Source organism: Cervus elaphus, chromosome 28 (genome assembly GCF_910594005.1).
Source record: "Cervus elaphus chromosome 28, mCerEla1.1, whole genome shotgun sequence".
In the NCBI taxonomy this organism is placed as follows: Eukaryota; Metazoa; Chordata; class Mammalia; order Artiodactyla; family Cervidae; genus Cervus; species Cervus elaphus.
In genome coordinates, this window is record NC_057842.1 from 3,982,053 (window position 1) to 4,051,527 (window position 69,475).

The 69,475-nt window shown below is 39.2% G+C and overlaps 1 long non-coding RNA gene across 1 annotated transcript; it reads right to left on the reverse strand.

Moving 5' to 3' along the window:
• Window positions 1–8,119: 8,119 nt before the first annotated feature.
• On the reverse strand, window positions 8,120–34,378 carry LOC122685417. The gene is made up of 2 exons (XR_006338375.1): window positions 34,327–34,378; window positions 8,120–8,235 (listed from the first exon to the last, which is right to left on the reverse strand). It is a non-coding gene; the product is annotated as an uncharacterized LOC122685417 (long non-coding RNA).
• Window positions 34,379–69,475: the final 35,097 nt, after the last annotated feature.

Here is a 69,475-nt window from a genome sequence, read left to right on the forward strand (position 1 = left end):
CTCAAGTGCATATAAAACCTTCTCTAGGATTGATCACATCCTGGGCCATAAATCTAGCTTTGGTAAATTTGACAAAACTGAAATCATCCCAAGTATCTTTTCTGACCCCAATGCAGTAAGATTAGAAGTCAATTACAGGAGAAAAACTATTAAAAATTCCAACATATGGTGGCTGAACAAAACGCTGCTGAATAACCAACAAATCAGAGAAGAAATCAAAATATGCATAGAAACGAATGAAAATGAAAACACAACAACCCAAAACCTATGGGACACTGTAAAAGCAATGCAAAGGGGAAGGTCCATAGCACTACAGGCTCACCTCAAGAAACAAGAAAAAAGTCAAATAAATAACCTAACTCTACACCTAAAGCTACTAGAAAAAGAAGATATGAAGAACCCCAGGGTTAGTAGAAGGAAAGAAATCTTTAAAATTAAGGCAGAAATAAATTCAAAAGAAACAAAAGGGACCATAGAAAAACTCAACAAAGCCAAAATCTGACTCTTTGAGAAGATAACTAAAATTGACAAACCATTAGCCAGACTCATCAAGAAACAAAGGGAGAAAAATTAAATCAATAAAATTAGAAATGAAAATGGAGAGATCACAACAGACAACACAGAAATACAAAGGATCATAAGAGACTACTGTCATCAACTATATGCCAATAAAATGGAAAACTTGGAAGAAATGGGAAATTCTTACAAAAGTACAACTTTCCAAAACTGAACCAGGAAGAAATAGAAAATCTTAAGAGACCCATCACAAGCACGGAAATTGAAACGGCAATCAGAAATCATCCAGCAAACAAACGCTCAGGACCAGACAGCTTCACAGCTGAATTCTACCAAAAATTTAAAGAAGAGCTAACACCTATCCTACTCAAACTCTTCCAGAAAATTTCAGAGGAAGGTAAATTTCCAAACTCATTCTATGAGGCTACAATCACCCTAATATCAAAACCTGACAAAGATGCCACAAAAAAAGAAAACTACAGGCCAATATCACTGATGAACATAGATGCAAAAATCCTTAACAAAGTTCTAGCAAACAGAATCCAACAACATATTAAAAAGATCACACATCATGACCAAGTGGGCTTTATCCCAGGTTTGCAAGGATTCTTCAATATCCACAAATCAACCAATGTAATACACCACATTAACAAATTGAAAAATAAGAACAATATGATTATCTCAATAGATGCAGAGAAGGCCTTTGACAAAATTCAACATCCATTTGTGAAAAAACCCTCCAGAAAGCAGGAATAGAAGGAACATACCTCAACATAATAAAAGCTATATGGGACAAACCCTCAGCAAACAGTATCCTCAATGGTCAAAAATTGAAAGCATTTCCCTTAAAGTCAGGAACAAGACAAGGTTGCCCACTCTCACCGCTACTATTCAGCATAGTTTTTGAAGTTTTGGCCACAGCAATCAGAGCAGAAAAAGAAATAAAAGGAATCCAGATTGGAAAAGAAGAAGTAAAACTCTCACTGTTTGTAGATGACATGATCCTCTACATAGAAAACCCTTAAGACTCCACCAGAAAATTACTAGAGCTAATCAATGAATAGAGTAAAGTTTCAGGATTAAAAATCAACACACAGAAATTCCTTACATTCCTATACACTAACAATGAGAAAACAGAAAGAGAAATTAAGGAAACAATTCCATTCACCATTGCAAAGAAAAGAATAAAATACTTAGGAATATATCTACCTAAAGAAAAAAAAAAAAAAGACCTATACATAGAAAACTATAAAACACTGATGAAAGAAATCAAAGAGAACACAAATATATGGAGAAATATACTGTGTTCATTGACCAGAAGAATCAATAGACTGAAAATGAGTATACTAACCAAAGCAATCTATAGATTCAAGCAATCCCTATCAGGCTACCAATGGTATTTTTCAGAGAACTAGAACAAATAATTATCAAGCTACCAATGGTATTTTTCAGAGAACTAGAACAAATAATTTCACAATTTGTATGGAAATACAAAAAACCTCAAATAGCCAAAGTAATCTTGAGAAAGAAGAATGGAACTGGAGGAATCAACCTGCCTGACTTCAGGCTCTACTACAAAGCCACAGTCATCAAGACAGTATGGTACTGACACAAAGACAGAAATATAGATCAATGGAACAGAATAGAAAGCACAGAGATAAGTCCACACACCTATGGACACCTTATCTTCAACAAAGGAGGCAAGAATATACAATGGAAAAAAAGACAACCTCTTTAACAAATGGTGCTGGGAAAACTGGTCAACCACTTGTAGAAGAATGAATCAAGAACACTTTCTGACACCATACATAAAAATAAACTCAAAATGGATTAAAAATCTAAATGTAAGACCAGAAACTATAAAACTCCTAGAGGAAAACATATGCAAAACACTCTCTGACATAAATCACAGCAGGATTCTCTATGACCCACCTTCCAGAATATTGGAAATAGAAGCAAAAATAAACAAATGGGACCTAATGAAACTTAAAAGCTTTTGCACATATTCTACCCAAAGCAATCTATAGATTCAATGCAATCCCTATCAAGCTACCAACGGTATTTTTCACAGAACTAGACCAAAGAATTTCACAATTTGTATGGAAATACAAAAAACCTCGAATAGCCAAAGTAATCTTGAGAAAGAAGAATGGAACTGGAGGAATCAACCTGCCTGACTTCAGACTCTACTACAAAGCCACAGTCATCAAGACAGTGTGGTACTGGCACAAAGACAGAAATATAGACCAATGGAACAGAATAGAAAGCCCAGAGATAAATCCACGAACCTATGGACACCTTATCTTTGACAAAGGAGGCAAGGATATACAATGGAAAAAAGACAACCTCTTTAACAAGTGGTGCTGGGAAAACTGGTCAACCACTTGCAAAAGAATGAAACTAGAACACTTTCTAACACCATACACAAAAATAAACTCAAAATGGATTAAAGATCTAAATGTAAGACCAGAAACTATAAAACTCCTAGAGGAGAACATAGGCAAAACACTCTCCGACATAAATCACAGCAAGATCCTCTATGACCCACCTCCCAGAATATTGGAAATAAAAGCAAAAATAAACAAATGGGATCTAATGAAACTTAAAAGCTTTTGCACTACAAAAGAAACTATAAGTAAGGTGAAAAGACAGCCGTCAGATTGGGAGAAAATAATAGCAAATGAAGAAACAGACAAAGGATTAATCTCAAAAATATACAAGCAACTCCTGCAGCTCAATTCCAGAAAAATAAATGACCCAATCAAAAAGTGGGCCAAAGAACTAAACAGACATTTCTCCAAAGAAGACATACAGATGGCTAACAAACACATGAAAAGGTGCTCAACATCACTCATTATTAGAGAAATGCAAATCAAAACCACAATGAGGTACCATTACACACCAGTCAGGATGGCTGCTATCCAAAAGTCTACAAGCAATAAATGCTGGAGAGGCTGTGGAGAAAAGGGAACCCTCTTACACTGTTGGTGGGAATGCAAACTAGTACAGCCACTATGGAAAACAGTGTGGAGATTCCTTAAAAAACTGGAAATAGAACTGCCATATGACCCAGCAATCCCACTTCTGGGCATACACACTGAGGAAACCAGATCTGAAAGAGACACATGCACCCCAATGTTCATCGCAGCACTGTTTATAATAGCCAGGACATGGAAGCAACCTAGATGCCCATCAACAGATGAATGGATAAGGAAGCTGTGGTACATATACACCATGGAATTTTACTCAGCCGTCAAAAGGAATTCATTTGAACCAGTCCTAATGAGATGGATGAAACTGGAGCCCCTTATACAGAGTGAAGTAAGCCAGAAAGATAAAGAACATTACAGCATACTAACACATATATATGGAATTTAGAAAGATGGTAACGATAACCCTATATGCAAAACAGAAAAAGAGACACAGAAATACAGAACAGACTTTTGAACTCTGTGGGAGAAGGTGAGGGTGGGATGTTTCAAAAGAACAGCATGTATACTATCTATGGTGAAACAGATCACCAGCCCAGGTGGGATGCATGAGACAAGTGCTCCGGCCTGGTGCACTGGGAAGACCCAGAGGAATCGGGTGGAGAGGGAGGTGGGAGGGGGGATCGGGATGGGGAATAAGTGTAAATCTAGGGCTGATTCATATCAATGTATGACAAAACCCAAAAAAAAAAAAAAAAAAAAAAGCTTTTGCACAACGAAGGAAACTATAAGGAAGGTGAAAAGACAGTCTTCAGAATTGGAGAAAATAATAGCAAACGAAGCAACTGACAAAGAATTAATCTCAAAAATATACAAGCAACTCCTGCAGCTCACTTCCAAAAAGATAAACTACCCAATCAAAAACGGATCAAAGAACTAAACAGACATTTCTCCAAAGAAGACATACAGATGGCTAACAAACACATGAAAAGATGCTCAACATCACTTATTATCAGAGAAATGCAAAACAAAACCACAATGAGGTACCATTACACACCAGTCAGGATGGCTGCTATCCAAAAGTGTACAAGCAATAAATGCTGGATAGGGCGTGGAGAAAAGGGAACCCTCTTACACTGTTGGTGGGAATGCAAACTAGTACAGCCACTATGGAGAAGAGTGTGGAGATTCCTTTAAAAACTGGAAATAGAACTGCCATATGACCCAGCAATCCCACTGTTGGGCATACACACTGAGGAAACCAGATCTAAAGAGACTCATGCACCCCTATGTTCGTCACAGCACTCTTTATAATAGCCAGGACGTGGAAGCAACCTAGATCTCCATCAGCAGATGAATGGATAAGAAATCTCTGGCACATATACACAATGGAATATTACTCAGACATTAAAAAGAATACATTTGAATCAGTTCTAATGAGGTTGATGAAACTGGAGCCTATTATACAGAGTGAAGTAAGCCAGAAAGAAAAACACCAATACAGTATACTAACACATATATATGGAGTTTAGAAAGATGGTAACGATAACCCTGTGTGCGAGAGAGCAAAAGAGACACAGATGTATAGAACAGTCTTTTGGACTCTGTGGGAGAGGGCGAGGGTGGGATGATTTGAAAGAATTGCATTGAAACATGTATATTATCATATGTGAAACAAATCGCCAGTCCAGGTTGGGTTCACGATACAGGGTGCTTGGGGCTGGTGCACTGGGATGACCCAGAGTGATGGGATGGGGAGGGAGGTGGGAGGGGAGTTTAGGATGGGGAACACATGTACACCCGTGGTGGATTTATGTCAATGTATGGCAAAACCACTACAATATTGTAAAGTAATTAGCCTCCAATTAAAATAAATAAACATATTAAACATAAGTAAATAAAAAAAGTGATGTCACTGCTTTTTAATATGCTGTATAGGTTTGTCATAGCTTTTCTTTCAAGGTGCAAGAGTCCTTCAGTTTCATAGCTGCAGTCACCATCCACAGTCATTTTGGAGCCCAAGGGAAAAAAAAAATCTGTCGCTCTTTTCAGTTTTTCCTTTCAATTTGCCATGAAGTGATGCGACTGGATGCCATGATCTTACTTTTTTGAATACTGAGTTTTTAAGCCAACTTTTTACTTTCTTCTTTCACCCTCATCAAGAAGCTCTTTAGTTCCTCTTTGCTTTCTACCATTAGAGTGGTCTCATCTGCGTATCTGAGGTTTTTTATATTTCTCCTGGCAATCCTGATTCCAGCTTGAGCTTCATTCAGGTGAGCATTTCAGATGATGTACTCTGCATATAAGTGAAATAAGCAGGGTGACAATATACAGCCTTGACATACTCCTTTTCCAATTTTGAACATTGTCCAATTGAGAACAATTCTAACTGTTGCTTCTTGACCTGCGTATAGGTTTCTCAACAGACAGGTAAAGTAGTCTGGTATTCCCATCTCTTTAAGAATTTTCTATAGTTTGTTGTGATCCACACAGTCAAAGGCTTTCACATAGTTAATGAAACAGATATAGATGTTTGTCTGGAATTCCTTTGCTTTCTCTATAAGCCAATGAACGTTGGCGATTTGATCTCTTGTTCCTCTGCCTTTTTTAAATCCAACTTGTACATCTCAAAGTTCTTAGTTCACAAACTGCTGAAGCCTAGCTTGAAGGATTTTGAGCATTACCTTTGAGCATTACCTTCCATCATGTGAAATGAGCACAACTGTACAGTAGTTGGAACATTCTTTGTCATTGTCCTTTGGGATTAGAATGAAAACTGACCTTTTCCAGTTCTGTGGCCACCACTGAGTTTTCCAAGTTTCTTGTTATACTGAGTCCAGCACTTCAGCAGCATCATATTTCGGGGGTTTAAATAGCTCAGCCTGAATTCCATCGCCTCCACTAGCTTTGTTCACAGTAATGTTTCTTTTTTAAACCAATTAATTTTTTTAATTGGAGGATAATAAGCAATATTTTGATGGTTTTTCCCATAAATTGACCACAGGTATAAATGTGTCCTCCCCCATCCTGAACTCCCACCCACCTCTCTCTCCACCCTATCCCTGTCCCAGAGCACTGGCTTTGGTCACCCTGCTTCATGCATCAAACTTGCATTAGTCATCTGTTTTACATATGGTAATGTACATGTTTCAATGCTATTCTCTCAACTCATCCACCCTCATCTTCTCCCACTGAGTCCAAAAGTCTGTTCTTTACATCTGTGTCTCCTTTGCTGCCCTGCAGTAGGATCGTTGGTACCATCTTTCTAAATTATATATATATATGTTAATATACAGTATTTGTCTTTCTCTTTCTGACTTACTTCACTTTGTATCTTAGGCTCCAGTTTCACCCACCTTATTAGAAGTGACTCAAATGCATTCCCTTTAGTGGCTGACTATATTCCATTCTGTATATGTCCCACAACTTCCTTATCTATTCATCTGTCAATGGACATCTAGGTTGCTTCCATGTCCTACTTATTGTAAATAGTGCTGCAATGAACATTAGGCTACATGTGTCCCTTTCATTCTGTTTTCCTCTGGGTGTACGCCCATCAGTGCAATTTCTGGGTTGTATGGCAGTCCTATTTCCAGTTTTTTAAGGAATCTCCATACTGTTCTCCACACTGGCTGTACTAGTTTGCCTTCCTACCAACAGCATAAAAGTGTTCCCTTTTCTCCACACCTTCTCCAGCATTTATTATTTGTAGACTTTTCGATGATGGCCATTCTGACTGATATGAAATGATACCTCACTGGTTTTGATTTGCATTTCTCTAGCAATGAGTGATGTTGAGCATCTTTTCATGTGTTTGTTGGCCAACTGCATGTCTTCTTTGGAGGAACATCTCTCTAGGTGTTTTGTGCACGTTTGGATTGGGCTGTTCATTTTTCTCGTATTGAGCTGCATGAGTTGCTTGTATCTTTTGGACGTTAATTCTTTGTCAGCTCTTTCATTTGTTTTTATTTTCTCCCATTCTGAGAGCTGTCTTTTTACCTTGCTTATATTTTCCTTCATCATGCCAAAGCTTTTAAGTTTAATTAGGTTCCATTTGTTTATCTTCATTTTTATTTCCATTACTTTAGGGAGGTGAGCCGTAGAGGATCTTGTAATGATTATGTCAGAGAAGGTTTTGCCTATGTTTTCCTCTTAGAGTTTTATAGTTTTGGGCCTTACAGTTAGGTCTTTAACCCATTTTGAGTTTATTTTTTATATAGTGTTAGAAAGTGTTCTATCTTCATTCTTTTACACGTAGCTGACCAGTTTTCCCAGCACTACTTGTTGAAAAGATGGTCTTTCCTCTACTGTATATTTTTGCCTCTTTTGTCAAAGATAAGGTGCCCATAGGTACATGGATTTATCTCTGGACTTTCTATTTTGTTCCATTGATCTATATTTCTGTCTTTTTGTCAGTACCATACTGTCTTGATGACTGTACCTTTGTAGTATATTCTGAAGTCAGAAAGGTTGATTCTCCATTCTTCTTTCTCAAAATCAGTTCAGTTCAGTCACTCAGTCATGTCCAACTCTTTGTGACCCCACTGACTGCAGCATGCCAGTCTTCCCTGTCCATCACCAAACCCTGGAACTTATTCAAACTCATGTCCATTGCATCAGTGATGCCATTTAACCATCTCATCCTATGTCTTCCCCTTTTCCTCCTGCCTTCAATCTTTCCCAACACGAGGGTCTTTACCAATGTATCGGTTGCTTGCATCAGGTGGCCAAAGTACTGGAGTTTCAGCTTCCGCATCAGTCCTTCCAATGAATATTAGGGACTGATTTCCTTTAGGATTGACAGGTTGGACTCCTCCTTGGGCTCCTCACAGTCCAACGGACTCTCAAGAGTTTTCTCTAACACCACAGCTCAAAAGCATCAATTCTTCAGCACTCAGCTTTCTTTATAGTTCAACTCTCACATCCATACATGACTACTGGAAAAACGATAGCTTTGACTAGATGGACCTTTGTTGATAAAGTAATGTTTCTGCTTTTTAATATACTATCTAGATTGGTCATAGCTTTTCTTCCAAGGGGTAAGCATCTTTTAATTTCATGGTTGCAATCACCATCTGCGGTGATTTTGGAGTCCCCCCCCCCAAAAAAAAAAAAAAAAGTCTGTCACTGTTTCCATTGTCTCCCCATCTATTTACCATGAACTGATGGGACCAGATGCCATGATCTTAGTTTTCTGAATGTTGAGCTTTAAGCCGACTTTTTCACTCTCCTCTTTCACTTTCATCAAGAGGCTCTTTAGTTCTTCTTTGCTTTCTGCCATAAGGGTGGGGTCATCTGCATATCTGAAGTTATTGATATTTCTCCCAGTAATCTTGATTCCAGCTTGTGCTTCATCTAGTCTGGCATTTCATATGATGTACTCTGCATATAAGTTAAATAAGCAGGGTGACAATTTCAGCCTTGATGTACTCCTTTCCAGATTTGGAACCAGTCTGTTGTTCCATGTCCGATTCTAACCTGTTGCTTCTTGACCTGCATACAGATCTCTTAGGATGCAGTTCAGGTGGTCTGGTATTCCCATCTCTTTAAGAATTTTCCAGTTTGTTGTGATCCATACAGTCAAAGGCTTTGGTGTAACCAATAAAGCAGAAGTAGATGTTTTCCTGGAACTCTCTTGCTTTTTCGATGATCCAATGGATGTTGGCAATTTGATCTCTGGTTCCTCTGCCGTTTCTAAATCTAGGTTGAACATCTGGAAGTTCACAGTTCAGGTACTGTTGAATCCTGACTTGGAGAATTTTGAGCACTACTTTGCTAGTGAGTGAGTTGAGTGTAATTGTGTGGTAGTTTGCACATTCTTTGGCATTGCCTGTCTTTGGGATTGGAATGAAAACTGACCTTTTCCAGTCCTGTGGCCACTGCTGAGTTTTACAGGTTTGCTGGCATATTAAATGCAGCATTTTCACAGCATCATATTTTAGGACTTAAAACAGCTCAGCTGGAATTCCATCACCTCCACTAGCTTTGTTTGTAGTGATGCTTCCTAAGGCCCACTTGACCTGGCATTGGATGTCTGGCTCTAGGTGACTGATCACACCATTGTGATAGCTTTAGCTATTTGGGGTCTTTTGTGTTTCCATATTAATAGTGAACATTTTTGTTCTAGTTCTGTGAAAGCAACCATTGGTAGTTTGAAAGTGATTGCACTAAATCTATAGATTGCTTTGGGTAGTATACTCATTTTCACCAAGCCCAAGAACATGGTATAATTCTCTATTTGCATCATCTTTGATTTCTTTCATCAGTGTTTTAGAGTTTTCTGTGTACAGATCATTTGTTTCTTTAGGTAATTTTTTTCCGAATTATTTTATTATTTTCATTGCAAAGGTGAATACAATTGTTTCCTTAATTTGGCTCTCTGATTTTTTCATTGTTAGTGTATAGGAATACAAGAGATTTCTGTGTACTAATTTTATCCTGAAACTACTATATTCATTAATTAGCTCTAGTAATTTTCTGTTGACATCTTTAGCACTTTCTTTGTGGAGGATCATGTCATCTGCAAACAGTGAAATCTTTACTTCTTATTTTCCAAGTTGGATTCCCTTTATTTCTTTTTATTCTCTGATTGCTGTGGCTAGAACCTCAAAAGCTATGTTGAATAGTAGTGTGAGAGTGGGCACCCTTGTCTTGTTCCTGATTTTAGAGGAAATGTTTTCAAATTTTTGCCACTGAGAATAATGTTTGCTCTGGGTTTGTCATATCTGACTTTTATTATGTTGAAGTATGTTTCATCTATGCCTATTTTCTGGAGAGTTTTTTTTTTTTTTAATAGAAATAGGTGTTGAATTTGTTGAAGTATTTCTCTGCATCTATTGAAATGATCATATGGTTTTTATCTTTCAATTTGTTAATATAGTGTACCTCTCTGAATGATATGCAAATATGGAAAAATCCTTGCATCCCTGGAATAAAGCCCACTTGATCATGATATATCTGCTAGAATTTTGCTGAGGATTTTTGCATCTATGTTCATCAGTGATATTGGCCTATAGTTTTCTCTTTTTGTGGCATCTTTGTCTGGTTTTGGTATCAGGGTGATGGTAGCCTAATAGAATTAGTTGGGGAGTTTTCCTTCCTCTACAGTTTTCTGGAAGAGTTTTAGTAGGATAGGTGTTACCTTTTTCTAAATTTTTGGTAAAATTCACCTGTGTCCTGGGCTTTTGCTTGTTGGAAGATTTTTTATTACACTTTCGACTTCTGTGCTTGTGATTTGTCTGTTCAAATTTTCTGTTTCTTCTTGGTTCAGTTTTACAAGGTTATATTTTTCTAAGAAATTGTTCATTTCTTCTTTTTTTTTAGTTGCTTTAGATGTAAAATTAGGTTGTTTACTTGATATTTCTCTTGCTTCTTTGTCAGGAAGCATTTAACAGGAGGCTTACTGTGTGCTGTTTTGGATCTGTCATAAATCCTCTGTTCCTTATTAATTCCTGAATATTCAGAAATTAAGAGGAATCCATGCATTTCCTTCATTAGTTTTTCCATAGAGTGATAAGCACCTCCTCCTTTTTATGACCCATATGGTAAAAGTGATTGTTTACAACTCTCTCTCTTTAATATGGATCACCTTATGTTTTGTAAGTCTGGAATTTTGATTGTTATCACTGATGAGAATAGCTACCTTGTAAGACATTATATATACTCATACCATGTTAAATAAAACACCTTTGCTCCATCACACCTTGGGTCCCCGTGTCTTTCTTTCCTTTTCTCTCTCTCTCTCTCTCTGTCTCTCTCTCTCTCTCTCTCTCTCTCTCTCTCGGGTCCCCGTGTCTTTCTTTCCTTCTCTCTCTCTCTCTCTCTCTCGGGTCCCCGTGTCTTTATTTCCTTCTCTCTCTCTCTCTTTCTCTCTCTCTCTCTCTCTCTCTCTCTCTTGGGTCCCCGTGTCTTTCTTTCCTTCTCTCTCTCTCTCTCTCTCTCTTGGGTCCCTGTGTCTTTCTTTCCTTCTCTCTCTGTCTGTCTCTCTCTGTCTGTCTCTCTCTGTCTGTCTCTCTCTGTCTCTCTCTCTCTCTCTCTCTCTCCCTCTCTCTCTCTCTCTCCCTCTCTCTCTCTCTCTCTTTCCCCCCCTCAGGCTAATTCCTTGGAGTGTAGAAGCCCGCTGAGCTCCTTTTCTTGCCTGGACTTCTAAGACCCTCTCGAGAAGGTGCACTGTGCCTTCACCCACTCGAGAGGACGCCTGGTGCCAACGAGAAGCAGTGTAAGCTCTGTGCAAAGAGCTTTATTTGTTCTCTGTGTAAACCAGGGAATGTCAACCTCTTTCTCTCTCTTTTACTTTCTTATTGTTGACTCTGGACTACCAGGTTCCGGTCCATCAAAGGAGCACAACACTTCTTGAGATAGATTTGTATTGCTATGAACTTCCCACTTAGCACTGCTTTTACTGAACCCCCATAGGTTTGGGGTAGTCGTGTTTTCATTATCATTTTTTCTATGCATACTTTTATTTCCTTTTTTAGTCCTTCAGTGATCTGTTGGTTATTCAGAAGCATGTTGTTTAGCCTCCATATGTTTGTGGGGTTTTTTTATAGTTTTTTTTCCTATAGTGATATCTAATCTTACAGCATTTTGATCAGAAAAGATGCTTAAAATAATTTCAAATTTTTTAAATTCCCCAAGGCTAGATTTGTGACCAAGGATGTGATCTATCATGGAGAATGTTCCATGTGCACTTGAGAAAAAAGTGAAAACCATTGTCTTTCAGTGAAACACCCTGTAGATATCAGTTAGGCCTACCTGGTCCAATGCATCATTATAAGTTTCTGTTTCCTTGCTAATCTGTCTGGATTATCTGTCCATTAGTGTAAATGGCATCTTAAATTCTTCCAGTATCATTGTGTTACTGACAATTTTCCCTTTAATAGCTGTGAGTTTTTACCTTATGTATTGAGGTGCTCCTATGTTGGGTGCGCACTATTTATAATTGCTATATCTTCTTCTTGGATTGATTCCTTGATCATTATGTAGTGTCTTTCTTTGTCTCTTATAATGGTCTTTATTTTAAAGCCTATTTTATCTGATATGAGTATTGCTACTTCTGCTTTCTTTTCATCTTCATTTGCATGAAATATCTTTTTCCAGCCCCTCACTTTCAGTCTGTATGTGTCCCTGGATTTGAAGTGAGTTTCTTATAGTCAGCATATATAGCAGTCTTATTTTTGTATCCATTCAGCCAGTCTTTGTATTTGGGTTGGAGCTTTTAACCTATTTATGTTTAAGGTAATTATTGATAAGCATGATCCCATTACCATTTACTTTATGGTTTTGGGTTCATTTTTATAAACCTTTTCTGTATTTCCTGTCTAGAAAAATCCTAGCATTTGTTGAAAAGCTGGTTTTGTGGTGCTGAATTCTGTCAGCTTTTCTTGTCTGTAAAGTTTTTGATTTCTCCTTTGAATCTTGCTGGTTAGTGTAATCTTGGTTGTAAGTTTTCTGTTTCATCACTTTAAATATATCCTGCCATTCTCTTCTGGCCTACAGAATTTCTGTTGAAAGATCAGCTGTTACCCTTATGTGGATCCCCTTGTATGCTATTTATTGCTTTTCCCTTGCTGATTTTAATATTTTCTCTTTGTGTTTAATTTTTGTTAGTTTGATTATTATGTATCTTGGTGTGCTTCGCATTGGGTTTATCCTATATGGGACTCCCTGGGCTCCTTGGACTTGGGTGGCTATTTCCTTCCCCATTTTAAGGAAATTTTCAACTATTATCTCCTCAAACATTTTTTCATGCCCTTTCTTTTGTCTTCTTCTTCTGGGACACCTATGATTCAAATTCTGAGGCATTTAACATTTTCCCATAATTCTCTGAGGCTGTCCTCATTTCTTTTTGTTCCTTTTTCTTTTTCCCACTCTATTTATTTCCACAATTCTATTTTCCAATTCATTTATCCTTTCTTCTGTCTCAGTTATTCTACTGTTGTTTCCCTCCAGAATGTTTTTAATCTCAGTTACTGCACTGTTAATTACTAACTGACTACTCTTTATTTCTTCTAGCCCTTGTTAAACATTTTTCATCTTCTCAATTCATTTCTCTAGTCTATTTATCTATAACTTCATTTTGTTTTCAAGATTTTTGGATCATCTTTATGATCATTATTCTGATTTTTTTTCACATAGACTCCCTATCTCCTCCTCTTTTGTTTGGTTTGGTGGGTTTTTATCATGTTTCTTCACTTGCTGGATATTTCTCTCCCTTTTCATTTTGTTTAGTTTACTGTGTTGGGATCTCCTTTCTGCAGGCTGGAGGGTCATAGTTCCTCTTAACTATGGAGTCTATTCCCAGTGGGTAGGGTTGGACCAGTGGCTTGTGAAGGTTTCTTGACTGGGGGAACTTGTCTCTGTGTTCTTGTGGATGGAGTTGAATCTCATCTCTCTGGAGGGCAAGGTAGTGTCCAGTAGTGAATTTTGGGGTGTCTATGGGGTTTGTGTGGCTTTGGGCAGTCTGTCTTTTAATGTTCAGGGCTGTGTTTCTGTTTTGCTGGAGAATTATTATGGGTTGTCTTGCACTGGAGCTTGCTGGCTCTTGGGTGGAGCTTGGTCTCAGAGTAGGTGTGAAAGCTTTTGGATGCGCTCTCGTCTATTAATATTCCCTGGGGTCAGGAGGTCTATGAGGGCCCAACGTTCTGCAGTTGAGCCTCCTACCTCTGGGTTTTAGTCCTTCTCTTACCATAGCATCAAGATTTCTCAGCCCACACAGCACAGAGGACAAAACCCCTAGATTAATGATGAAATGACTCTCCACAACTAGGAATTTGCTAAGTCACTTCAGTCATGTCCGACTCTGTGCGACCCCATAGACAGCAGCCCACCAGGCTCCCCCATCCCTGGGATTCTCCAGGCAAGAACACTGGAGTGGGTTGCCATTTCCTTCTCCAATGCATGAAAGTGAAAAACGAAAGTGAAGTCGCTCAATCATGTCCGACTCTTAGTGACCCCATGGACTACAGCCTACCAGGCTCCTCCGTCCATGGGATTTTCCAGGCAAGAGTACTGGAGTGGGGTGCCATTGCCTTCTCCAACAACTAGGAATACCCAAAGAGAATCACAGAGTTACACAGAGAAGAGAAGAGGGAAGAGGGATATAGAGCTGACAAGGAGGAAAAAAGGGAGAGTCAAAAGGGAAGAGAGCAATCAAGCACTGTAATAAAATCCCTAAGTGAAAATTGATACTAAAAATTAGACTCTTAAAAGTACAAAATTAGTAACAAATATCAAAAAGCAAACATTAAAAGCCTAGAATAGAGATTAGATTCTCAAAAGTACAATACGAAAGAAAAAATAAATAAAATTGAACACAAATTTTTTTTTAAGTATTGTAGGTTCAGTTCAGTGTCAGATAATCCCTTTTTCCAGCTTGTACTTGTTCTCAAAGCCTACAATTTCCCCTCATATGCACAGCCTCAGCTTAACTTCGGGATTTTAATCTGTTGCACCTGCCACTTCTGAGGCAGTTCCCCTTTTCTTTGCTTAGGTTGGGCTCTTCTACTTGCAAGTCTCTTCAGTGTCTGTCTCTGCACTGACACAAGGGGGCAAAAGTGAACACTTATTCAGAGTCACTTGCTCAGTTGTGCTGTGGAAACACCACTTGTTTCTTCTGCAAAGAAACACCACTGGCATATGTGGGGAGTGTTCTCAGTGGATGGGCCACAGAGAGGTTGACACAGCCCAAGGTGGCATGCACTTCCTAGGTCTAAGCCACTCAGGTTCCCAGGCTTTCTGTGAGGGCACAGTCCCTGGTGGGCCTGCTCCAAACTGCTCAGGATCCTGGGTTTGCCATGCACGTACAGTCCCAGGGGGGCCATGCATCGCCTCCAGGGTCTGCTATCAATAGGTGACACTCCTGGCAGATATGAACCACCCAGAATACTAGGCTTAGTGACAAGGCAACCTGCTCACAGCTTGGTGGGAGATGCAGTCTCTGTGGCCAAGTTTGCAACAAACCCTTGCCTTCTGCCTCTGGCTTTCATGCACCTGCCTTTCTGCCTCCAGGGAGGCAGGTTTTCTCTCCTTTGGTATTCGCTAGGGCACAATCCTTTGCTCTGTGAGCACACCAGAGGTCACAGTGTGGCATTAGAGCCTTCCCATAGAAAGGTCTTTGTTTTTCTTTTTTTGTCTCTCTGGTGTTCTCACGATTTGGGTTGCTATGCCACATTAGTCCCCTGAGTGTCCTCAGGGCATTCAACCTCTGTGCAGAAACTAACTGGCAACATGGCATCAGTGAGTCTCTCCTGTCCCACTTTCTCATGCCCCCTCACCTTGTGTTCTGTAAACAATGATATTGCTGACCTTGTATGGTAATGTAGCAGCTGTAGCACTGTGCACATGCATCACATTGTACCCGCTGGCCATGAGTCACTTTTGTTCTGTCTTGGTATATCATTCCTGCTTGAGTACTCCCAGCTGCTGTTGCCCACAGAGAATAAACATGTATTCAGCCCCCATGGCTCCTTGAGTGTTCTTCCAACTTCCCCAGTCACACCTTATCTACCTTGGGTTCAGTTCACAATACAAGAAGCAAGACAACTGGTGTAGTCAGCAGAATACCCAGCAGGTAGGGGAGCCTGTGGCTCCAATGGAAGGAGGAAGCCAGTGGCCACCACAGAGCATGAGTACCTGATGGCTGTGGTCCTCTTGGCATGGGCCCTGGTGGAAGTCTGGGTGGCAGAGAATGGGTCACCATACAGTATTGAAAAGACATTACAGGCGGTAAGCTCTCACTTGCTGGACAAAGCAGCATGTACTGTCACTGACACCATGGGATGGATTTTACTGGTGGCCTTGAAGGTGAATATGGAAAGTGCTCTCCATGATGCTCTGCAAGTGTGCAAACTAAAGAGACAAGCAGAGGAAGTAGAGCAACTGGTTCAGATGCTGGAACAAAAGCTGCCTGGCCTTGTGGAATGTGACACCTTGCATTATGAGGTAATAAAAGATGAGGGACCCACAGGTCCTTGCTTATCAGTGAGACCTATTGTACAACAAAAAATAAATAAAACATAAGAAGCCTACGGCCCAGGGGAGACATCCTTAAGAGGCCCCCAGTATGACTGAGTTTATGACATATCAGCCATATACTCAGGAAGAATTGGTAATTTGGGGCTGTGGTTTCAAGAAGGGCTTGGAGGACCCTTGGCAACATGGATGTTGTGACTTTGAGACACAGGGGTGGATGGCATCCTTTGTTCTGGGGAATGAAGTAGAACAGTTGGCAACCCTAACCATGCACTGCTCATTGAGACAAAGATTGCAGAATGCTAAGTGACTTATTCAGGATGCACCTAACCAAACACACAGCCTGCTACAGTAGATCAATGCTGCCATCGACACCATGCGGACTAATGCAGGACAGCTCCCAGATACTGTTAGTAAGTGGCATATCAATGCTGAGTTGACCCATGTGGTGAGAGAATTAGACATGATACAGGAGATGTTTAACCTGAACATCTGGAGCCCTGACGAGGAATATTTCACCAGCAGTATGCAAAACACCATGTTGAATAGCACTCTGTCCACCTATATTGAACCTCTACCTGCTATACTTACACCCTATGTGGGATGGCCTATCTATGAGGTGACCTCGATGATGACTAGCTTGGGAGACACAGAAGGGCAGTGGCAGGCCAAAAGTATTAGGGCTGTGAAGGCCCCCATGGGAAACCAAGCCAGTAAAGGCCCCACCCAGGTGACAAGGATACAAATGTGGACTGCTTTGCTAGCAATGGGACTTGACAAAAATAAAATTGTTGAACAACCTAATGTTGTATTCCTAGAGCTGTGGAAGCAATTGAGACCAGAAAAGCAGTTTATCAAATATGAAAATATGTACAGTTCAGCTAGAGGACTTTATGCCAACTGGAGATATTTCTTCTGATGCCCTGTTTTTGCTTTGAATAGGGTTCAGGCCAAGGTGCCCACCCAGAGAGCCCAAGCAGGGACCAGAGGCTCCGTGAAGAACTTACAATTCACTGGTCATGCACCAATGTACAAAGAATAATGGCCCTGGTAGAAACCAGTGCTGAATGCAGCCTGATATATGACAAACCAAAACAGTTTCCTGGTCCTAATGCATATATTGATGGCTACAGTGGCCAAACTATTGAAGTAAAGCCTGTGTCCTTACTGTTGGAAATCAGATGGCTTCCTATGCAAGTGTACACTGTGTAGGTGGTCCCAATTTCAGAATATATTTTAGAGATAAATGTCTTACAAGACCTCATGTTACAGACCTCTGTGAGGAAATTTTGTCTCCAAGTGTGTATAATAAAGACAGTCGTGAATGGATATACAAAGCATCCCCCAACGGTGTTGCCAACACTCCAGGGGGCAGTAAATGTGAGACAATATCATCTACCAGGTGACCACAAAAAATAAGTGCCACAATTGCCAAGCTGGCAAAAATAGACACTGTATGCCCTGCACAGAGCCCAATCAACTTCCCTGTGTGGCCCACCTGAAAACCTGATGGCCCATGGCAAATGGCTGTGGATTACAAGGAACTAAATAAAATGGTGCCACCCATGTGAGCTGCCATGCCATCAATCCACAATTTGACGAACCAGTTAACCACAGCCTTGGGCACTTATCACTGTGGTGGATTTAGCTAATGCCTTTTTCTCCATGATGGTAAAGAGGTAGTAAAGTATCTGCCTGCAATGCAGGAGACCTGGATTTGATCCCTGGGTTGGGAAGATCCCCTGGAGAAAGGAATGGCAACCTACTCCAGTATTCTTGCCTGGAGAACCCATGGAAAAGAGGAGCCTAGCAGGCAACAGTCCATGGGATCACAAAGAGTCAGACATGACTGAGCAACTAACACTTTAACTTTCACTTTTTCCTGGATAGCTATAGCTGCTGAGAGTCAAGATCCGTTTGCATTCGCTTAGGAAGGGTGTCAGTGGACATTACAGGTCCTTTCCCAAGGATATTTACATAGCCCAACAATATGTCACGGGCTGGTTAAGGGAGATTTGGAAAAATGAAACCGCCCTACATCAGTGAAACTGTTTCGTTATATTAATGATGTGTTACTAACCTCTGATTTCTTACAGGTTTAAAATAGTGTACACCCTAGCTTATAACACATTTGAAATCATGTGGATGGGTGATAAATGCCACAAAAATCCAAGGGCCTAGATTGTCTGTCAAATTCTTGGAAGTTGGCTGGTCAGGTAAGACAGAAGTTATACCAAACTTTAAACAGGAGTTTAAACAAAAATTAAACCAAAACAAAAGTTATGATGGCTAATAAAATATAAATGTACCTACTGCCACATATATATGGAATTTAGAAAGATGGTAACGATAACCCTATATGCAAAACAGAAAAAGAGACACAGAAATACAGAACAGACTTTTGAACTCTGTGGGAGAATGTGAGGGTGGGATATTTCAAAAGAACAGCATGTATGCTATCTATGGTGAAACAGATCACCAGCCCAGGTGGGATGCATGAGACAAGTGCTCGGGCCTGGTGCACTGGGAAGACCCAGAGGAATCGGGTGGAGAGGGAGGTGGGAGGGGGGATCGGGATGGGGAATACGTGTAAATCTATGGCTGATTCATATCAATGTATGACAAAAATAAATAAATAAATAAAAAGAATAAATACAGTCTAAAGAAAAAAAAAATATATATATATATATAAATGTACCTACTGCCTACAATTGTGACTCAGTTACAAACCTATGTTGCCTCTTGGGCCAACATGGAGGACGTTCATACCTCACCTAGCCCAAATGGCATGCCCCTTATACTCGTTAATAGAAAAGTGGGTAACTTGGAACTGGTCAGATACTGTGTAACATGTGTTCTGAGCCATCAAGCGAGCCGTTCAGCAAGCCCAGGCACCCTACAAAACCTTTGAATTAGATGTACATATTGTGGCTCAGAGGGTAAAGCTTCTGCCTGCAATGCGGGAGACCCGGGTTCCATCCCCAGGTCAGGAAGATCCCTTGGAGATGGAAATGGCACCCACTCCAGTACTCTTGCCTGGAAAATTCCATGGATGGCAGAACCTGGTAGGCCACAGTCCATGGGATCACAAAGTGTACACGACTGAGCAACTTCACTATTCATTACCCAGGAAGGGTTTGGGTGGGGCTTGTGGCAATGACAAGAGCAGCTAGGTGCTCCTTTGGGATTTTGGTCTCAATTAAGAAGCCGGTGGAAAAGAGATACGCTTTGGTGGAGAAGAAATTGGCAGCTGTGTATGGCACTTTACTGTCCACAGAGGTGATCATGGAGAAGGCCCTGGTGCTTGTCAAGACAACACATCCTATAGTGGGCTGGCTGTGGTCTTGGGTGTCCTCTCCCAAGACAGGAGTGGCACAAATCCAAACTTAGGCTAAGTGGGGGGCATACTTAGAACAAAGGAGTTCTCTATCTGCCAGACCATTATTTCAAGAGCTAACAGCTAATATATAATATTTTAGGACCTAATATTTTAGGACCGGTAACATTTACAGTGGACACATTGGGAGACACTCCGATGATGGTGAGGCCAGAACCCTCACTGTTTAAGGAAGGTAAAGCCCCAGTAGATGCCCAGGTTTGGTATACTGATGGGTCCAGCTGGGGCCAGGCCTCCTCCTGGACCACCCTTGCCATGCAGTCTACCACAGACACTATATGATTTAACTCTGGAGTTGGTCAAAGCAGCCAGTGGGCTGAGTTATACGCTGCCTGAATGGTGGTCAAAAATGAGGCAACATCCCTTACCATCTGTACAGATAGTTGGCCAGTTCATAAAGGCTTAACCTTATGGTTTACTACCTTAAAGACACAGCAGTGGCTAGTAGGCAACAGATCCTGTGGGAACAAGCCATGTGGCAAGATCTACGGGACTTAGGACATGGAAAGGACATAACAGTGATACACGTAACAGGGCACCTGCCTATGGCAAGCCCAGAGAATTATGAGGCTGACAGGTTAGTGCATGTCCTATGGGTGGAGAGGTAGCAACTTGGCTACACCGGTGCCTGCATCGTGCAGGGATGAAAACCACGTGGGCAAAAGATGGGATCTTCCCATTTCTTGGAGGGAAATAACAGATGCTTGCCATGATTGCTCCACATGTGCCCAGGAGTCTCTTCATTCCCACAGGCTGACAGGCACTGATGGACAAGTGGTGTAAGGGGAAGCATTCCTTTGACTCAGTGGCAAGTGGACTCTGTAGGGCCTCTGTCAATATCAGAGAATGCCAGCTTTGCTCTGACAGCTGTAGATACAGTTACAGGTTTGCTGTTTCCCTGGCCCTCTGATTATAGACAGTGATCAAGGTACCCATTTTACCAGAAAGGAAGTCTTGGACTGGCCAGAGACTGGGAATTCAATAGTATTTCATGTCCCATATCACCCACAGGCAGTGGGTATGATTGAGCAATATAATAGTTTGCTAAAGCAAGGTCTGCAGCTGTCTACTGATCACCCCTCCTTGATGGGGTGGACACAACATCTATGGGGGTTTTATGGGTCCCCCAATGAAAAACCACACAGGGGCAAAGTTGCCCCTGTGAAGGCTCTTCTGCATTGTGCTGCTGTGCAGATACAACTGCAAGTGACAACCTCAGATATGGTCTTAGAGCCTGGTTATGGAACCCAAGGTAACATCATGTTGCCAGCCCCAACCAGGATTGCACAAGGACAGATGGCAGACTGGACCTGGCCATGGAAGATAAAGACACCTCACCTGCAGTGAAGCCCTACTAGCCTCATGGGGGTAGGGACTGCAACATGACTTCCAGGTTGTCCCCTGGGCAACCAGCACCTGGCCCCCTCATGTGCATGTCATGTGGCCAGGACCACAGGGAACTGCCTCCGTGTTGAAAAGTGCATTTGTGCACTTCCTGTGGTCTATCATAAGTTCCCCTCTTACTCTCCACGTGGAGGCACAGGATGTGAGAGATCAAGCAAATAGGTGTGGTACATGAAACAAAGTAGACCTCCGTTACCAAGAACCATTCTCTCCCAAGACAAAGCTTACATGTGTCCTATTAGATGGAAAAATTACCTATGCTAGTACATTTGACCTCTTTGTCTTTCTGCCCGTAGGTGTGTCATGACCAATATGATTGTAGATTGACACACATCTACATGATGGTACAAAACATGTCAACATTTTGGGTCTACAATGAGTTCCCTGTTGGAGTTGCCATGGGACTGCCCTGGCTCACTCATCCCATGACTATGGCCAACTGGACTTGGCTTCTGGTTGAAACTGAAGAAGACTGAATGAGAGGAGACAAGGTGCTTGATTGTATAAAAGAGGTAAAAAATGACAGAACATGCCTCGCCCCAAGGACATGTTCTGTGGGACGGGTTTTCCTAGTTGCCAGCTCTGAATGTTGACTTATAGGACATTGCACCCCTTTGAGTAGATAAAAAGGGTGGTACTAAGCCAACAGGGTGGAACCCCCATCTCCTTGTGCTAAAGTTAACATTGAATCAGACTATCAAATGGTCAATAGCGTGATCCCTGTCCCTCATGGCACTCTGTGGGTATGTGGGTCATAAAGATGGCCATATTTGCTGAGAATTGGATTGGACAGTGCACACGGGGCTGGCCTTACCTGCTCACCTCAGTAGATACAGCTCTCTCACATGGTCCATGCACAGTACCTAGTAAAATGGAACCCCTGGTGGTACTACCCCTTGGCGTTGCTTTCCCCCCAAGGGGCAGCCATAGTTACTGAGGTACAAGTTACTGCCCTTGCTTTACATACTGCCTGTGCTTTAAATTATATAGACCAAGCCTTAACCCTGTTAGATGAAGAAATGTACCACAGGAGAAAAACAACTGTGCAGAACCAAATGGCCCTTGATCTATTGACTGCTGCACAAGGTGGCATGTGTGCATTACTGGACACAAATATTGTGTGTATATACCAAATAATCATGAAAATGTTACAGGAGCACTACAGCACATGATAAGAAATCCACGATGTGCAATGCCTTACCGTAGACCCACTGTAGAAATGGTAGGCCAGCTTGTCCAGTACCTGGCATTGGGTTTTGCTCTGTATTAGAGGTATAGCCTGCACCCTAGCAGTTTGTTGTTGTAAGCTTTACTGTTGTTGTGAGATGTGGATACAAGCAGTGGTGGTACATGCCAGAAGGAAGCCACAGGGAACCAAATCTTTGTTATCAGTGGGACAGAAAACCCTGAGGGGTGGAATGTGAAGAAACTAACTGACAACATGGCATCAGGCAGGCTCTCCTCCCCCACTCCTTCATGCCCCCTCACCTCGTGTTCTGTAAACAATGATATTGCTGGCCTCATATGGTTATGTATCAGCTGTAGCATTGCACAAATGTGTCACATTTTACCCGCTTGGCCACGAATCACTTTTGTTCTGTCTTAGTACATCGTTCCTACTTGAGAACTCCAGGCTACTGCTGCCCAGAGAAAATAAACATGTCTGTAGTCCCCACGGCTCTTTGAGTGTTTTTCCAGCTTCCCCAGTCACGCCTTACCTACCCTGGGTTCAGTGCACAGTACAAAAAAACAAGACAACCCCAGTCCTTACCCTAAGGACCAACAATGCAGTCCATGCCTCCACTCAGCCCCCAAACAATGCAGGTGGATGTGCACGTGTGAGCTGCTTCTCAGCCCGTAACTGCCCTTTGGTGTGAATTTTGTGGTGATTTTTTTTTCCAGTGCTACCCTCTGAGATTCCAAAGCTTCCCACTGACTCCACCTATGAAAGGGTCTCCAATTATGTGGAAACTTCTCCTCCTTCATGACTCCCTCCCCAGGATGGGTCTCAGTCCCTAAATCCTTTGTCTCCCTTTTCATCATTATCTTTTGTCATACCTCATTTCAAAGAGATTGGTAGCCTTTCTGGGTATCTGGGGTCCTCCACCAGCAATCAAAAGTTGTTTTGTGGAAGTTGCTCCACATGCAGATGATTTTTTGATGTATTTGTGGGGGAGAAAGTGGTCTCCGCATCCTATTCCTTTGCCATCTTGGGGCCGCTTGTCCACAGTAATGTTTCTTAAGGCCCACTTGACTTCATATTCCACGATGTCCAGCTCCCGGTTAGTGACCACACCATCGCGGTTATCCAGGTCATTAAGACCTATTTTGTTTAATTCTTCTGTGTATTCTTGCCACCTCTTCTTACTCTCTTCTGTTTCTGCTAGGTCCTGACAATTTCTGTCCTTTATCATGCCCATCCTTGCATGAAATGTTCCCTTGATATCTCCAGTTTTCTTGAAGAGATCTCTGGTCATTCCCATTCTATTTATTTCATCTGTTTCTTTGTATTGTTCATTTAAGAAGGCTTTCTTATCTCTCCTTGCTGTTCTCTGGGACTCTGCTTTCAGTTGGGTATATCTTTCCCTTTCTCCCTTACTTTTCACTTCTCTTCTTGTTTCAGTTATCTGTAAAGCCTCCTCAGATAACCACTTTGCCTTCTGGTATTTCTTTTTCTTTGGGATGGTTTTAGTCATTGCCTCCTGTACAGTGTTACAAACCTCCATCCATAGTTTTTCAGACGCTCTGTCTACCAAATCAAATCCATTGAATATATTCATCACCTCCAGTGTATAATTAAAAGAGACTTACTTGATTTAGATCATACTTGAAAGACTTTGTGGTTTTCCCTACTTTCTTCAATTTAAGACAGTATGCATATATATGTGTGTATATATGCTAATATATGCATGTGTGTGTGTGTGTGTATAATAGCATGCAATAGAATAGCAAGGGAGTCACATAAATAAAGAGAAAAAATAGTGGGACATATTAAGAACATGTTTCTACAGTTCAAATTTCTGATTTTAATTATAGGTCCACATTTGGAGTTATTTGAGAATTGGCATGCCACCAATTACTTAAAAGCCCATCATCCAATTTCTAAAGAGAAAGAGCATTTGAAAAATTTTAAATCATTCAGCTCTACTTCAAAAGAAAATGTATTAGAGGAAAAAACTTTTACCTTGTTCTATTCTATTTACATTTTATAGAGTCTGATAAGTTTGATAAACAAACTCATTTATAATCTGGTAATAAATATTTGGACTTCCCAGATGGCACAGTGGTAAAGGATCCACCTGCCAATGTAAGAGACACAAGAGATGCGGGTTTGATTCCTGGGTCTGGAAGATTCCTGGAATAGAAAATGTCAACTTGCTCCAGTATTCTTACCTGAAAAATTCCATGTACAGAGAAGTCTGGCAGGCTACAATCCCTGGTGTCACAAAGAGTTGTGACTGAACATACACACACACACACAATAAATATTTAATAGAAAAGAAAGAAAGAAAAGAAAGTGAAGTTACTCAGCCGTGTCCAACTCTTTGCTACCCGGGGGACTGTAGCCTGCCAGGCTCCTCTGTCCACGGAATTTTCCAGGCAGAAGTACTGGAGCAGGTTGACATTTCTTTCTCCAGGGATCAAAACCAAGTCTCCTGCATTGCAAGCAGACGCTTTACCTTCTGAGCCACCAGGGAAGTCCTATAAGCCATATGAGGTCACCACCAAACTGCTAAGTAGGGCTCCTCCCTTCCTTCGTGCAGGGCATGTCATTCACTCACACAAGCACACCGTAGAGTTAAAGTATAGTAGAAAACATGTTTGCTAGGAGAACAAAGAACTGAGCTCCAAGCATCCTCACCTTTTCCTGAAGAATCCCGGACAAGCCCCCAAAAGGAAAGGTTGTTGCTGGACCATGAAAGACTCTGGGATTCTTGGCCTCCAGATGAGAAGAATTCAATCTGGGGCCAGAAATGAGGCTTGATTGTTCAGAGCTTTTGTGTAATAAAGTTTTATTAAAGTATAAGGAAGATAGAGAAAGCTTCAGACATAGACATCAGAAGTGGGCAGGAAGACTGCCCCAAGTACTTAACATTCCACTAAATTAGATAATATCAGTAGAATTTTATGAAATAAGACACTAGGAGAACATTGTCTACTGGTTTCAATATGAATAATTCCTATATTTATGAATTTTCAAGTCTTTTTATTTCCATTGATTTTTATTAGTTGGAGGCTAATTACTTTACAATATTGTAGTGGTTTTTGCCATACATTGACATGAATCAGCCATGGATTTACATGTATTCCCCATCCTGATCCCCCCTCCAACCTCCCTGTCTACCCGATTCCTCTGGGTCTTCCCAGTGCGCCAGACCCGAGCACTTGTCTCATGCATCCAGCCTGGGCTGGTGATCTGTTTCACCCTTGATAATATACATGTTTTGATGCTGTTCTCTCTAAACATCCTACCCTCGCCTTCTCCCACAGAGTTCAAAAGTCTGTTCTGTACATCTGTGTCTCTTTTTCTGTTTTGCATATAGGGTTATCATTACCATCTTTCTAAATTACATATATATGCATTAGTATACTGTATTGGTCTTTATCTTTCTGGCTTACTTCACTCTGTATAATGGGCTCCAGTTTCATCCATCTCATTAAAACTGATTCAAATGAATTCTTTTTAATGGCTGAGTAATATTCCATGGTGTATATGTACCACAGCTTCCTTATCCATTCGTCTGCTGATGGGCATCTAGGTTGCTTCCATGTCCTGGATATTATAAACAGTGTGCTGCGAGGAACATTGGGGTTCACCTGTCTCTTTCAGATCTGGTTTCCTTGGTGTGTATGCCCAGCAGTGGGCTTGCTGGGTCATATGGCAGTTATATTTCCAGTTTTTTAAGGAATCTCCACACTGTCCTCCATAGTGGCTGTACTAGTTTGCATTCCCATCAACAGTGTAAGAGGGTTCCCTTTTCTCCACACCCTTTCCAGCATTTATTGCTTCTAGCTTTTTGGATAGCAGCCATCCTGACTGGCGTATAATGGTACCTCATTGTGCTTTTGATTTACATTTCTCTGATAATGAGTGATGTTGAGCGTCTTTTCATGTGTTTGTTAGCCATATGTATGTCTTCTTTGGAGAAATGTCTGTTTAGTTCTTTGGCCCAATTTTTGATTGGGTCATTTATTTTTCTGGAATTGAGCTGCAGGAGTTGCTTGTATATTTTTGAGATTAATCCTTTGTTGCTTCATTTGCTATTATTTTCTCCCAATCTGAGGGCTGTCTTTTCACATTGCTTATCGTTTCCTTTGTTGTGCAAACGCTTTTAAGTTTCATTAGGTCCCATTTGTTTATTTTTGCTTTTATTTCCAATATTCTGGGAGGTGGGTCATAGAGGATCCTGCTGTGATGTATGTCGGAGAGGGTTTTGCCTGTGTTCTCCTCTAGGAGTTGTATAGTTTCTGGTCTTACATTTAGATCTTTAATCCATTTTGAGTTTATTTTTGTGTATGATGTTAGAAAGTGTTCTAGTTTCATTCTTTTACAAGTAGCTGACCAGTTTTCCCAGCACCACTTGTTAAAGAGGTTGTCTTTTTTCCATTGTATATCCTTGCCTCCTTTGTCGAAGATAAGGTGTCCATAGGTTCATGGATTTATCTCTGGGATTTCTATTCTGTTCCATTGATCTATATTTCTGTCTTTGTGCCAGTACCATACTGTCTTGATGACTGTGGCTTTGTAGTAGAGCCTGAAGTCAGGCAGGTTGATTCCTCCAGTTCCATTCTTCTTTCTCAAGATTACTTTGGCTATTTGAGGTTTTTTGTATTTCCATACAAATTGTGAAATTATTTGTTCGAGTTCTGTGAAAAATACCATTGGTAGCTTGATAGGGATTGCATTGAGTCGATAGATTGTTTTAGGTAGTATAGTCATTTTTACAATATTGATTCATCCAATCCATGAACACGGTATATTTCTCCATCTGTTTGTGTCCTCTTTGATTTCTTTCATCAGTGTTTTATAGTTTTCTATGTATAGGTCTTTTGTTTCTTGAGGTAGATATACTCCTAAGTATTTTATTCTTTTTGTTGCAATGGTGAATGGTATTGTTTCCTTAATTTCTCTTTCTATTTCTCATTGTTAGTGTATAGGAATGCAAGGGATTGTTGTGTGTTAATTGTATATCCTGTGACTTTACTATATTCGTTGATTAGCTCTAGTAATTTTCTGGTAGAGTCTTTAGGGTTTTCTATGTAGAGGATCATGTCATCTGCAAACAGTGAGAGTTTTACCTCTTCTTTTCCAATCTGGATTCCTTTTACTTCTTTTTCTGCTCTGATTGCTGTGGCCAAAACTTCCAAAATTATGTTGATTAGTAGTGGTGAGAGTGGGCAACCTTGTCTTGTTCCTGATTTTAGGGGAAATGCTTTCAATTTTTCACCATTGAGGGTAATGCTTCTTGTGGGTTTGGCCCATATAGTTTTTATTATGTTGAGGTATGTTCCTTCTATTCCTGCTTTCTGGAGAGTTTTAATCATAAATAGATGTTGAATTTTGTCAAAGGCTTTTTCTGCATCTATTGAGATAATCATATGGTTTTTATCTTTCAATTTGTTAATGTAGTGTATTACATTGTTTGATTTGCGAATATCAAAGAATCCTTGCATTCCTGGGATAAAGCCCACTTGGTCATGATGTCTGATCTTTTTCATATGTTGTTGGATTCTGTTTCCTAGAATTTTGTTAAGGATTTTTGCATCTATGTTCATCAGTGATATTGGCCTGTAGTTTTCTTTTTTCATGGCATCTTTGTCTGGTTTTGGAATTTGGGTGATGGTGGCCTCATAGAATGAGTTTGGAAGTTTACCTTCTTCTGAAATTTCCTGGAATAGTTTGAGTAAGATAGGTGTTAGCTCTTCTTTAAATATTTGGTAGAATTTAGCTGTGAAGCCATCTGGTCCTGGGCTTTTGTTTGCTGGAAGATTTCTGATTACAGTTTCGATTTCCTTGCTTGTGATGGGTCTGTTAAGATTTTCTATTTCTTCCTGGTTCAGTTTTGGAAAGTTATACACTTTTCTAAGAATTTGTCCATTTCTTCCAAGTTGTCCATTTTATTGGCATAGAGCTGCTGGTAGTAGTCTCTTATGACCCTTTGTATTTCAGTGTTGTCTGTTGTGATCTCTCCATTTTCATTTCTAATTTTGTTAATTTGGTTCTTCTCTCTTTGTTTCTTAATGAGTCTTGCTAATGGTTTGTCAATTTTGTTTATTTTTTCAATAAACCAACTTTTAGCTTTGTAGATTTTTGCTATGGTCTCTTTAGTTTCTTTTGCATGTATTTCTGCCCTAATTTTTAAGATTTATTTCCTTCTACTAGCCCTGGGATGCTTCATTTCTTCCTTCTCTAGTTGCTTTAGGTGTAGAGTTAGGTTATTTATTTGACTTTTTTCTTGTTTCTTGAGGTAAGCCTGTAATGCTATGAATCTTCCCCTTAGCACTGCTTTTACAGTGTCCCATAGGTTTTGGGTTGTTGTGTTTTCATTTTCATTCATTTCTATGCATATTTTGATTTCTTTTTTGATTTCTTCTATGATTTGTTGGTTATTCAGAAGCATGTTATTTAGCCTCCATATGTTTGAATTTTTAATATTTTTTTTCCTGTAATTGAGATTTAATCTTACTGCACTGTGGTCAAAAAAGATGACTGGAATGATTTCATTTTTTTTTAATTTGCCAAGGCTAGATTTATGGCCCAGGATGTGATCTATTTTGGAGAAGGTTCTGTGTGCGCTTGAGGAAAGGGTGAAATTGACTGTTTTGTGGTAAAATGTCCTATAGATATCAACTAGGTCTAGCTGGTCCATTGTGTCATTTAAGGTTTGTGTTTCCTTGTTAATTTTCTGTTTAGTTGATCTATCCATAGGTGTGAGTGGAGTATTAAAGTCTCCCACTATTATTGTGTTACTATTAATTTCCTCTTTCATACTCATTAGCGTTTGCCTTACATATTGTGGTGCTCCTATGTTGGGTGCATAGATATTTATAATTGTTATATCTTCTTCTTGGATTGATCCTTTGATCATTGTGTAGTGTCCTTCTTTGTCTCTTTTCACAGCCTTATTTTAAAGTTTATTTTATCTGATATGAGTATTGCTACTCCTGCTTTCTTTTGGTCTCTGTTTGCGTGAAATATTTTTTTTTCCAGCCCTCCACTTTTAGTCTGTATGTGTCCCTTGTTTTGAGGTGGGTCTCTTGTAGACAGCATATATAGGGGTCTTTTTTTTTTATCCATTCAGCCAGTCTTTGCCTTTTGGTTGGAGTTTTCAAGTCTTGTGTTAGTAAATATTAAAGTATCATTCTTTGCAAGCTTTTGAGAGACAGCGTGGAGTTTTCATGGTCTTTAACTTATATAATAACAAGATTGCTTCACTGTCTACTACTTACAAAGCACTGTACTGGACATCTTGAGAAGTATACAGATTTTTCACTTAATAAACACTCTCTCAGCAGCAGTTATATTGCTAGTTTATGTTTATTGAATACTTACAAGTGCCAGGTTTTGGGTTAAGCATTTAAATGGATTATATCATTCAATCTTCATATCAACTTTAAAAAATGCTGTTTTATCCCCATTTTATAGAGAAGAAATGAGCCTCAAAGAAGCTGAGAAACTTTCCATCATCTCATGGTCAGCAAACAGCAGAGCAGGGACGCTTCTGTTCCCCAGAGCCGACATACGAACTCCACAGCATGCCTGCTCCCCTTTCTCAAAGTACTTCAATCTAATAAGAGGATTAGACTAAGGATCAAAGCAAAAGTTGAATAAACACTGCATAACTCTAAAAACATTCCTATAAAACTTTAAGGTGGCAAAGAACTGCATGAGTGTTTGCTCAGTGGGAAACTCACAAGCTGTGAGTCCTCTTGTATTATTTCTTACTAGTTCAAATAAAAATCCTTTCAACTTGATCCTGGCCTTGCCAATGGCACACTGTATTTTCTGCTTTAGGAATCTGCCATAGTCACATAGTCACTAGTGCAAAGACACATGATTACTAAATGGATGAATGAACGAACAAATAAACAGAAAATGAGTTCTTTGGGAAAAAATTTTTGTGGAATGAATGAATGAAGAATTTACAGGCAGTTAAGACAATTTTGTACTTGGCTGTATGGAATCGCTGTACTCAAGGGAGTGGTGATAGCTTACATGAGATAGCAAAGGGGTGGATAAAATAAAGGAGAATGAAAAGACAGAGCCAGTAAATGGATTATAGAAGGAATTTTGTAATTATGAAACCATAAAAATACTTATGGAGTGCTTACTATTTGAAATGCTTTAGGGCCAGCAAACCACTTGTTACAACAATCCTACGAGGTGGGTACTATTATTATCCCCACTTTAGAGATGAAACACAGAGAAAGAAATAATTTAACATCACCCAGACAGGAAGTTGTAAGTTCTGCCCTTGCCTGTGGAGAGAATCCAAAGATACTCTCAGCATCACATGGATGCTAACAAGACAGGAGAACAATCAAAGGTAATAATAGAAATTCTTGATTGTAATGTTAGAAAGTTACAGCCCTGCCTAACACTGAGAGAATGCTGAAGTGGGAGAGGACAGGATCAAAGGATCAGTTGTGCTATTTTTCTACATTCAGTTTCAGTGGGCTTAAGAACATTCCAAGGAAGTCAGCTTAGAAAAGGTCAGGAACACAGAAGGCTGACCTGGGGACCACTGGGTTAGCGGAAGGGAATTTAATAATAAAAAGAAAAACAACCAACAACTTAACTTTGTATAGCCTTTTATATTTTGTGTTTAGTGAGATAATTAGCATACAATATAAATTCACTGAATATGGTCATTCTTTTCCCATATACAAAGTTGCTGGACAAATTATTTTCTTGTTCTTTACAGTTCTATAAAGTTGTTATGTTTCTAGGTTTGGAGAGAAAAATGCAAAAATTCAAGAGTTTTAAGTGTGTGTCACTGGTCTCTCCTCTGATTAGAGATACAAACAAGTCAGACCCTGACCTGGCTCCTTCTTGCCAGGTCGTGCTCTGTTTACAGGAAACCCAGTCAAGGCAACACAAGCAAAAGGCCCTCACTACTCTCACCCCCATCAGTCTGTATCTCATCCTCTAGCCTTTGGCAACAGAGCACCCACCCTCTGTGGCTTACCTCTACATTTTGTTTATTTTCTATCTGCTCTCACTGGAATAAAAGCTATACAAAAGCAGATCTAGGGTAAGTCTTGTTCTCTGATCTTTACCCACACAATCTGGCAAGTAGTAGGCACCAATAGAGGTTTGCTGCAGAAATGACCAAAACCCAAATCCCCACTCCATAAATAACAGTGAAAAGCTGGTTGAAAAAGCATAAAACAGTGGAGCCATGTATCCTTGCAGTTTCCCCCCACTCCTACTGGTCTGATAATGAGATAACAGCTCACTTACAAGACTTAATGTGGGAGGGGGGTTGGGCAGCAAATGAAAGAAAACAGGAATTAATCAGAGACTTTATAGGAAACTCTTCCCACACAAAAAGTGGTTGTTTTGGACGAGTAACATTGATAAGATTGTTTGGCAGCCGGATGTAGAAAGCAATCTATATAGTAGCAGTATACCAAATAGTCTTTTGGCACTTACATGAATTTACACTGAGTTTACATTAATATGTGTATTAATTTATTGTCAGTCCCTACTGAAAACATGTGCTTTAACAAAAAATTCACATTAAATATGACATCTTTAGAATTTCTTTCCCGAATCTTACATTCTTTTAAGAATTTTCTTTTTAAAGTGAAAGTGACAAGTGCCTTGCTTTGTTCACACATTGTTTCTGGTATCTGTCCTGCGACATCCAAGGTAAATCAGTTCTAGTTTGCTTGATTAGTTAGTGACCTGTCCACACCCTGTGTATGCACAGAATTTTCCTTTAAACATGTGAATCAAAATAATTTTCACATTGATACATGGGCATGTGTACTCTTCTGATGGAAGAGAACCTTGGGAATTTGTGTAAAAACTGAACAAAGTACAAGAAAAACTAGAGCCCTCCCAGGTCCACCACTAAGCAGCCATAATACCATAGACAGGAAAGGAGGTGCTGAAGTCTGTAAAATGGAAAGAAGAAGAAGAATCCCTAACTTACAGTGTTGTGAGAATTAAGTAAACATGTCTGGCAAATTGTAATAGCTCAACATTTAGCAATCTTATGGGAGATGGGATTCAATCCCTGGGTGGAGAAGATCACCTGGAGAAGGGAACGGCTACTGTGGGGAGAGAGCAAATTAGCCAAGATGGCATGTTCATGGCATGATGGCATGGCTCTCACTCCACATTCTGTAAATAATGACTATGTGACAGCTGAGACCATTTACAGCACTTGTATATGTGTGTCACAGAGGTTTATGTAACAGCTGAGATCATTTGTAGCACTGAATATGCACATCATCTTGTGTAGCTCAGTAAAGCGTCCTATTAATTGTATCCTCCCAATAATGGAATAGTGTTTTTATTTTACTCAAAAATCACAAGTTCTATTAAAGTGATCTTTCCCCAGAGGAGTAGCATCCTTGAGATGATAGGGATAAAGAAGAAACAGACAACAAAGTTAATGTATAATTTATAAAATTATAAATATATATTTATAATTGTGTATATGTATATTCAGAGAAGGCAATGGCATCCCACTCCAGTACTCTTGCCTGGAAAATCCCATGGACGGAGGAGCCTGGTAGGCTACAGTCCATGGAGTAGCTAAGAGTCGGACACGACTGAGTGATTTCACTTTCACTTTTCACTTTCATGCATTGGAGAAGGAAATGGCAACCCACTCCAGTGTTCTTGCCTGGAGAATCCCAGGGACGGGGGAGCCTGATGGGCTGCCATCTATGGGGTTGCACAGAGTCAGACACGGCTGAAGTGACTTAGCAACAGTAGCAGCATATGTATATTAAATATTGTTTTAATTAATTTTAATTTATATCCTATTAATATGTAATCTATTTGCATGTTATATTTTATATTAAATATATATTTTAAATTATAAACAAAATGAATACAACAAAAATGCATAATTATTAATTGAGATTTATAGGCAGTTTTCTGTGATCAAAAATTCCCTGGTGGCTCGGTGGAAAAGAATCTGCCTGCCAATTCAGGAGACACCAGTTCAATCGCTGATCCAGGAGGATCGTACATGTCACAGAACAACAAAGCCTGAGTGCCACAACTATCGAGTCTGTGCTCTTAGAGCCTGGGAACTGCCACTACTGAGCCCAAGTGCCACAGCAACTGAAACCTGCATACCTAGAGCCCATGCTCCCAAATGAGAGAAACCACCACAATGAGAGGCCCTCACATCGCAACTAGAGAAAAGTCTGCACAGCAAAAAAGACCTGGTACAGTCAAAGATAGATACAAATAAATTTGCAAAACAATAATCAAGGGGACCACGTCAGGTTATAAGGTCAGGAGAGGACTCTTAGAAGAGGTGGTAATTAAAAGAGAGACCTCTAGAACCAGCTGGGCAAAGAGTGGAAAGATTACCACTCTATGCAGAGCAATATCCTCCCTTTTCTTGCTCTGTGCTTAATATTCAGCACAGAAACATTTATGTAGGGAATGTTGATTTCCCTGGAATTTCTGTCACACTACCCAAAAGATGAGTAACAGTTGATGTTAACCAATCATGGAGATGCTGGTCTCCTTCCCCAGTGATTGTATTTGGAGCGGGTATAAGACTGTATACTGGGAAGAACTTAAGCAGATTTCGAGACCCTGAAGCAATAAACAAATATGCTCTGTATGACTGAATCAGTTCAGTTTAGTCCCTCACTCATGTCTGACTCTGCAACCCCATGGACTGCATCATGACAGGCTTCCCTGTCCATCACCAACTCCCAGAACTTGCTCAGACTCTTGTGCATCGAGTCAGTGATTCCATCCAACCATCTCACCACCCTTCTCCTCCTGCCTTCAATCTTTCCCATCATCAGGGTCTTTTCTAAGGAGTCAGTTCTTTGCATCAGGTGGCCAAATTATTGGAGCTTCAGCTTCACCATCAGTCCTTCCAATGAATATTAGGGACTGACTTCCTTTAGGATTGACTGGTTGTATCTCCTTGCAGTCCAAGGGACTCTCAAGAGTCTTCTCCAGCACCACAATTCAAAAGCATGAATTCTTTAACACTCAGCTTTATTTATGGTCCAACTCTCACATCCATACATGACTACTAGGAAAACCATAGCTTTGACTATCTGGACCTTTGTCAGCAAAGTAATGTCTCTTCTTTTTAATGTGCTGTCTAGGTTTGTCATAACTTTTCTTCCAAGGAGTAAGTATCTTTCAATTTCAGGGCTGCAGTCACCATCTACAGTGATTTTGGAGCCCCCCAAAATAAAGTATGTCACTGTTTCCATTGTTTCCCCATCTATTTACCATGAAGTGATGGGACCAGATGCCATAATCTTCATTTTTTGAATGTTGAGTTTTAAGCCAGCTTTTTTACTCTCCTATTTCACCCTCATCAAGAGTCTCTTTAGTTCCTCTTCCCTTACTGCCATAAAGGTGGCAGCATCTGCATGTCTGAGGTTATTGATATTTCTCCCTACAATCATGATTCCAGCTTGTGCTTCAGCCAGCCAGGTATTACGCAAGATGTATTCTGCATATAAGTTAAATGAGCAGGGTGACAATATACAGCCTTCATATACTCCTTTCCCAATTCTGAACTAGTCTGTTGTTCCATGTCCCATTCTAACTGTTGCTTCTTGACCTGCATATAGGTTCCTCAGGAGGCAGGTAAGGTGGTCTGGTATGCCCATCTGTTTAAGAATTTTCCACAGTTTGTTTTGATCCACACAGTCAAAGGCTTTGGCCTAATCAATAAAGCAGAAGTAGATGTTTTTCTGGAATTCTCTTGCCTTTTTGATGATATAACTGATATTGGCAATTTGATCTCTGGTTCCTCTGCCTTTTCTAAAACCAGCTTGAACATCTGGAAGTTCATGGTTCACATACTGTTGAAGTCTGGCTTGGAGAATTTTGAGCATTACTTTGCTAGCATGTGAGATAAGAGCAATTGTGTGGTAGTTTGAACATTCTTTGGCATTGCCTGTCTTTAGGATTGGAAAGAAAACTGACCTCTTACAGTCCTGTGGCCACTGCTGAGTTTTCCAAATTTACTGACATATTGAGTGCAGCACTTTCACAGCATCATCTTTTATGATTTGAAATAGCTCAGCTGGAATTCCATCACCTCCACTTCATTCGTAGTGATGCTTCCCAAGGCCCACTTTCTTCCCATTCCAGGATGTCTGCCTCTAGATGAGTGATCACACTATTGTGGTTATCTGAGTCATTAAGATCTTTTTTGTATAGTTCTTCTATGTATTCTTGCCACCTCTTCTTAATATCTTCTGCTTCTGTTAGGTCTATACTGTTTCTGTTATTTATTGTGCCCATTTTTGCATGGAATGTTCCCTTAGTATCTATAATTTTCTTGAAGAGATCGCTAGTCTTTTCTATTCTATTGTTTTCCTCTATTTCTTTGCACTGGTCACTTAGGAAGGCTTTCTTACCTCTCCTTGCTATTCTTTGGAACTCAGCATTTAAATAGATATATCTTTCCTTTTCTCCTTTGCCTTTAGCTTCTCTTCTTTTCTCAGCTATTTGTAAGGCCTCCTCAGAGAACCATTTTGCCTTTTTGCATTTCTTTTTCTTCAGGATGGTCTTGATCACCACCTCCTGTACATTGTCATGAAACTCCCTTCATAGTTCTTCAGGCACTCTGTCTATCCAGTCTAATCCCTTGAATCTATTTGTCACTTCCACTGTATAATCATAAGGGATTTGATTTAGGTCAAACCTGAATGGTCTAGAGGTTTTCGCTACTTTCTTCAAGTCTGAACTTTGCAATAAGGAGTTCATGATCTGAGCCACAGGCAGCTCCCAGTCTTGTTTTTGCTGACTGTGTAGAGCTTCTCCATCTTCGGCTGCAAAGAATGTAATCAATCTGATTTCAGTATTGACCATCCAGTGATGTCCATGTGTAGAGTCACCTCTTATGCTGTTGGAAGAGAGTGTTTGTTATGACCAGTGTTTCCTCTTGGCAAAACTGTTAGCCGTTGCCCTGCTTCATTTTGTACTCCAAGGCCAAACTTGCCTGTTAACCAGATATCTTTTGAGTTCCTACTTTTGCATTCCAGTCCCCTATGGTGAAAAGGACATTTTCTTTTTTTTTTTTTTCTTTTTCTTTTTTTTTTTTGGGGGGGGGTGGGGTGTTAGTTCTAGAAAGTCTTGTAGGTCATCATAGAATCATTCAACTTCAGCTTCTTTGGCATTACTGGTTGAGGCATAGATTTGGATTACTGTGATACTGAATAGTTTGCCTTGGAAATGAAGAGAGATCATTCTGTCATTTTTGAGACTGCACCCAAGTACTGCATTTCTGACTCTTTTGTTGATTATGAGGGCTACTCCATTTTTCCTAAGGATTCTTGTCCACAGTGGCAGATATAATGGTCATCTGAATTAAATTGACCTATTCTGGTCCATTTTAGTTCACTGATTCCTAAAATGTCAATGTTCATTCTTGCCATCTTCTGTTTGACCACTTTCAATTTACCTTAATTCCTGGACCTAATATTCCAGGTTCCTATGCAATATTGCTTTTTACAGCATTGGACTTTGCTTCTATCACCAGTTACATCCACAATTGTGTGTTGTTTTTGCTTTATCTCCATCTCTTCATTCTTTCTGGATTTATTTTCCACTGATCTCCAGTAGCATATTGGGCACCTACCAACCTGGCCAGTTCATCTTTCAGTGTCTTATCTTTTTGCCTTTTCATACTGTTCATGGGGTTTTCAAGGCAAGAATCCTGAAGTGGTTTGCCATTCCCTTCTCCAGTGGACCATGTTTTGTCAGAATTCTCCACCATGACCCATCTGTCTTGGGTGGCCCTACATGGCATGGCTCATAGTTTTGTTGAGTTAGACAAGGCTGTGATCCATGTGATCAGTTTGGTTAGTTTACTGGGATTGTGGTTTTCATTCTGTCTGCCCTCTGATGAATAAGGATAAGAGGCTTGTGGAAGCTCCCTGATGGGAGGGACTGGCTCTGAGAGAATCTGGGTCTTGTTCTGATGATTGGGGCCATGCTCAGTATATCTTTAATCCAATTTTCTGTTGATGGGTGGAGTTGTGTTCCCTCCCTGTTGTTTGGCCTAAGCCAAACTATGGTTGGGGTAATGGTGACCTTCTTCAAATGAATTTAGGTCAGCACTATTGTATTCAGTGCCCCTGACTCTGTGGCAGGCACTGTCGGCCCCTGCCTCCACCAGAGACTCCCGGACACTCACAGGCAAGTCTGGTTCAGTCTTTTGTGGGGTCACTTCTCCTTTTTCCTGGGTCCTGGTGTCCACAAGGCTTTATTTGTGCCCTCCAAGAGTCTGTTTCCCTAGTCCTATGGAAGTTCTGTAATCAAATCCCACTGGCCTCCAAAGTCAAATTTACTGACTCCAAAGTCAAATTCACTGGCAAAGTCCCTTTGCCAGATCCCCCTGTCAGGAAATCTGTTGTGAGTTCTAGAACTTTCACAACAGTGCGATACTTTCTTTTGTATAATTCTTCTCCAGTTTGTGGGTCGTCTGCTCAGTGGCTCTATGGAGGGGCTAATGGCAACCTCCTCCAAGAGGACTTACACCACCCAGCTTGTCTCCCAGGTCTGCTGCAGCCAGAGCCCCTGTCCCCTGTCAGGGCACTGCTGACCTGTGCCTCTGCAGGTGACACTCAAACACTCAAAAGTAGGTCTGGCTCAGTCTCTGTGGGGTCTCTGGGTTCTGGTGCACACAAGCTTTTGTTTGAGCCCTCCAAGTGTCTCTGGTGGATACGGGGTTTGGATTCTAAACATGATTTCGCCCCTCCTACCATCTTGTTGGGGTTTCTCCTTTGCCCTTGGATGTGGGGTATCTTTTTTTGGTTGGATCCAACATTATCAGGGCTTCCTTTATAGCTCAGTTGATAAAGAATCTGCCTGCAATTCAGGAAGCCCCAGTTCGATTCCTGGGTCCAGAAGATCTGCTGGACAAGGGATAGGCTACCCACTCCAGTATTCTTGGGCTTCCCTTGTAGCTCAGCTGGTAAAGAATCCTCCTGCAATGCAGGAGACCTGGCTTTGATCCCTGGGTTGGGATGAGCCCTTGGAGAAGAGAAAAGCTACCCACTCCAGTACTCTGGCCTTGAGAATTCCGTAGACTGTATAGTCCATGGGGTCACAAAGAGTCAGACACGCCTGAGCGACTTTCACTTCACATCATTCTCCTGTTGTTGGTTGTTCAGCAGCAAATTGCAATTTTGGAGTTCTTTCAGGAGAAGATGAGCACACGCCCTTCTACTCCACCATCTTAGGAATGGAAGAATACAAAATGATGCATCCCTGATGAACGTATTGAGTCACTGGACAGCCTTGAACTCTGCTACCAGACTTCACCTAATGTGAGATAAATAAAAATCTACTTTTTGGGTAATTGCTAGTTTTTTTTTTTTTCTGTTATTTGTATCTGAAAACATTCCTAAATACAGCAAGGTAGTGGCATAATCATATTTTTAAGACCTAACTTAAGGGTGATCCTCTGCTTGGGGATCTTTTAAGAAGATTCCAGTGCTAGAGTTAGATCACTAATTAAACATTACTGCAAATTTTCTGTGATGAGCACAGTTTAGGTCACAAATTTGTCATCACATAGACTTAGCAGATGCAAAGGGAGACTTATCACCTTAGAATGAGAGGAAAGACTTTGGACACCCCTCTTCTTAGACGGAGATTATCTGTTGGATAAGTGTTGACCCTTCTGAGAAAAAGCAGAGTTAAGTCTTGGTGTAACCGCTACATCAGACTTCATTCAGTCTTTTCTTTATGCCAACTGCTTACCTATTAGGGAAATAATTCTCAAAGTCCTTCTGTAGTAAAAGTTACAATATTTGATATTCTATGACTCATTTCTCTGCTGTTTTACATAATTTCTGTGAGAATGAAAATCGGATATGGGATACAAATAAGCTTTCATTTCCATGGCCAAAAATAAAAAAGAATGTTTGAAAAAAGAAAGATAATAATATTGTCTTTTGATAAAGAGGATGAGGACCCTTTAGGATAATGATATAGATGAAATGTGACAAGCAATCAGGACTTCACAATTTTTAATATGATATATCAAGACATTCTTCCCATAAAAGTCATCAGTGTTGCTGAAACTTCAAACAGAAAAATAAATAAATCCTGAACTTTGAATCCAATTAAATCCCATCAGACTAAACTCAGTATACAATTCTCACTTCCGGGAGGATTTGAGTCAAATCCAGTTCCATAGCCCTGAAATTTTATGCCTCTCTACTTAATAATACAGACCTAGCCAGAAAATTTCCATAGGATTTAAATAGTGAAGAATAAATAGTAATGAGGAAATAATACCAGCTAGAATAAGACTTTAGGTCTAATCTGTCAATGGCAATCAATGAATTAATCCATCTATGGCAGATAATTTTTAAAAATCTACTAAATGGCAACCCACTCCAGTATTCTTGCCTGGAGAATCCCAAGGATGGAGGAGCCTGGTGGGCTGCCGTCTACGAGGTCGCACAGAGTCGGACATGACTGAAACAACTTAGCAGCAGCAGCAGCCATCTCTATTTCACACTTTTGCCATGAGATAATTATCAAAAATACATTTTCTGGTTTTTCGTTCAGTATTACATAGTTTTCCAGTCTTTTCTCTATGAAATTGTTGTACTTATCAATAGTAAATGTTTTCTGTAACCTTTAAAAAATAGTTTCTTAAATAATTAAGCCAGGCATTACTCCTGATATGGTCACACATCACTTGTCTTATCAACTTTCCTTTAACCTGCCAATTGGTAAGGTACAACTTCTATGTGCATCAGAGTTCTATAGATGCAAACAACAGAAATACACTATGGTTAATTTATACAAAAGAAACTTATTGAAAGATACCAAACCTCATTATCTGAAAGTAAGTTTAGAGAACCAGGCTTGGAAATGTGCAAAAATAAGGTATCCCTGGTAGTCCTGCATCTGGGGAGACAACAATAGTGTCATGGTGGCAAAGATCCAAGACATCACCCTGGATTAGATGAATTCTTACCATTTTCTCTGTCTTTAACCTTTGATCCAAGACAAATTCCAGGAAAAAATGTATGATTGACACAGTTTCAATCAAATGCACAAATTTCAGTTTAAAAAGTATAATGGGTCCTAGAGTACAAGTCCACCAAGTTGAGTTGAATTTTCAAAAATTAATAACAATAGTAATAATACAGTCATTATTCCTTTAAAAGAAATATGGTGTTGTCAAGAAGGGGAAATTAATTCTGGGCAGGCAGAAATTACCAAATGGCCAATATGCCATCCCTAACCATTTTCTGCTAACTACCTTATCTATTTTCAATTCATGCTTAAATGAAAATAATTTTTTACAGTCATTCTGAAAACCCAGGAAGTTCCTTGTTATTTGCTTGATAACCTCAGTCACTGAACTGCAGGAAGGGCTAAGTGGATTTTATTCAAGCTAAACTGGTGGAAAGTTTCAAAGGGTTCATGATATAGTCAGCCCATTAACAGGGTTTTCTTTCCATTGCTAAGTGGTATCACTGAGCTGATTTAATAAGAAAGTGGCTTGTCACACATTAAGCTGAGCCATAGGGAAATGTATGGATGACATCACCTAAAATGCTTAGATCTGCTGTGCCTCATTTCTCTTCCACACCAGCTGGACAGCCCCTACTGCTGTCCTTTATTATCCATAATGCCCACCTCATCCCATGTGTTGACTCTCCCTGTTGCTTCCTTGTTCCCATTGGTGACTTGCTTTTTCTACCTTATGAATATCTTACCCCAGCACTGCCACCAAGCATTGTAAAGTGAGGCCAAAGAATGATATTTCCTATGTCTTTACCAAGGAAAATTTTCCATTCTTTATTTTTACTGGGCACAGGGAGTCTTAGAAGTCCTAAGATATGAGAGGTGCCAAATGCTAAACTAAGGACAGTTACAGTTGTGTGACAGCTTCAGACTCATTGAGGAACAGAGTGGGAGAAACACTTACATTCCTCCCTTAGGGTTTTGACAGAGTTGATAGCAACATTGAGAAAAAGTCAAATTCAACTTGTTGGGTAGTTTTAAGAAGAAGATAATAATTTTTATTACACATTGATGTTTCTCAGGAAAAGGAGAATGATTGTAGTTTGTTTTCTCCTTGCTGAGACAATTTCCTTAGCCTGTCTGTTCATAGATTGGTTTCCATCTTTGATTGCTTACCCAGTATTGTATAGATGGCTAAGCTAGAGATACTTTCAGAGGAGGATACATAAAAGTTATCAGAAATAATTTGGACAAGCTTCTCATCATTTATTTCTCAAATAATGGAAACAGTCATAAGAATAGTTCAAGCCATCAATAGACATGTATCATTGCTTAGACAGAGTGTGTATAATTTGGACCCACAAATATTTCACTCAACTTTTCAGAGAGGTTACTTCTCAAAACTGTATCCCTGCAATCAAGGGAACAGAAGAGTGAGGAAAGGAAGATGAGGGAGCCAGGAGAAAGATCTTTACCACAACCTTCCAGTTTTGTTTCTGCCAGGCCTGGGACAAAGCAGTCAGGCTCCCGATCTCCCTAATATCTGCACCTCAGCAAATTTTCCCCTTTCCATATGAGGTCAGTGACCATTTGTGCTACTAATAATACTGCCTACAGGAGGAATTTATTCAAGACTGTCCTTCCATCCCTGGGTAAGATATAATGTGGTGACAATCCACTTTTCTTAGCATTAATATACTGTGAGGATTCATGGGTAAACTGGACCTAAGTTGTCTCTTTTTCCATTATTTGGTCGCAGGGCACCACCCTTTCCCCCCGCATGAGACCTTAGGTATGAGTTGAGGGAGGGGAAGTGGTGAAACAGTGACAGGTGACATGAGACTTTAAGAGGCATAAACATGTCATTTATTCATGGTCCCTGGACATGTTCAGACTATGGCCCAATGTTTTATTTCATTCATAAATCTGCTGATGGTTCCACCCAAATTTATCACTCATTGTATCTGATACCATGATGGGCAGCTCTAGTTGTACAGTCACCTGGTGTTCCCTGATCAGTCACACAGTTACTACTATATCTAATAAAATATCCAGGAACAATTTTGATATGAGACCATTCTTGTTGTCCCCAATTCCAGGGCCTCCTAAGTTTTATTGGCTCTGCCCATCTCAAAGCCTGGTTCTTCAGGCTTTCTACCAAAAATGAGTACCTGAATCCTTCCAACAAATTCCCTTTATTTAGGTTTAACAGAGTTTACTTTGGTTTCTTGCAACCAAAGAACCCTGATGCATAAAAGTAGTGTGCTGGTCAGGCAGGTTAGGTAATAATTAGTTCCTCCATTCATGAAAAGTAAGTAATGTATTTTTGTATAACATATGTTATTACCATGACATTATTTTATTGATTGGCTAGAGCAAAGCATAAGAAACTGTTTTTCCAATCTGCCCAAGTTACAAAGAAAATAGCTCGGGTCTTTTAGCTCTAGAGTACATCAAAGTAAAACACCACAATTCAGTTCAGTTCAGTCACTCAGTCATGTCCGACTGCGACCCCATGAATCGCAGCATGCCAGGCCTCCCTGTCCATCACCAACTCCCAGAGTTTACTCAAACTCATGCCCATCAAGTCAATGATGCCATCCAGCCATCTCATCCTCTGTTGTCCCCTTCTCCTCCTGCCCCTAATCCCTCCCAGCATCAGGGTCTTTTCCAATGAGTCAAATCTTCACATGAGGTGGCCAAAGTACTGGAGTTTCAGCTTCAGCATCAGTCCTTCCAATGAACATCCAGTACTTATCTCCTTCAGGATGGACTGGTTGGATCTCCTTGCAGTCCAAGGGACTCTCAATAGTCTTCTCCAACACCACAGTTCAAAAGCATCAATTTTTCAGTGCTCAGCTTTCTTCACAGTCCAGCTCTCACATCCATACATGACCACTGGAAAAACCATAGCCTTGACCAGATGGACCTTTGTTGGCAAAGTAATGTCTCTGCTTTTTAATACGCTATCTAGCTTGGTCACAACTTTCCTTCCAAGAAGTAAGCATCTTTTAATTTCATGGATGCAATCACCATCTGCAGTGATTTTGGAGCCCCCCAAAAATAAATAAATAAATAAAGTCTGACACTGTTTCCACTGTCTCCCCATCTATTTTCCATGAGGTGATGGGACCATATGCCATGATCTTAGTTTTCTGAATGTTAAACTTTAAGCTAACTTTTTCACTCTCCTCTTTCACTTTCATCAAGAGGCTTTTTAGTTCCTCTTCACTTTCTGCCATAAGGGTGGTGTCATCTTCATATCTGAGGTTATTGATATTTCTCCTGGCAATCTTGGTTCCAGTTTGTGCTTCTTCCAGACCAGCATTTCTCATGATGTACTCTGCATATAAGTTAAATAAGCAGGGTGACAATATACAGCTTTGACGTGCTCCTTTTCCTATTGGGGCGGCCGGGAGAAGATACCCCTCATCCAAGGTAAGGAGCAGCGGCTGCCCTTTGTTGGAGCAGCCATGAAGAGATACCCCACATCCAAGGTAAGAGAAACCCAAGTAAGATGGTAGGTGTTGTGAGAGGGCATCAGAGGGCAGACACACTAAAACCATAATCACAGAAAACTAGCCAATCTAATCACAGGACCACAGTCTTGTCTAACTCAATGAAACTAAGCCATGCCATGTGGGGCCACCCAAGATGGTCGGGTCATGGTGGAGAGGTCTGACAGAATGCGGTTCACTGGAGAAGGGAATGGCAAACCACTTCAGTGTTCTTGCCTTGAGAACCCCATGAACAGTATGAGAAGGCAAAATGATAGGATACTGAAAGAGGAACTCCCCAGGTTGGTAGCTGCCCAGTATGCTACTGGAGATCAGTGGAGAAATAACTCCAGAAAGAATGAAGGGATGGAGCCAAAGCAAAAACAATACCCAGTTGTGGATGGGACTGGTGAGAGAAGCAAGGTCCGATGCTGTAAAGAGCAATATTGCATAGGAAACTGGAATGTTAGGTCCATGAATCAAGGCAAAATGGAAGTGGTCAAACAGGAGATGGCAAGAGTGAATGTGGACATTCTACGAATCAGTGAACTAAAATGGACTGGAATGGGTGAATTTAACTCAGATGACCATTATATCTACTACTGTGGACAGGAATCCCTTAGAAGAAAAGGAGTAGCCATCATAGTCAACAAAAGAGTCCGAAATGCAGTACTTGGATGCAATCTCAAAAACGACAGAATGATCTCTGTTCATTTCCAAGGCAGACTATTCAATATCACGGTAATCCAAGCCTATGCCCCAACCAGTAACGCTGAAGAAGCCAAAGTTGAGTGATTCTATGAAGACCTACAAGACCTTTTAGAACTAACACCCAAAAAACACCACAACAATGCTTATATCTAATCTGATCCTAGACTTCCTTCTGTGGTTGTTTCACATCCAATTCACACAATTGTTCAAAGTTATGTATTTAAATAACCTAAGAGTATAATTATATATATACTATATATATATATATACTAGTATATATATATACTAGTAATATATATATTACTCTAGAAATTATGCCAACTTTATATAAAAGGAAAATAAACTACAAAGATTTTTGCATACTTTAATAAGAATTATATTTTTTATACCTTCTTAGGTTAGCTTAGAACATTAAAAAGGGGGAAATATCAATACCATTCTTAGGCTTCTTTTTCCCTCGAAAACAACTTCCTAGAAATTGGTCATAGACAGAGGCTGGTAGCTGGAGGGCAAAAATGAGATGTTTTGCTGTTTTCCCTTTGAAATTTTAACATTTTGCATTATGTGAACAGATAGTTTCCCAGAAAAATAAGTTGTCAAGAAGGAAAGCAAATAATCCGTTAAGTACTTGCTTGTATTGATGTATCTTTGTATGATGGAATAGTAAACATCCATTAAAAAATCATATGGTTAGGCAATACTAAATAGTAATGTTTGGGGCTTCCCTGGTGGTTCAGATGGTAAAGAATCTGCCCGTTATGCAGGGGACCTGGGTTTGATCCCTGGGTCAGGAACATCCCTTGGAGAAGGGAATGGATACCCACTCCAGTATTCTTGCCTGGAGAGTTCCATGAACGGAGGAGCCTGGCAGGCTACAGTGCATGGGTCACAGTCAGACACAACTGAAAGACTAACACTAACACTAATAATAATATTTCGGGATGACACTGGATAGTAAAAACAAAAAGAAAAATAAGGAAATGATTACCATGAAGTCATTTGTTGTTCAGTTGCTAAGTCGTTTCCAACTCTTTGCAATCCCATGGACTGGACTGCAGCATAAAGTCATTAGGGCAATGAATTTTAGCAAGGAAGAGAGGGTTACATTAAGAGTGCTTCTAGGGTGGCTGAAAGAGGTAGTAGCTGAAAAAGTGTTTACTTTACATTTCATTTTGCAGTTTCCTGTATTTGTATCATATTTAAAATGTATAATTTTTAAGAAAGAAATACTGTTTCTAAGGATTTTTTAATGGGATAGGAAAATGCTCATGATATAAAATTCAAAGGAAAAAAGAAAGATACACAGTTCTGATGCACTATGATTCCAATTATGTATCTGTATGTTGGATATTTATAGAAATACACATTAAGATACATATGCTAATTTTACTTTTTCTGTTTTTTGTTATTTATACAGTTGTCACATTTTCTTTAGTGTACTATATAATAATTTATAAGGTGAAAGTTTTATTACAAACAATAAGGTGATAACCCTACCTTGTAGGGCAAATATTATCCTTTAATCTTCTTCAGTTCCTATAAACTTAGGCATTTAACATGATATACAGGTTTAGAGCTAGAAAATATCACTAGACCATCTTCTCACACACCTACATTATACAGATATAGAAACCAAGCAGCAGGTAAGCTAACTGACATGGCCAGGATCAAGGATCAGTTAGTTGAAGACTTCAGTTCAGTTCAGTTCAGTCGCTCAGTCATGCCCTACTCTTTGCGACCCCATGAATTGCAGCACGCCAGGCCTCCCTGTCCACCACCAACTCTCAGAGTTTACTCAAACTCATGCCCATCAAGTTGGTGATGCCATCCAGCCATATCATCCTCTGTCGTCCCCTTCTCCTCCTGCCCCCAATCCCTCCAAGCATCAAGGTCTTTTCCAATGAGTCAACTCTTTGCATGAGGTGGCCAAAGACTTAGGAGAAGGCCATAAGAGTAAGGAGGGAGGACACGAAGCCTTGCTCTCTAAAAAAAGTTTCACCACCTTTACAAAACATGAGTATGTGAGAATTATAATTAAGCAATATCACCAATAATATGTAAAATTGTAATGCAATAACAACCTAGTAAAGCAAATGTCAATAACTAAATTGGAGAACTTTTATTTTTGAATTTTTTGAAAAAAGAAAGGAAGAAAGCAACAGCAACAACACACCTGGAACTTCTATAAGACCTGCCTGAATTCACCTATTTAATAAAGTAAATGTAACTTGTGACTGCAGTAAAGTCCATTATTGATGTTTTTAATGTTATAAAAATGGCACAATGTATACTTCTTTAAATCAAGCTTGTTTTGACAAGCTGTTTCTGAGTTCCACCTCATTTGCACTTTACCCTCACTTCTGTGCCACATGGAAACAACGGAAACAGTGACAGACTTTAATTTGTTGGGCTCCAAAATCACTGCAGATGGTGACTGCAACCATGAAATTAAAATATGCTTGCTCCTTGGAAGGAAACTATGACAAACCTAGACAGCATATTTAAAAGCAGAGACACTTTGCCAACAAAGGTCCATCTAGTCAAAGCTATGGTTTTTCCAGTAGTCATGTATGGATGTGAGAGCTGGACCATAATGAAAGCTGAGCACCAAAGAATTCATTCTTTTGAACTATGGTGTTGGAGAAGACTCGTGAGAGCCCCTTGGGCTGCAGGGAGATCCAACCAGTCCATCCTAAAAAAAAAAAAAATCAGTCCTGAACATTCATTGGAAGGACTGATGCTTAAGCAGAAGTTCACATTAGTCACCTGATGTGAAGAACTGACTCATTGGAAAAGACCCTGATGCTGGGAAAGATTGAAGGCAGGAGGAGAAGTGGATGACAGAGGATGAGATGGTTGGATGGTATCATCAATTCAATGGACATAAATCTGGGGAAACTCTGGGAGATGGTGAGGGACCGGGAAGGCTGGCGTGCTACAGTCCATGGAGTCACAAAGAGTTGGACATGACTGAACTGAACTAAACTGTGCAACGTGGACTCAAGCAACTTTGACAAACCCCACGTGACATCACAATACCTCCTAGAGAGAAGGAAAAAAGAAAGACAAATTATTCTCTTTTGGCTCTAATTGGTTTATAATTGATTCTTTTGATCATTTCTTAGAAATTAGTTTTCTAAACTGTTGCTTTAACCCCTTAATATGTAATGTTGGAACTTTCTTCCCCACTTTTTTATTCCTTGAAAGATAATCCCTAACCTCCAACATTCACTGAGTGTCTACTGTGTACCAGATGCCATCCTCAGGCTTGCGGATACAGAAATAAGGTAAACATAGTTTCTTCCCTCAAGAAGCCAATTTTCAGTGGAGCAGCTAGACAAATAACCTGCTGGTGGCAACAAGATGTGGTTAGTGATATAAGGAAATCAGTGAATGCTCTGTTCATGGCACTTCTTACCCAGGAGCGTTATCAGCTAACACTTAACATGCGTTTGGGCTACACTTTCAACACTCCACAACATCTTAGGTCCACAAGATGAACACAGTTGAAGCCCTACAGATCCAAATCCCCAATTCATGTACATAATATTAATATTTTGTTAGATAAGTACTTTCCCAGACTCCTTTCTATTGAGGATATCGGTATGGTACAGTCCTGTCAATGAGGCTTCATGGAAATCTGCTAGGAGACTTTTGAGAATTTCTAACCATTTGTGAAAAGGACAAGACTAAGAGCTTCTTTAGTCACTTCTTTCATGTGAAAGCAGATGAAATATTTGGAACTACAGCAGCCATGGGGCAATGAGGTGACAAAATACAGGCAAAAGCCAGCATGCAAAGGACAAGAAAAGAAAGAATTTATATCCTTGGAAACATTTCAAAATGACTCCCTGTCCTAATTTCTGTTAAGTGAAAGTGAAAGTCGCTCAGTCATGTCCAACTCTTTGCGACCCCATGGAATTCTCCAGGACAGAGAACTGGAGTGGGTAGACTTTCCCTTCTCCAGAGATCTTCCCAACCCAGGGATTGAACCCAGGTATTCTTTACATTCTTTACACTCTGTACATTCTTTACATTGTGGGCCTATTCTTTACCAGCTGAGCCACCAGGGAAGTTCTGTTAGGTAAATGTTAAATGTCCCAATGTTTTAAGCCACTTATAAATGGCTATTCTGTTACCTGCTGCTGATAAAACACTTCCTATGCAGATAAATATCTGTTCTGTTCATCTCTCCAGTCTTAGTACTGAGAACAGTAGCTGAAATGGAGTAAGTGGGCAAAGAATATTTGTTAAAAGAATTAAAAGTGAATTGATTTTTAGATCAGATACTAAACATCATACTTAAACTTATGGATGGTAAAGATTTTTTTATTTTATTTTATATAGAATTTTCATTTTGAGTGTAATTCTCCCAAAACAAAATACTCAATGCAAATTTTGTTTGCCTTACACTGCTTTTTCCTTGATAACAAAATCCCAGATTTGAGGGAGAACAGATTCTTCTCCAGTCCCAGGGAGATCTATCTTGTTGGTCCAAGCCAATCATGGTAGTCTCATACCCATTATTGGGTGAGTGACCTACGACTGGCATACAACCAATGGGGCTAAATCTTCTGTGGGATTGGGGAAGAGTTGTTCATCACTAAGAAAATATGATACTCAGAAGGAAATGATTCCCTCCTCAGATTTTCATGTGATGCAGCAACCATCTTTCAAAATGAAGGATGAAGCAATGAAGACTAAGCTACCACACCAAGAATGGGACCCTAGAGAGGTGGAAAGAACCTGGGTCCTTACAGACATTGTTGGGCCAATCCAGGAGCCAAACTCTCTCCATATTTTTTGCCACATAATAAAGATACTCCAGGTTAAGAATCATAGGAAAATGGGGATTTTGTTTAATTCAAATGGAACTTTACAATTTTTCAGTTAATTTACTTATTTTAATTGGAGGATAATTATAGTATTGTGATGATTTTTGTCATACATCAACATGAATAGGCCACAAGTATATAATTTTTAATAAGGAAGATGCACTAATGCATATTTGTTTGAACACAAGTTATTTTGTTGTTCAGTGACTGAGTTGTGTCTGACTCTTTGCAAGCCCATGGATTGTAGCACACCAGGCTTCCCTGTTCCTCACCATCTCCCGGAGTTTGCCCAAGTTCATATCCATTGTATTGGTGATGCCATCCTACCATGTCGTCCTCTGTTGCCCTCTTCTTCTGCCTTCAATCTTTCCCACAATCAGGGTCTTTTCCGATGAATCAGCTGTTCGCATCAGGTGGCCCAAGTATTGAAACTTCAGCTTCAGTATCAGTCCTTCCAAAGACTATTCAGTGTTGATTTCCTTTAAAATTTACAGGTTTGAAAAAAAATTTTTTTTTAAATAAATTGACTGGTTTGATCATCTTGCTTTCCAGGATACTCTCAAGAGTCTTCTCCAGCACCACAGTTTGAAATCATCAATTCTTCGACACTCTGCCTTTGTTGCCCAGCTCTCACATCCATATGTGACTACTGGAAAACCATAGCCTTGACTATATGGACCTTTGTTGGCAAACTGATGTCTTTGCTTTTTAATATACTATCTAGGTCTGTCATAGGTTTCCTGCCAAGGAGCAGGTGTCTTTTAATTTCATGGTGGCAGTCATGATCCGCAGTGATTTTGGAGTCCACAAAAATAACTTAGAAATAGTATGGTCTGATTTATTCTAAGATATGCTGTCATTTACTTAAAAATATATCTTTGAAGAAAAAAAATCATTGTAATGCTGTTAACTTTTGTTATTTTGTCATTTTGAATTGGTCCTATTGAAAACCCTGCTATTTATTACCTTGTCTGAAATCTAAACTATCAGTAGGACAGCAAAGCACATTTTAATGAAGTTTAAACTTGTAACCCCAAACAAGTAGAAGACTGAAAATGAGACTAATCTGTCAGTCAGGCAATTTTGTAAATCTGGCACTAAATTCTGTGAATCTTCCTATCCAGAAGGTCAGCAGAAGTAAAGTCTTCCTTGCACAATTTAATACTATATCCTTTGCCAAGAACACCTGGTAAAATAAAGAATTCCATTGTTTTAATAGACTGACCTAGCATCTTAGTCAGAAAGATTTTTTTTATAGTAATTCAGTTGAAAAGACAGAATAAAGTCAAATAACTGTTTTAGGGCAGGAACACTTCAAAGTAGTACTTAAGAGCTCTGAAGTTTGATAGATATGGATTTGAGTTGTGGCTGTACCAGTTGTGAGATTTTAGTAAGTCAATTTCACTTCTCTATGACTCAGTTTCTCCACTTGTAAGAATGATGAAAATAGGAGCTCAAACACAGCTGTATTTGAGCTCCTATTTGTCTCTCTCTCAATATCCATTCTCCCCTTCTTCCTTGACAATAGAATCTTAATTCTAGGCCTTAATTCTTAATTCTAGGCTAGGCTAGGCAAATGACTGAAAAATAATCTTTTACAACTGGGTGTGGTTATCTGCCTAAGTTTTGGAATACATGTAGAAATGATATGTGTTACTTCTGGGAAGTGTCTTTAAAGAAAAGGAGTGTCACCCCCTGACCCTTTCTTCTTTCCACCTCTGGAATATGAACATGATGGCATTAGCTGTAACAGCTACCTTTGTCCATGAAGAACCTTGGGAATGGAAGCTGCCAGAGCATGAGACAGGAAGAGATTGAATCCCTGCCACCAATGTCATATCAACCCTGGACTGACTACTTCTGAATCACAGACATACCTAAGAGACATCTTAGGTTGTGTTCCAGAACACCATGACAAAATAAATACCACAAAAAAGCAAGCCACATGAATTTTTTTCCCTATGCTTATAAAAGTTATGTTTTACACTATACAGTAGTCTATTAAGTGAGCAAGAGCTTTATGTCTAAAGAAGCAATGTACAAACCATAATTAAAACATACTTAATTGCTAAAAAATGCTAACCATCATCTGAGCCTTCAGAAAGTCACAGTAGTAACATCACAGACCTCTGATCACAGATCAACCATAACAAATAAAATAATGATGAAAAAGTTTGACACACTGAAAGAATTACCAAAATGTGACCTAGAGATATGAAGTGACAAATGCTGTTGGGAAAACGACACTGGTAGACTTGCTCAGTGAAGGGTTGCCACAAACCTTCCGCGTGTAAAAAACGCAGTGTTTGCAAAGCACAGTGAAGTGATCAAAGCACTACAGAGCAAAATCTGCTTGCACTTGAAAAGGACAAGAAGTAAAACATCTGACTTAAGCCATCGTTTCAGAATATTTAATTCTTTTTTCTGTCAACCTTAATCCTAATTGATAATACTACCACAAAGAAAAGTTACTAGAATTAAATAAGAAAGTGTGCCGGCTGTATAGTGAGTATACAAATGATGCCAATTATTATTATTATAATGATGATGATGAGTCAGACAATATTATGAGCTAAATATTCAGCAAAATAAAGTATATCTAGAAAAGCTTACCTTTCAGATCAATAGTATTAAGGAATTTAAAAGACACAGCAAAAAATATACTCTCACTTGGGATGTAACTTTTAGTGTTATTAGAATAAACTACTTGAAATAAATAAAAGAAATCAAACAGATCTGAAATAGCTCCTAATCCCTACAGTTACCACATATATTCTTACATCAAGTTATTGCCTAACATTCTCAGTCTGAAGGACACTGAATTTCAATAAAATATTTTAAATGGAAAATAAACGTATGTACATGTGGTATCCCATAAAGCAAAAGCCTGTGAGTGATGGCTCTCCTGATGATAACCTTAGTTAACAAAAATAGCACTATGAACAAAACAAGTAATTTTGGAAAGTGAAATCAACTCTTAAAGATCAAAACAAGGACTACTACTGGAAATACATATATATATACATAATAAATAAAATAAAACATATATTTTATTTCTATATTGGGACTTCCCTGGTAGCTCAGTTGATAAAGAATCTGCCTTCAGTGTAGGTGACCTGGATTCAACCCCTGGGTCAGGAAGATCCCCTAGAAAAGGAATTGACAAACCACTCCAGTATCCTTAGCTGGAAAATCCCAAGAACAGAGCAGCCTAGTGGGCTACAGTCTATATTAGAAATTATAAAGAATTTTATTTTATACAATATACATCATAGGTGTTGATGGAGAATTTAAAAAATCAGGGGTAGCATCCCTTCATCCTCAGTCATAGACTATGTCCAAAATTATGTCATAAAAAGAAGTCTATTTATGCAAGCTGATGGTTTTTAAAGAATTCATTGAGATGATTTTCACAAATCTACAGATTAAATTAATTAAATTAATCAAATATTCTGTTTTCTACAAATCTATTGCTGCCAGAACAATCTTAGATTGCAATTTTACTTTTCTTAATAAAAGCAATACCAATTTTGTTGACTTTATTTACTTTCATAGTTACTTGTACCTAAACTCACAGCCTAGGTATCTTGAGGCTCTGACAGAAAAGGCATGAATAAGATCTATAATTGCTAGGTACAAATTTACCTTCTTAGGCATCTCACCTGCAAAGAAAGAATTAGCAAGGGAATCTTGTAGTGGTAAAAGATAAAGACCATATTCACTCCACCAGGATACATTTTTGAGATTGAGTATGTAGGAATCAGCATTAAAATTTTACAAGTAAACAAAGGTAATGCTCGGAGATGTCAAATAACTTGACCAAGGTCACACAGTTTGTGAGCAGCTAAACTAGAATCTGATTTCAGATCTAACTCTGTGACTGGGCTCTTTCCAGCAAGACACCCAACCTCTAGCATGTACTCAAAACAGGGAGCGTGAAAGCAGGACTTTACCTTTAAGTCCTGCCAACATTTGCCAACATTGAGAAATTCTCATTAAGAAATTTCAGCTCCAAGAAAACATATTCAGTATCATTCAGATTTGAGAAGAAAAGAGAGCATGTGTCTACTATGACAGACTTCCTGTAGGAGCTGGGCAGCACTCCCGTTATTAAACACATTAGTATTTCTATAGCGAAGCGTATGAATATTCACACTAAGAAGGATAAAGACTATAAAAGCCATGCATCAGCTCAGTGGTTTTCATTGCTAAATGAGTTCAGGTCAGGTTAGGTCTTTAATTTCTGAAATACTTCCTCCTTTCATAGCTTTTTGGATTTCACGATTGAAAGTAAAGGATAGAGACCTTTACTGTGTCCTGTCTTACCAGGTGAGGGAAATACTAATGATCCCAGAACTGACTTTCCACTAACACAGTGAAGATACTGTTTGTGCCAAGTGTGTTCCACATACTTGGCACAAGCTTGTTTCCTGCTTTGTGACTCAATTACAGCTCATTATGCTATCAGTTGAATTAAAAATAGGCCATGAAAATGAAATACAGGTCAGTCTACTAAAACCCAGGTAAGCTATTAAGTAATTCATGTGTGACAGTTCTAATTCAATGTTAAAACTATAGTTAACTTCCAACTTTCATACTTAACTTACAAATAAACAATTGAGAAAACTAGAAGTCATTATAGATTATTTGTCCCTGAAAGTCAATCATCAGTGTATTATCAAAGTTCACGCTATTCAGATTAAAAACATTTGCTACCATACTTTGATTTGAAAAATAGACTTTAAATAAAAATTTAGCCCATTAAAATTCAGCAGACAATTATTTCTACCCTATACTATATAAACCTATGGGGTGATTTAATGTGTCACCATCTGTCATCTATTGAGGAGCCTCTATATCTGGATCCAACATACTTTAAAACTATAAATAAATTTGCAAGTAAGCATATAGGCATATAGCTATCAAATAAAATTTACATCATTACACTTATATCATTATATTCTAATATTCATTGATACTCTTTTCTTCTTTTATGTGTGTATCTGTTTACTTCAGTCTTCCTTGATTCTACAACTAGGAATATTTTCCCATGTAATTCTTATTTTTAGATATTTAAAATAGGTTGAGCGTAGCATTTAGATTTATCAATTAATATTGCTAAAGACTAGGAAAAATAGTAAAACACAAAAAATGAAAGTAGACATCTGAAAAAGATTTTGGCACAACAGTTATTCCCCTTTCTTAATGAGACCTGTGTTTATCAAAGTCCAGGTGACAATAGTTATTCACTTCTAGTTTTTCTCTTATAAAGGGGTAAGGAAGCAAAATGAGTGTAATTATCTCAGAAAATTAATTAGTGGAGTGGAGTGTTTCACAATCTCTTGTTCTAACTTGATTCAGGGATTTATCTTAGAAAAACTAGAGCAACATTTCTGACAGTGCAATTTGAAGATTCCCTGAATCAGTGTCTCCCTGTTAGGTTCTGCAAATAGAGGGCACAAGAGAGAGAATGGAAATGGAGGAAATGGAGGAAGGAGAGAGGTCGGATTATTTGCTGTTCCTGTCAGTGTCCCCCCACTAAGGCTCTTCATCCCAGATGTGGTTGACTTGAATAACAGAGGGTTCCAGTTTCCACTTCATTTCCATCTCATAAAACCAGCCCCACGGTGCTCCCTCAGAGCACCAGCATCTGCTGCAATCTGGGACCACTCCTCGGGCTCTCGCCTACACTCCTGAGGCCTCAGGACTCCTCCACCCTCCTTATTTCCCCCTACCATCCCCAAGGAGCTCCTCACATCAGAGGTCTGCATTCCTCCTCCAAATTCCAGGTTCTAACGACCCACCTGTGATCCTTTGCTCTCTCAGGCCCAGCGGTGGTATCTGCTTCCTGCAGTTACTCTCTTTGTGTTGAGTTTGTTCCTTTTCAGTCCTCCAATACCTATATCTCCAATTCCCCATATAAATGATCTCTTAAAATAGTGGTTTTGGCTTCTTTTTTCCTGACTGGGACCCTGACTGATACAAATGTTTGAATGCTTGAGTTCTAGTTACCTGGAGGGTTAAGAAGACAAGCAATCCCCTAGCCAGTGAATCACTCACAATTTTCACACTCCTGTTTTGGCCCCAGTAAATAAAACACTCAACTACTACATTGTATTGCTTAAGAAATTTCAGGACATGTACACACCAGAACTGAAATTCTGTTATCACACATGAAAAGTGCTTATATAATCTTCCCACGTTCATAGCTAGTCCAGTTCTACACAGGACTGACCCACAATGAGCCTATGAGTGGAACAAACTTTTTTTTTTCAAAAACGTTTTTTATCCTTATTAAGGCCTTCCATAGGAAGCATTACTTGCATTATCTGCAAAACAAAGATTAAACCTTGACCTTGTATTTGAATCATCCATCGGGTTACACCTACACAATTCTTTAAACTCATTTCCTCCTGAGCTAGTTGTTTCCTGCCACACTTTATGTATGAATTCTCGCCTCCCTACCTTGGTTCAGGCAGTTTTCTCTGCCTGGGAGTCCTCATGGAATATACAGAGACATAGAGCAGTGCACATAGTGGGAACTTAACACATGTTGAAACTGGCTTCCATTGCCTTTCTCTAGATTATTCTGATTTGAACTGCCATAGCAGTTACTTTGTGGGCTTCCCTGGTAGCTCAGTTGGTAAAGAATCCACCTGCAATGTGGGAGACCTGGGTTCAATCCCTGGGTTGGGAAGATCCCCTGGAGGAGGGTATGGCAACCCACTCTAGTATTCTTGCCTGGAGAATCCCCATGGACTGAGGAGCCTGGTGGGCTACAGTTATTGGGGCTGCAAGGAGCCAGTCACAAATCAAGCCCCACAGTGCCTCACAGACCTTGCATAGAATAGTGACAAGTGTGTGTTTGTTGAGTGAATAAATGATCTGTGAATGGCCATCTACTTTTTTTTGTCATTCCTTTCTCTCCACTGTATTGTAGATATCTCATATTTTTTGGCAAATGTAGATGATATAAATAATACCTATATGCTTTATACTATTTCCACAGTGATATAAAATAATTTTTTGTCTAGATATGCATAATACTTCCCATATATTACCTGTTTCAATTTGGGTGCCAAATCTGTGGAACCACTTTCCATTTTAACTAAAGAAAGTAAGGGTCTAAGAGTGGGTAACATTGAGTCAGTGCTATTCCCGGAATTTGACAAGGGCTTCTTTCAAACATATTACAGGTCTCTGGGGAAGTCAATAGCAGACAGTGATGATGCTGGTGCTGAGCTCACCTGACAGATTGTCCTTCTTCCTTTCCAGAGAATTGCTTCAACTCCAGGACCCACCTGAGAGTGGTGACTCGGGATTCCAAGCAACAGTGCAGACCATGTGCTAGGATTCTGACCACAAGTGTCATGCATGGTCAGGCCACAGAGCCAGACTTCTGCTGGAGTTAGACAAGCATCCATGTGTTCAAGAAAGGAACCTAATGGGCCCTTGGAGTACTCCCCAGCCAGGAGGATGACTTTGGGAGGAGGAAGGTAGGCAGCAGAGAGGTAAGTGTGGCTTCCCCATGTTCCCCTCCTTCCTACCTTAAAGCTGAGTAGTCGCTGGGCAACCCAGTCTTTTATATTGGTTCACAAGGTCTAGCGAGTCACTGACATTCTAACTGGCCTGAAAGATTTCAAACACACTGGCCACATAGAGGGTACAGATGACTTGAACACATTGAATGCATTTTCTCTTCCTGTTAAGCTCTCTGAAAAATAGAATTCATATATGCCTTTGCTGGCACCCTCCACAGAGATTTGTAGTGAAGAACACGTCATTATAAAAATATATTTTAATAACTTAATGGAGTACTCAAATAATTTCAACAGGTACCAAGGTTCTCTGGTCTCAAAAAATATTATAATTAATATCTACTTTCTCCCTGGAAAATATTTGATTCACAAGATGTCCATATTGTGAAACAAATATTAGACTGAAACAAAGATCAAACCTGGTAAAACTTAATTTCCTACATCAATTCAAGTAGATAATGTCTCTCAAACTTTTAAGCAAAAAAGTTGCCAACATTGTATGATGTTTTCACCCATCTGGCCTCACCTGTCTTTTCCTAACCATCTGGTCTTCCCTTTCTACCTCTCTCCCTTCTAATTCTTCCTCCTTCCTTTCCTTTTGTGGACTAGGGGCTTAACCTTTAAGAAACTGCTTTATTTGCTGCACTTTCCCTGAAGCCTGATCTGAGCAGTCAATTCTGTTTGAATAAAATAAAAGAAAATGAAGTTTCACAGACAAAGGATGGTGGGGAGAATTACGAATTGTATTGCACAGTTCATGGTCCCCGAATTTATGCAGTCAGCAGAGAACAAAGAACAGTTTTTTTTTAGTTATCTATCATCCACCCATATCCTATACTGATAAAATATGTGCCTCAGAAGGCTAAAATGATAAATTAAGTGTAAAAATACGTCTGCAGTTATGATAAATTCACATTTTCACTGTTAGAGAAACATGACATTTTGACACTATAAATAATTATGTAATTTGGCTTTTCACCATTATAGGTGTTTTTATAGGACTATGAGCAATGTTTTACTTTCTGATAAAAACAAAATTAGAATCTTGAAGATTAACAGTTGTTGGAGATAGGGCAAGGATAAGAAGAGTATTGATTCTTGAAAATGAGCAGACAAAAAAAATCAATGCAAACAAACTGGCAGAAGGAAGTCAAACTGGAACCATGCAAAATGATGTAATGATGAAATGCAATTGTTAAAATAGCCCTAAGGTTCATTTACTCTTTCACCAGAGTCAGCAGACCCTCTCAAGGGAAGAAAAAGATACAGGTATAACCCTGTAAGAGAGTGGTGGACACCACTATGGAGAAATCTAGTCTACGAAAGTGGCACAAAGGTTAACACCTAAATATTAATATATTTGATGTTTGCAGCCAGGGTTGGTTTGCACTGCCTTTTAGTCCCAAGTTATAGTTTAAGTAGATGGCCCAAGGAGATGTTTCAGATTGCCTTGAAGACTCAGGCACCCAAATACAAATGTTGCCTCAAACAGCCGCATAGACAGTTTACTGTACAACACCAGGGGTGCCATTCACATAGATTGTAATATGAAAGGGCAACCTGATTTTGCAAGGTGAGGCAGTCCTTCAGGGTAAACTGCTGGGGTTACTTAGAATAAGAGAAGAAAGCAGGATATAAATTTGAGTATAAAGTATAACTTTTTTTTTTCAAATAAAACAGAAAAATGACCAGAAGGAACTACACACAAATAATAAAATGTCTAGAATTATGCCTGAATTCACTTTTCCTTATTCCTAGTTTTCTGTATTTTCACATTGAATAAATTGGCAGCTTTTAAACAAATTAACAGCATTTAATAAATTAGTAGCTGAAAACATCCAAATTAATACTATTTATAACTTCAATGTTACAACATGTCAAAGATGTAATGGTTAGAATGGCTTTTATGCAGCTGGAAAATCTGTTAAAAATTTGGCACTATTTTCCTACGTGTATTTACATTTCAAACTAACTAGTTTTGTATTTTAAATTATTCGGTAAAACGTAAGGGTTGATTGGCTTTGCTTTTGAAAGCCGCGACTGTATTATAAATGCAGGGAACTTGCAGCCATGCCTCCAGAGGCAGACCATGTTTCAAGCACAGTTCCCTTCACGCTGGGGTTCTGTCCGTGCTGCCAGCCTCTTGGGCTGGCATCTGTCTAGATCTCATATCCGCCAGCAGGAGCTGTAACCGCGCGATTTTTGGTCATAGCCAAAGAAGAGAGGAATTATCCATCCCTAAACCAATCACAGGCAAGAGGAGATTAATCAGAACTGAGCCTGGACCAGGGATCACTACAATCACTGCTATACACTGAGAAAAGGGCAAGTACAGGTTTTGTGAAGCCTGGAGTTATACAATCTGGGGATTCTCTTTAAGTGATACAGTTTTAAAAATACAAATTTGCTAAGAAAGTAAACATTTATTTAGAATGAAAGGAACAGAGTATGAATATATAAAAGATGACAAATGCCATAGACATCACAAAATTTGAAAAGAGCATAACATTTTTGTTAATTTACCTCTTAACACGTCTCTTCATACCTTTATCTACAATGTTTTGGCCACATTTTCTTGAATTGCCTCTTCATGTGATAATTGTATAGTCAATAAAGGAAACATAAAGAAATACAATTATCTTTCCTCTAGTATATATAATTTGAAATTGTCATCATTATTATCATTTCAAAAACTTTCTTTTAGCATCACAATTTGCTGTCAGTGATGTCATATAAATTTTCAGGAATATTATCAAATTTTGGTAGAACTCTATCAATTATTTTCTTCACATATAATCATAATAGAATTTTCTACAGCTTCTGGATCCATACCTCTCAAATATAAAATCTCCTCCACTGTTCACATACTACCAGCCCCAGGCACTACATGACTTGCTCACAGCTTCATACAGCCTATGCCTGGGTTGGCACAGCACAATGGAAGTTGGGACTATTTCTGGAAGCCACTTCTACACCAGGGCAGCTAACTGTACATGAGAGCTGGAAAACCAGGTAAATACATGCCATTAAATCCAAACAAAAATATTCCCTATACACCGTCCTGTTAATTAGATCCCAGAATTACACCTAGGCACATCACCCAGCTGAAGTATAAGAGTGTAACGGAGGTATAAGACAGTGAAACAAGATCAGTCTTAGCTGACCAGAGTTAAAATATCCCATTGATACGAATTTTACAAAAGCATATGACCATGTCTAATCGGTATTCAAGTTCCATAAAATTGTATTCTACTTGGGAACAGGATATGGGAAAAGGTAAGATAATGCACAATAGATTTTCTGTTATGATGGTCAAATTATATCTCTTCATTAATTAGATATTAATTTGTTAATGTATTACATTCCTAATGTCTATATCCTATGGCATGAGGGAGAAGGAGTAGACACAGAAATATATCACCAGGCCCTGCCTTTGAAGAACTACTGACCTGATAGGGGAATCACAATCTATCGGCATTAATTTTCTGCTTTAAAATACTTGATAGAGTAAAAGAAAACAATAAAATAAATATATCTTGGCATTAATAATATCTTAATTTCACATTATACACATTAATTGCATGAGATAATAAAGGCTAGTGTATAGCTATTTGAAAAATAATTTGGTTGGTGAATCATACTGACATTATGCAAGGTATACTGCCCACCAAGTTATGGCATTCATTGTTTCATCATGTATACAAACTTGTTTAGCAATTCCATCTGTTGTGTGGTTGACAGATTGGAGCATATGATGATTATCTACATATGATAGTGAATTGGAATAAATAGCTATTATTAATACTTTGGAAGACAAGATTAGAATTTTAAATAAACTTGCAAAGCTGAAAAGGTGTCATAAAAAGACTGATAAATGATTGTATTGAGAAATGTGTGGTAAAGTACAATTAGAATATTTTTTAACTACACAAACAAAATGTAGCAAATTCTTTAACTTTTGCAGAAATCACCATCTATCACAAATTGAATGCACTTCAGTAAGTATAGCAATTACATTTTTTAAATGTTTTGTTTTGGAGGTAGTTTAACAACAGTGTAATTGAAAGGCTGACACCACACTTGTGGCAGAAAGTGAAAAAGAACTAAAGAGCATCTTGATGAAAGTGAAAGAGGAGAGTGAAAAAGTTGGCTTAAAGCTCAACATTCAGAAAACTAAGATCATGGCATCTGGTCCCATCACATCACTTCATGGCAAATAGATGGGGAAACAGTGGAAACAGTGACAAACTTTATTTTGGGGGGCTTCAAAAATCACTGCAGATGGTAACTGCAGCCATGAAATTAAAAGATGCTTGCCCCTTGGAAGAAAAGTTATGACCAACCCTAGACAGCATATTAAAAAGCAGAGACATTACTTTGCCAGGAAAGGTCCTTCTAGTCAAAGCTATGGTTTTTCCAATAGTCATGTATGGATGTGAGAGCTGGACCATAGTGAAAGCTGAGCACCAAAGAATTCATGCTTTTGAACTGTGGTGTTGGAGAAGACTTGAGAGTACCCTGGACTGCAAGGAGATGCAACCAGTCCATCCTAAAGGAAATTAGTCCTGAATATTCATTGGAAGGTCTGATGCTGAAGCTGATACTTTGGCCACCTGATGTGAAGAGCTGACTCATTTGCAAAGACCCTGATGCTCGGAAAGATTGAAGGCAGGAGAAGAAGGGGACAACAGAGGATGAGATGGTTGGATGGCATCACTGACTCAATGGATTTGAGTTTGAGTAAACTCTGGGAGTTGGTGATGGACAGGGAGGCCTGGCATGCTGCAGTCCAGGGTAGTAAAGAGTCAGACACGACTGAATGACTGAACTGAACTGAACTGAATTGAAAGGAAACTGAACTGAACTGAATTGAAAGGAAACTGAAAATATTTTCACACTACATTTGGTACCATGCAATCTCTCCTGGATCTCCAAAAAAATTCTGGAGAATTTCTTTCTTTTTTTTTTTTTTTGGCTATACCAAACACTCGGCCCCTGCAGTGGAAGGACAGAGTCTTAACCACTGGACTGTCAGGAAATCTCTGAGGGAATGGCTTTTTGAGGGTCTTTGGCTAGAGTTTCTGCATCTGACAGATTTCTATCATATTTTTTCCCAAGTGGAAGAAATGTCAGAGCAGTGACATGGGGGGCTTAAAATTGGGGTCTTTTGAAGTCAGTTTAACCAGTACTTATAAAACATTTATATATAACATTGCACTAAATACTATAGGCAGTAAGATACATATTTTATGTATCTGTGGGTAAAAGAGGATTTGGAGAGATTAAAAACACAAAAACATGCATTTTCGTTCTTAATTGAATAGTAACAAATTTCACTTATTCCAAAACTACAGCTAGCGACATTAGTCAATTATATATGTCATTATGATTTCTCTAAGGGCAATATTATGAGATAATTTGAGGTTAATACAAATATAGAAAGTGCTATAAAAATAAGTGTGCTACCCAGAGCAATATCACAGACAGAGTAGCTGGCTTCTCTAGTTTTCAGTGGCAAAGAATCTGGCTGCCAGTGCAGGAGACACAGGTTTGATCTCTGTGTCAGTAAGATCCCCTGGAGGAGGAAATGGCAACCTACCCAGTTTCTTGCCTGGGAAATCCCATGGACAGAGAAGACTGGAAGGCTACAGTCTATGGGGTCACAAAGAGTCGGACACAACTTAGCAACTAAACAACAACAATGATGAGTTAGTTACAAGTACTGTGCCCCAGGTATACCAAAGGATCAGACAGCCTTCCAGAACACCATAACTAGTTAAAAGTCAATACATATATTTATTTTTTGCACAAGACATTTAATTACTCTGCTGCTTTGCTGGTATTTGAAAGTCAATCATAATGGCTTAAGGGTCTCCCCTTTCTGCAAGTGGGAAATATATTAAAGAATTGGATAAAAACAATAAGATTAGAAAACATCTGAACCCAAGAATTCCATGGGAAACAAATTACCATTTATATTTTATCCACATGATTTTATGTAATTTTAAAGATAACATAGGAATGATTTATAATGTTTTCCCAGATGCGTTAGCCATATTTTATCAAGGATATTAAATACTCTTAAAAAATTTCCTACTCTATAGAAAATAAGTATCATGACAGGGAAATCAATCTTAATCATTATTTACTAGGCAAGGTTTTAATAGATTATCTCTTTTAAAAAATACAGCCACTGTGGAGAACAGTGTGGAGATTCCTTTAAAAACTGGAGATAGAACTGCCATATGACCCAGCAATCCCACTGCTGGGCATACACATTGAGGAAACCAGAATTGAAAGAGACACATGTACCCTAATGTTCATCACAGCACTATTTATAATAGCCAGGACATGGAAGCAACCTAGATCTCCATCAGCAGATGAATGGATAAGAAAGCTGTGGTACATATACACAATGGAATATTACTCAGCCATTAAAAAGAATACATTTGAGTCAGTTCTAATGAGGTGGATGAAACTGGAGCCTATTATACAGAGTGAAGTAAGCCAGAAAGAAAAACACCAATACAGTATACTAATGCATATATGTGGAATTTAGAAAGATGGTAATGATAACCCTGTATGTGAGACAGCAAAAGAGACACAGATGTATAGAACAGTCTTTTGGACTGTGTGGGAGAGGGCGAGGGTGGGATGATATGGGAGAATGGCACTGAAACATGTAAATTATCATATGTGAAACGAATCGCCAGTCCAGGCTCGATGCATGATACAGGGTGCTCGGGGCTGGTGCACTGGGATGACCCAGAGGGATGGGATGGGGAGGGAGGTGGGAGGGTGGTTCAGGATGGGGAACACATGTACATCCATGGAGGATTCATGTCAATGTATGGAAAAATCAATACAATATTGTAACGTAAAAAAATAAATAAATAAATCAGATCCTGAAAAAAATAAATAAAATAAAACAAAATAATAATAAATTTAAGGTTTAAGGGTATAAAGTCTTAGCAGTACAGGGCCTTTTTGTACCTTGAAGTTTCTTCAAAAGCACTCCAGATATTAAATTCTCTGAGAAAACTCTCTGTGACTGTAACTCTCAGATTAATGTCACTACTTCAGATGGGATTTTTTAAATTATATAATTATAAAAGTCCACAAATCAAATGAGTGTGAAATGTTTACTGCTATATCAGTAAACAAGGATGTCATAGTCATCAGTGATTTCAGCCCTCCAAATGTGAAGTTCTGAGTCCTAAGGATGACCAGACAGGAGAAAAATATGTGTTATCCAGCAGCCATTAGGCTGCAGCCACTCCCTACAGTGAACACTGAGGAAACTCAAGATGTAAAAACGCAGGATACTGGCCTCAGATAACTGAGATGCAAATGAAACGAATGATTTCAGTGAGTCCAAACTCTTGCATCTTCCCATACATAAAAAAGTGCTAAGTTCCTTAACTTGAGATATCTGGTTTCTTTAATTCACAATTTTTTTATGTTCAGACTATCTGCCTTTTGTTGCAAACTTCTATATAACCTGACTACCCCTTCCCCCAACTGCCTCCTCAGAGCAGCTCTCTCTGAGTTATTTGAGATGCTCTCGGGATTGAAATCCTAAAAATTCCAACTGAATAAAAATTAACTCTCAACTTTTAGGTTGTGACTGCTTTTTTTAAGTCAACATGAGTTAGCAGGGAAGAGTTGGAGAGGACAGAATGGGAGTAGGGGCTCAGAGGTAAGGTTAAAATGTTTTTTTAAAAAAAGACTAAAACAAGGGTTTTCTAATGACAAACTAATGATAACAAAATGGAATGAATTTAGGGAGAATAAAGTTCTTAATCATTCTGAAATCTAAAAATTATTTTTTAATGGGAAAGTGTCAGTATTTTCTGGATGGGACAAAATTTACCTAACAGTGATTTTCGAGTGTTCACTAGAGCAGTGCAGTGGTTCTGAAAATGTGGTCACTGGGCCAGCAGCTTCAGCATCCCCCGGGCACTTGTTAGAAATGCAAATTATCAGGCCAGATCCCAGACCTACTGAATAAGAAACTCTGGGTGGGGCCCAGTAATCAAATGTTAACAAAGTCCAAAGGTGATTCTAATGCTCCAAAGTGGTAGAGAACCAAATTAGTAACACTTGGGAACTTATAGAACTACCAATGCCCAAGCTGGTCTGTAGCAATTAAATCAAAATCTCTGAGGCTGTGGCCTTGGCATCATTATGGTTTTCAACACTCCTCAGGCACTTCCATGTTGGTTACAGAATCACTTCCTTAGAAAGCCTTCATCAACCCAAGAGAGAGAAAAGAGCCAACTGACAAGAGCTCCAAATTTAACCCTCCTCAACAGGATTAATTAAATCTTGAACTGGTTTGTTTTACTTCTTTTTCAATGAAAGATTTTCTTGAAAGAAGTGTGAAACCACAAGCAGAATACAGTCAGGACTGATTAATTCTATTTAAATTTATTAACACGTTTGTCAGTATGTTGTAGGGAGAAGTCAATTCTGATTCCATGTTGAAACTGTTTCTTTGACTTGATTTTCATTGAATTGTTATCATAATCATTCATAATGTCCTGCCTCATAGAATCCTGCCCCTCTTCCTGATTGTTAAGCTAAAGTGCCTTTGTTCATAAACCTGTCCACCTGTAGGTTGCAGGAAGAAAGAAATTAACACACCCACCTGCGTGAGGCTTGCCATTCTAGGATATATCTGCAAGATTAATGGCCTTTTTAATTTTGTTTCCTCACCTCTCCCCCATTTCTGATCCATAAAAGAACTTGGCTTCCAGACCCTGACAAGATGGTTATATTGAGACATTAATCTGCCATCTTCTTGGTCTGCTGATTTTCCAAATAAAGTCTAATTCCTTACCTCCACATCTAGTCCCTCAGATTTATTGATTTCTTGTGCAGCAAACAGTGAGCTTAAACTCAGTAACAAGTATATCCAAACTCTGAAGAAATAGGGACCCTAGGTTTAATTTTTGTATGTGCAGAAATGAGAGGTGGGTGGTGACCATCCTGGTCCATGGGGTACAGTGAGGACACCTCAACAGCTGAGAATATGGAGAAAGGGCCAGGGCTCCAGTGAAGGGGAGGGTAGAAGAGTTGTACTATTAGAATTCAGACTGGCCCAAACAAGGGTTTAAAACAACAAAAACCTGCTATGGCTGCATCAGTGAGAATTTACCTGAGGCTACCCTTGTACAGCCAAATGGAGATTAGTTAGACATAAAAATTAGTTATCTGTGAAATTATTCTGCAAAATCACGGGGAACCTTTTAAAAATTTGCTGATGTTGAATATACATACAAATTTCCAGGCACTTACCTCAGCAGATGGTACCCAATCATCCCCACTAAAGGTTCTCTGGAATGTGAAATGCAGTGTTTATCAGTAAATTATTCAAGAGACGTTGCTTTTAGGTGTTCCCTGGGAGCTAACCTGAAGAGAAACAGACAGAAATCCAAGACTCTTCTATTATTTTCTCTTCACCAAGATTTCGAGAAATTTTATTGAAACTGTAGCAAACATTGCTATAAGGATTTCCATTCTTCATAAGAAAATTAACAACCAAAAACTGAGGCTAATTCACCGATGGGTTTATTAAACATAAATTTTTAATATTCTGATTTAAAAGAAATTAGACAGAAATTAGTTTCACTTTCAAGTGAAGATACCAAGTGATGTAGTTACATGACCCAGTATTTTTCTGTAGCATTATACCAAATAATAAGATTTGATTTGGAGATTTGATTTACACATAAAAAATCCTGCAAATACAAAGAATTAGCATCAAAAAAAAAAAAATGAAATAGTTGGGAATCTCAAATGCATGATTTCTTATTTTTAAGATAGCATCAAAATGTGTTTTAGTTTTTCCCTGGAGCAGTAGTTCAAAAGCTTTATCTGCACCGCAGTCACCAGAGACATAGGTCACTGGGCCCTACTCCTGGAGTTTGTGAGTACAGCGATCTAGAGTGCAGACAAATATTGCATTTATAACAAATTCAATGGTGATGTTAAGGCTCTTGTTCTAGGGACCACACTTGGAGAAGCACAGATTTAGAGCACTAAGGATATTCCAGCATGTAAAATTTGTTTAAAATTGCATGCCATATAAGATTCACAGAGATAAAGCATAAGTAAATAAATGTACTTGACCTACCACCTAACCTAAGAAATTAAACATTACAATGACACTTTGCGACTTCATGTACAGTATGTGCCAGGCTTCCCAGTTCTTCACTATCTCCCAGAGTTTGCTCAGACTAATGTCCATCCAGTTGGTAATGCCATACAACCATATATCATCCTCTGTCACTTCCTTTTCCTCCTGCCCTCAATCTTTCCCAAGGTCAATATCTTTTCCAATGAGTCAGCTCTTCTGATCAGATGGCCAAAATACTGGAGCTTCAGCATCAGTTCCTACCAATGAATTATTCAGGGTAGATTTCCTTTAAATTGACTGGTTTAAATCTCCTTGTCCAAGAGATCTCAAGAGTTTTCTCCAGTAACACAATTCGAAAACGTCAGTTCTTTGGCAATCAGTCTTCTTTATGGTTCAAATCTCACATCTAAACATGACTGCTGGAAAAACCATACAGACCATACAGACCTTTGCAGCAAAGTGATGACTCTGCTTTTTATTACTGTCTAGGTCTTTCATAGCTTTCTTTCCAAGGAGCAAGTGTCTTTTAATTTTGTGGCTGCAGTCACCACCTGCAGTGATTTTGGAAACAAAGAAAATAAAATCTGTCGCTGTTTCCACTTTTCCCCCTTCTATTTGCTGTTAAGTGATGGGACCAGGTGCCATAATCTTCGATTTTTGAATGTTGAATTTAAATCCAGTTTTCTCACTCTTCTCTTTAACCCTCATCAAGAGGCTCCATTAAAGTTGTACCATCTGCATATCGGAGGTTATTGATATTTCTCCCAGAAATCTTGATTCCAGCTTCTGCTTCATCCAGCCCAGCATTTTGCATGATGTACTCTGCATATAAGTTAAATAAATAGGGTAACAATATACAGCCTTGACATCCTCCTTTCCCAATTTTGAACCAGTCCATTGTTCCAAGTCTGTTTCTAACTATTGCTTCTTACTTGCATACAGGTTTCTCCAGAGACAGATAAAGTAGTCAAGTAGTCCCACCTCTTTAAGAATTTTTCAGTCTGTTGTGATCCACTAAGTCAAAGATTTTTTGCATAGTCAGTGGAGCAGAAGTTGATGTTTCTCTGGATTCCCTTGCTTTGTCTATTATTCAATGAATGCTGGAAAGTTGGTATCTGCTTCCTCTGCCTTTTCTAAATCCAACTTGTACATCTGGAAGTTCTCAGTTCACACACTATTGAAGCCTAGCCAAAAGGATTTTGAGCATTACCTGTGAGCACTGCTGAGTTTTTGTAACTTGCTGGCATTTTGAGCACAGAACTTCAACAGCATCATCTTTTAGGATCTGAAATAGTTCATCTGGAATTCTATCACCTCCACTAGCTTTGTTCATAGGAATGCTTCCTAAAGCCCACTTGACTTCACACTCCAAGATGTCTGGCTCTAGGTGAGTGATCACAACATCATGGTTACCTGAGTCACTAAGACTTTCTTGGTATAGGTCTTCTGTGTATTCTTGCCATCTCTTTTTAATCTCCTCTACTTCTATTAGGCCCTGCCATTTATATCCTTTATTTTGCCCATCTCTGCATGACATATTCTCTGGATATCTCTAATTGTCTTAAAGAGATCTCCAGTCTTTCCCATTCTATTGTTTTCCTCTATTTCATTGCACTGTTCACTTGGGATGGCATTCTTATCTCTCTTTATTATTCTCTGGGATCCTGCATTCAGCTGAGTATATCTTTCCCTTTCTCCTTTACCTTTCACTTCTCTTCTTTTCTCAGCTATTTGAAAGGCCTCCTCAGAAAATATCATGAACAGTATGAAAAGGCAAAAAGATAAGACACTGAAAGATGAACTCCCCAACATGCTAGTGGAGAAGTCAGGAGAAAAAGCTCCAGAAGGAATAAAGAGGCTAAGCCAAAGCGGAAACAATGCCCAGTTGTGGATATGTCTGGTGGTAAAAGCAAAGTCCAGTGATGTAAAGAACAATATTTCATAGGAACCTGGAATGTTAGGTCCATGAATCAAGGTAAATTGGAAGTGGTCAAACAGGAGATGGCAAGAGTGAACATCAACATTTTAGGAATCAATGAACTAAAATGGACCAGAATGGGTTGATTTAATTCAGATGACCATTATATCTCCTACTGTGAGCAAGAATCCCTTAGAAGAAATGGAGTAGCCCTTATAGTCAACAAGAGTCTAAAATGCAGCACTTGGGTGCAATCTCAAAAATGAAAGAATGATCTTGGTTTGTTTCCAAGGCAAACCATTCAGTATCATCATAATACAAGTCTATGCCCCAACCACTAATGCCAAAAGGTGAAGCTGAATGATTCTATGAAGACATACAAGACCTACTATAACACCAAAAAAAAAAAAGTCCTTTTTATCATAGGGAACTGGAATGCAAA